The 72,089-nt window shown below is 35.3% G+C and overlaps 5 protein-coding genes across 6 annotated transcripts in view; 4 read left to right on the plus strand and 1 right to left on the minus strand.

The window, feature by feature from the left end:
- Window positions 1-5,504: 5,504 nt before the first annotated feature.
- LOC123908603 (O-fucosyltransferase 10) lies at window positions 5,505-12,862 on the plus strand. Its single transcript, XM_045959289.1, has 10 exons — window positions 5,505-6,253; window positions 6,588-6,672; window positions 6,999-7,066; window positions 7,172-7,260; window positions 7,713-7,910; window positions 8,067-8,271; window positions 8,393-8,560; window positions 8,879-9,046; window positions 10,016-10,206; window positions 11,969-12,862. Exons 1-10 carry the CDS (start codon window positions 5,885-5,887, stop codon window positions 12,177-12,179), a joined length of 1,752 nt encoding a protein of 583 aa, XP_045815245.1. The 5' UTR covers window positions 5,505-5,884; the 3' UTR covers window positions 12,180-12,862.
- Window positions 12,863-17,483: 4,621 nt separating this feature from the next.
- Window positions 17,484-25,413, plus strand: LOC123909619 (serine/threonine-protein kinase MPS1). The gene is given in 7 exon segments (XM_045960490.1): window positions 17,484-17,775; window positions 17,870-18,028; window positions 18,834-19,846; window positions 22,942-23,142; window positions 23,401-23,562; window positions 24,691-25,239; window positions 25,241-25,413. Coding segments are annotated over 7 exon segments (2,184 nt in total). The 5' UTR covers window positions 17,484-17,702; the 3' UTR covers window positions 25,268-25,413.
- A 4,354-nt stretch (window positions 25,414-29,767) lies between these two features.
- On the plus strand, window positions 29,768-39,602 carry LOC123907863 (oxysterol-binding protein-related protein 1C-like). 2 transcript variants are annotated; one of them, XM_045958282.1, is made up of 11 exons: window positions 29,768-30,454; window positions 30,825-31,181; window positions 32,255-32,354; window positions 32,522-32,964; window positions 33,079-33,234; window positions 33,836-34,003; window positions 34,095-34,235; window positions 34,376-34,606; window positions 34,839-34,952; window positions 36,094-36,259; window positions 37,015-39,602. In XM_045958282.1, exons 1-11 carry the CDS (start codon window positions 30,041-30,043, stop codon window positions 37,038-37,040), a joined length of 2,316 nt encoding a protein of 771 aa, XP_045814238.1. In that variant the 5' UTR covers window positions 29,768-30,040; the 3' UTR covers window positions 37,041-39,602. The 2 variants fall into 2 exon arrangements, with proteins under 2 accessions (XP_045814238.1, XP_045814239.1); XM_045958283.1 differs by having other exon boundaries at window positions 30,446-30,454; window positions 30,848-31,181; window positions 37,015-37,139.
- Window positions 37,592-38,065, plus strand: LOC123904488 (secreted RxLR effector protein 78-like). Its single transcript, XM_045954149.1, has one exon. The coding sequence runs from the start codon at window positions 37,592-37,594 to the stop codon at window positions 38,063-38,065; it is 474 nt and encodes a 157-aa protein (XP_045810105.1).
- A 30,417-nt stretch (window positions 39,603-70,019) lies between the features above and the next one.
- The window catches only part of LOC123904489, a 4,477-nt gene continuing 2,407 nt past the window's right edge, over window positions 70,020-72,089 (minus strand). The window contains exons 2-3 of the mRNA XM_045954150.1: window positions 70,604-72,089; window positions 70,020-70,034 (exon numbers count right to left, since the gene is read on the minus strand). The exon at window positions 70,604-72,089 is cut by the window's right edge and continues 1,319 nt beyond it. Coding sequence (XP_045810106.1) covers window positions 70,020-70,034; window positions 70,604-72,089 — 1,501 coding nt within the window. The remainder of the gene's footprint in view (window positions 70,035-70,603) is intronic.

Below are 72,089 nucleotides of genomic sequence, written 5' to 3' on the forward strand. Positions count from 1 at the left end.
TGCTATTATTCTACCCAAATAATTATAAATTGTATTTTGATAAATGGTGCAAAACTTTCTTTTTACAATAATTATGTGTATCATTAATTTATGGCAAAATAACTTGTTTGGTGGTCCAAGACAAGGCTTGTGTTGTGTTGTGTGTGTAGTGCACCACTCCATTCCACTAATCTTGTTGTGGAATTACAACATCAAAAACATGTCATTTTCGGATATATATCAACTTTACGCTCTTCTTTTTGCTTTCTATGCCGTTGGAGACAAGCATTTGAAGCATATATGATTGATTAATTAGTCATTATCATTAATCAATTAGCAATCACAAGTTTAATTCATATTTTCTGCTATGGTTCAATAAAATTAAAGACCAAATATATATTCTTTCTATATTGCATCTTAAAATGAAGATTAAGCATAAATTAATTTCGATTCTTTTATTCCTTACGTACTAGAACCATTTTAAGTGGTCCTGTTCTTTTGCAAGGAATGCTGCAATCTTATCCATCAATTTTTAATGCTTCGACTGCAAGGTTTATAATGAACAATATGAAACATAAATTATTTCTTTTCTACTGTATAATTTTCAAGTTATACACACCAAAAACAAAAAGCATTGAACAAAAAAAATGTACAAGAAAGGAGTTTCACTCTATCAACCAGATATATCACAGATGACGTTCCCCCCAACAAAGATTAAGTCGTTCCGGAAAATTCAGATTGACCAAATATCAACATGTCAAGTTAACAATCACCCAACCTCCCTCGGCAAAACAAACTCAACCCCTAACCACCTAAAAATAGAGTACCAGATCGACGAACCCAAGTCACACCATAGGAACATATGCACAGCTGACTCAACTATAGTTCCACATAAAAACACATAAAGTATTAAGAGGAATATCTCTAATAACATGACTTGAGAAGAGGTTTAGACGGGTCAGAATTCTATCTTGAATGAGTTGTCAAGAAAAGACAATCACGTTAATTAAAAGGTGCCAAAGACTTCCAAACTTTTGCCAATACATTCATTATTTTGAGATAGCCAACAGAAACTGAATGTTTGAGATGGCCAAAAAAACTATTGTTGGAAAACATTCATTATTTTGCTCCTACTTTTTACTGGTTTATTATTTTGCATGAGTTATTAATTTTTGGTGAAGAAAAAAATGACTCATTTATATAACTTATAAAACATTAAGAACTGTTAAATTGTTATAAAAAAATGAAATATAAATTTTTTTATAAGCCAATTGAGCTAGAAATATACTAACAAGACCTACTCATTGCACTTGGTGTGCTATGAATAGGAAAAAAATTACGATAGAATCCAAAAACAAATTAAATCTAAAAAAGACAATACAAAAAACGTGCAACCTTAGAATATCTCAATACCTAGGACCCAAATACTAATAGAGCCAACCCAAACCCAATGCCTCCACATTAATTCGGAAGGAAACGCTAGCCAACAAATCTCTACACTACTCCATTGAACGGTTTATTTTGGAGGGTAAAAATAAGAGATGAGATATGATAATTGTATTATATATATCATGTTTCAATTTAATATTTGACGAGGCAGCAAAATATGATGTTTCTATAGTTATAAGTTTTTTTTTTTTTTTCAAGTAGTTTAGTAGTTAGAAATTCTACCTTTAAGGCGAATAAGTGGGATGACTGGAGTTCGAATTTCGGTCCCTACATATATAATGCAATATTCTGCCAACTGAGCTAAAGCTTTAGCTCACGGGACGTTAAAAGTCTTATTCTAAAGTCTAAAAAAACATATAACAGTAGTGTAAATGAGATGGAAAAAATATAATTGTTGGAACAACAAGCAACTGATCATCAACATGGCCATGTGGAGTAACTTTGGAGCCTAGAATGAAATTTCTCATACAAAATTATTGTAAAATAAATTATTTATAATTATTTTAATTAATATTTTTAACTTTTGAATTGTAAAATTATTAATCGAAGTTTATAATAAATTTTTAACACAAATAAATAACTAAAAATAATTTTATTTATTTTTTTGTCAAATAACTAATAAACAGAATTTTCCGAGATATATTAAGTATTTCAATAATTTGTGCCCAATATAATAGTAGTAAAAAATTAATCATCGTGAAGTTGATGAAAATGGGGCCTGTTAGCTAGGCTATTGCCTTAATTGCCCTGTCCTACCCACAGGTCTCCCTTTTCATTAAATTAAATAAATTTAAATGAGGAGCATATAATTTTCTTTTGAAAAATACCATGTGGTTGATAAAATAAAAGTACACATATTTGTTTTATTTCAAATATTGGGTTCTTTTAACTTTTTATTTTTATTCCAAAATTTTGGTTCTTTTAACAAAACCAAAATATAATTAATGATGTTTTACCATTTGTACCCTTACAAAAACTAAATTATTTATTAAATAAAATTTTTTTCTTTCTTAATAAAGTAAGGGTAAAAATAACTTCATGTTCTGGACTGGGCCTAGAAGCCCAAGTACTAAGAAATCACGAGTAAAAGCTGTCGAGCAACGCCCAGTAAGAGGCTGCTCGGCAAACCAACGGTCAAGATACATATGCGTATCGTAACGGTTGTTCCCCCGGAATGATGAGCATTAACTGCTCATCAAGGCTTTTAAGCCGTTTTTCGGCAGCCACTTGATGGCCATTAATGTCATTAAGGGGTCTTGACTCAGCGCTGGGGGCTATATATATATATATATATATATAAGACTCTTGCCATTTCTCAAGGTATGTATCATTAGCACACGAAAACCTTCACTCGACTCTTACTTACTTGAGCGTCGGAGTGTCTGCAGGTACACAACCCCTCTCCGTTTCAACAGGGGTTTACACGAGCAAACGCCGCCGCGGTCGTCCTCTCTGATTAGGTAAGATCACTTAACTTATCAATATTTATTATTTCTTAATCTATGTGCAAAACTCTAAAAGTATTAAAAATTCATGAAGAAGGGAGTAACATTCTTTTCGATTTTTCTTAATTTACATTTTAGCAATTTTTTTCTTTCTTATTCTGCTTTTGGATTTGGTATTTATAAAAAATAATTACACCCTCTTTAATTTCAATTATTGTTTTTATGTAGAGGAAAGAAGCAACTGCGAAAAAAATAACTAAATTAAATACAAAGGAAGGTAGTCGTCACCAATGAATCAACCAATGAATTAGTAAGAAGGTAAGTTGAAAGAGTGGTTGGGCACGCCTCCAAGAGATCAAGTCTCCTTCATATCATGCTTCAGTTTAGCTAACAAGTTTGCACAACTATTACCTTCTCTCAAAGGATCGATGATAGAAAGTCAAGAGGCAAGGATAATCATTAACCTCTTGATTAGTTCAATATATAACATGTTCATAAATTAAGGTGAGTTGTAGGAACTCCTTCCTACATAAAATTCAAAGTCGGTTAACAATATGATTCACACTCAACATGCCAAAAACCGTTATTCCAAGCCATTTGGAGACCGTGCAATAGCACTTGCAACTCTGCATTTATATTTGTAATGATATCACAACTGTCTGAGAAACCCAATAACCAATTATCATTAGTGTCTCGGATTAAACCTCTGAAACAAAAGTGTCCCAGGTTACAGAGTGAGCTACCATCAATATTTAATTTAACGGCTGAACCTGTATGAGGTTTCCAAGCTATCATACGTGTCTCCTTGTGAGTGTTGGCCGAACCAAAACACTTAACATTTGCTTCATATGTTGTGAATTAATGAGATTCAAAACATTTACATTATATTTGTTTTGATAGATTTATGAGAGAGAAATAAAGATGAGAGAAATAACAAAATAAGGTATTTCTTTAGTTTGGATGAAGAGAGAAATAAGGAGAGAGGGAAATTTTTTTAGGTGGGTCTCTTGCCAAAATAAATCTCTCCTCAATAGGTGGGATCTGTGAGTTGAATGAGTGGAGAGATGCAGTTTCCCACGATGTTTTTCTCCTTATTTTTGTTGAGTTTTAATATTCAACTATATTTTTTATATTATTTTTAAATATGAATGATAAATTAGTCTTTTTCATTTTTATTAATTTCTCTCTATCCATATTTATATTCACCCTCTTCTATATTTCTATTCATCCAAACAATATAGAATTTTCACTCAACTTCTCTCTTATTTCTCTCTTCACTATTTCTCTCTTTCTTATTTCTTTGAACATCCAAACATAATGTTAGTCTGCCCACAAGTTGTAAAAAAAAAAACACTTTATTGTGAGCTCTTTAAATAAACTAAAATATATAAAAAGAAATATTGTTCATCCTTCACATAAGCAAAATGTTTAATCCACCCATAACAATTAGACATCAAGAAGTTGTGAGAAATATACACCAAGTTTAAATTCTTAAGAAGAAATTAGCTTCACATTCACATTCAAGAGTAAATAACAATAAGATGTCTACATTGTTTTTTCTTGAATAAAATCATAATGCACGTATCATAGACATGTGTTGGAGTAATTTAGTTTTGACAAAATAAATGAATTTTTTTTACCGGCAATAAAGATAAAGAATTGTTTTAGAAATTGATGCTCGACTATTTTCATTTATCGCATCATCCACCACGTTGTGGCAGGAAAAGAGTATAAATGCACCGTGAAATAATTTGCACATGAGTGTGTCCCGTGATTTCCGTAATTTTCTATCACTATAATATATTTTTTGTCGCAACAAAATAAAGAAAGAACAACAAAAAGAAAGAAAATACCAAATTAGATCTGTCTCGAGCACTTAAATAATTATCTTTTGATATATATGAGTATTTAAATAATTTACTAAACGGTTTTAGTATAAAAGAAGGAAAAAATTACTAAACGCAGTAAAAACATTACTAAACGACTTTATCTCATATCTTATATTTAAATTTGATAATTAAATAAAATATTGAATTCAAATAATTAATAAATTATTTTAAAATGAATTATTCGACTTTTAACAAATATTGAGCATATGAGCTCAAAAACATTTGTTAAGAAATCATATTAGTTTTTCAATTTTAACTAATACTTTAGTTTTCAAATTCTTAATTATTTTTTAAATATTTTAATTAATACTCCAAGAGTTCTAATTAACAAAATCCTTTAAATCTAGTCTTGAGAATGCAGTTTTCTCGAATCAAAGTATTTGTTTCTACAATTGCATAAAGAGAATATTTCGTTCCCACAAAAAAAAAGTTTAAATATCATTTCCGTCTTTGTATATTTGCGAATTTTTGATTTTAGTACCTGCATGTTTTTTTGTTGCATATACATCTCTAAATGTGCAAATACATCTCTAATTAGCTACCAATTAATTATAAACACAGTTATTTTTTAACGGGAAACACTAAAACCAACAAAATTTCCATGTTCAGAAATATATTTGCAAAAAAAAAAAAAAAAAAATACAGGACTAAAATCAAAAACTCACGAGGCAGTAAAATGATATTAAAACACAAAAAATAAAAATAAAAGACTCTTTAAATATTGGAAAACAACGGCAAAGGCAATTCTTTTTTGACAGAAAGAACAAGGAGGGCCATTTTCATCTTCAACTTTGGTCTTACTAACTTTCAATATATAATATATATGTTATCTGTAGATTTAATTTCTCCGACAATGGCCAGGGGGGAAACACACTGTACAAGCAATCGCAATTTACAATGACAGTGACTACCGTTAAATAATTTCCTTCCATTTCCCATCTGCCCTTCACATCTTCTACACCATCAAAGACATCTTTCCGCCGTACCAAACAGGACAAAAGAAAAATATCTTATTCAAAAACAAAACCCTCACTAACACATCATTTTCATTTAAACCAAATCACACTCTCTTTGAGTCTTTTTTACACTATATTCTTATTATACAAACAGATTCGCTTTGTAATGAAATCAAAAACACATAACGGAAACGGTTACGCTACCGAGAATGGCGGATGTGGTGGTGGAAGTAGTAGCTCACCAAGTCCACCGCGGTCTCCGCCTCGTCATTCCGCCGGAGTTTTGCATTTAAGGAAGAAATTACGGCGGACGAAGTCACTGTCGGCAGGTATTATTACACGGCGGAGTCTCCGATACTTTTTTCTTCTTCCGGTGGTTTACCTCTCTGGTCTTCTTATGTGTGTTGGACCGTTTCCTTTCACATTGTCTTCTCTCATCGGTTACGCTCCTCTTCCTGGTTCTCGTTATCGGAGTCATGAGGTTTTTCAGAAGCTTTGGAATGAAATCGATTCTGATAATTCCTCTTTCATTGAGGTGAGTGGAAGTGAAATTAAGCGTAATGTACAATAATCACGCGCGCATAGGAAAAAATTATGAAACAAACGTGAATTTGAAAGAGTTAATCGAAAAAGGAAAGTTAGGTATTGGATTATTATGGAGCTGATTTCGTGTTACAAATCTTGTTTGGTGAATAATTTTGCTTTTGTCTTTGGTGCTATTTAAAATTTTGTTGTTTTGTTGATATTAGTAGTATTAATTAGTATTAATTATTAATTAATTAATTAATTAATTATAGATGTATGATGAATAATGAAATCATTGTTGTTCATAAACAGAACTGATTTTTGTTTGTTTATTTATTTTGCAGTTGTCTTCTGTGTGGAAATACAAAAGGAAGTTAAGAGAGAAGAAGCCTTGTCCGAATTTGACATCTTTGCATCACGAACATTTTGGTATATAAACTATTTTCTCTTTTCTTTTGTTTCACAAATCTATCTGTTAAGGTCGCCATAATATTGATGCTGATGCAAAATTTGGCATAGTAATATTTTGGATTTTGTTTACTACATTAAGTTCATATACCAAAATATAGCTTGTGAATCATAAGCTCTTTTAAGATTATTTTCATAAGCTCCGTTGTAGAAACAGTTTATATAGACTTTTTTTGGAGAATTTTCCCCATTTCTACTTTGATCTTAACCTTATATGATAAGATGCTATTTTAGTTATTTATTATTTACCAAAATGCTCTCTAATATTAAATTTTCTCCAATCTAAGTGTCCCCTGGCCTGAATGGTTTTTTGATTGTCGAGGCCAATGGTGGTCTTAACCAACAACGCTCTGCGGTATGACGAAGTCTTTCATTTCCATTTATTTCGGCAGTTTTTTTTTTTAATTCTACAGATGAGTTATTTTTTCACTGTTGTGCTTTTTAAATTGTGGTTATGTAGATTTGCAATGCTGTTGCTGTTGCTGGACTCCTGAATGCAATATTAGTTATACCTCATTTTGAATTTCACAACGTGTGGAAAGATCCAAGGTGAACAATTTATCTATTTATTATCTTTGGCTTTGAACCCTTAAAGACAGGTCTTAATAATTGTGCTTGAGAAATTTTTTAACACAAACATTGCTAGTGATTTAGTTAAGTTTCGTTGTTTGGTTTGTTTGTGTCAAAACATTACCACATTTAATAACTCAGTAACATGTGGTTGGGGGAAAAGTAGTTTATTTGTTTCTTAATTTAGTAAGTGTGTGTTTGTTTTATATTCTTTTTAATGCAAATGAAATTGAAATACTATATGCTTTCTGATGCAATTGTTTATGAAGTGAAATTTTGTCTCCAAATAGCAGTAGCAAATACATTTTTTTTTTTTACAGTAAGAATTAAATATGCTGTATAGTGAACTGTAGTATGGGGCTTAGTATACTTTATGCCTGGTTTCATTTCCGCAATCACTATATATTTAATTTAATGTTATTTTTTTACAGTGAATTCGGGGATATATATGACGAAGATCATTTTATATCCACACTTGATGGTTATGTGAAGGTGGTTAAAGAACTTCCTGAGGCAATAATGGAGAGACATAATTACAATATGACTAATATAACAAACATCAGAGTTGAAGCTTGGGCTCCAGTCAGTTATTACCTGGGAGTTGTTAATCCTATCTTGCAAAAGGAAGGGTAGGTATTGGACCACTTTGTTCTCATTTCTTATTCTCTATATTGGTTTTGGGGTGAACATGTACTGTGAATCCATATTGGGCAGTCAACACAACTTGGTTTTCAGCAAAAAAATTGATGAAAGTAAGGAACTTTATTTTTGGCAAACTTATGCAGGGTTATTCGAATAGCTCCATTTGCTAATCGTTTGGCTATGAGTGTCCCTCCACATATACAATTTCTAAGGTGTCTTACTAATTATAAAGCATTGAGGTTTTCTTCTTCAATATCATCACTAGCTGAGAATCTGGTTTACCGGATGAGTGAGAAGAGCTTAAGGACAGATGGAAAATATATTGCTGTGCATCTTCGCTTTGAGGAGGTACAGATTTTCATTCTATCATATCAAGAACTAGGTTTAGCTATATGCATCTCCAGGTCTCAAAAATATACAGGATTGAGTCAGTATTATGCAATGACTGACTAAATATACTAACATGCAGGACATGGTAGCATTCTCCTGTTGTGTATATGATGGAGGAAAGGCGGAGAAGTTGGAAATGGATACAGCTCGTGAAAAGGGGTGGAAAGGAAAATTCAAAAGAAAAGGTCGTATCATTGTACCTGACATCTATCGAGTCACTGGAAAATGTCCACTAACCCCTCTAGAGGTATTTTGTTTGCTTGCTGGTGCTTCTCAGTTCTTCAATTCGTTTTTGTTTCTTAATTTAAAATCTTGCCAGTCTCATGTCCTTAAGTTATTGACTTATTGATGAGAGACTGCCATTCTTTTTCTTAAATACATATTCCTGATTCCAATTGATCACGGTCTCACTATTAGTGCACATTTTTAATTAATTTTTGTTGAAGAGCAGCATAATGGGATGAAAATGAAACTAATGTATGAAAGTTGAAAATTGTGAGAAAGCTGATATTACATTATGGAAGAGACTGATGTTTATTGCCTGTTGTTTTCCATAACTATGTAGGTTGGGATGATGCTACGTGGCATGGGATTCAGTAACAATACTTCAATATATTTAGCTTCTGGGAAAATATATCATGCTGAAAAATATTTGGCTCCTTTAATAAAAATGTTTCCCAATCTATATACTAAGGAATCTCTTGCAACACCAGATGAGCTTGCTCCTTTTATGGTAAATATCTTTACTGGATGGAATATAATATAGACTTATGATAGAGACTTGGGTATTATGGGGTGCCCAAGTCCCACATTTAGTAGTATGGGATGCTCGGTGGAGTATTTAAGTGGCTTGGTTCTTCCTCCTTAAAAGCTAGCTTTTAAGGGAAGGTTCTCTTAGTGCATGAACACTTACCAATTTCATGCCTCATTCTTTCAAATTGGTTGGCTACAAGGCTCTTCAGTTTCTTTTTTATGTTTGTTTATTTTTCTTAGCTTCGCAGCCAATACATGGAAGCATGTTAACTTATATTATTTAGAAGTTTCTTATCTGTAAATCCTCTGCAGCATCAATTTTTTTTCTTATTTGTAATATTTATAGATGTTTTTATTTCTTGTAGTGACTAAATGAAAATACTTAGGCCAGTCAAAACGGTAATTGGAACCGGATATATGGATGTATGATTTATATGACCTTGCTATGAGAAAATTTGATAGCTAATGAATTGGACTCAGTGGCACAGAGTTGTAACAGCCTTTCATTAAAACTATTAAATTTGGGTGTGAATTGGGCTTAGCAAGGTCAATCGGTACATTATTCTTTTTTGGATTTTATAGTTTATTATACACAACACAAAGATTGCATTACTGGACAGGAAACATGAATATTGTAGTATTTATAATAATCAAGGATGTAATTAGCTTTCAATTCTAAAATAAAAGGATGTATTTGGCTTTGATTTGTGGTTCTCTCTTCATCCCACATTCTCAATTTTTTTGTTTGGCTTGATGTTTAGTTGTAAGTACGTCTTTACTTCTCTTTTTGTGAGGTTAAATACAAAAAAATTGATGGGCAGGTTTAGTTATTCTTTCTTTAAGTGTGTGCCTTAATTATTTTATTTTTTTGAAGCAACCAAAAGTGTATGCCTTAATATTTTTTGGGATTTTCAAATATGCTCTTATGCTTAGTTTCATCCTTCTTTAGGGCTATTCCTCCCAATTAGCAGCCCTGGACTACACCGTATGCTTGTTTAGTGAAGTTTTTGTTACAACTCAAGGTGGTAACTTCCCTCATTTTCTAATGGGTCATAGAAGATTCCTCTATGGTGGGCATGCCAAGACCATTATTCCTGACAAACGCAAACTTGTTGTTCTTTTCGAGAACACAAGTATCAGGTACTATCTCTCTCTCTCTCTCTCTCTCTCTCTCTCTCTCTCTCTCTCCATTTATTACTCCACTAAAACAATTTGAAGGATTTTGGGGAATATTTGATTTTAATCCATATATCATTTTTGCTGTCTTGTTAGAAATATATTCTAAATTTAGTTAGATATATGTATCTAGGATTTATATTATAATTTCCAGTCTGTTCTATGAAATGAGTGTTAACTGATTGAACTTGAAGTTTCTCCTAGACATGAATAAGAGAACCTTTTTCTTTGAGAGAACCGAAATAAAATCAGAACAAAGTTGCCACTAAAAAAGGGGGCTATGAATAAGAGAACCTTAAGGTATGCACATGGTAAATTGAGAAACAGATAATAGTTGCTATTATATATCATCTTTTAACTAAAACAGGATACAGTATTTTTACGGTCCCGAATGTCGAACACACAAGATTGTTTACAGTTACTGGTTATACTCTTCATGGATTATCTCGTCAAATCAAAATTGTTTTGAGAAAGGTGTGATCAGTTAAGAATAGTAAAGGAGCAAAGATCGTGATCATGATTAATGATGTGGAATTCAAGAGGATAATAGCTAGGACTAGGCTTCACCTAATTGTAATCTCTTGACAATCCTACTTTTGGTAACTCTACTTTAATTGGCAGTATTGGTTAACTCACTCAAACAACGTTTAGAAATTAGACCACATAGCTTTGCCGACATATCCCCAGTTGGTTACCTATAGTTTTATAATTGATTGCGACATGGATTTTGCCAAACAATAACTAAAAATATTAAGCTCAACAAATAACACCAATTTAAATAACCAAGAGAACACAGACCATAAATTAGGCTTCAATCATGATTCATGAGTTAGAATTCATCATTGCCCTATCCAAAGGGCTTAACAATGCATAACAATATTATTTTAAACAAAAGCAATAATGTCAAGATCTTCAAAAATCATAATAAGTATAAAAGAAAGGGTTTAAGAATGTCCCCGTGAGCTTAGCTCAGTTGGTAGGGACATCGCATTATATATGCAAGAGTCTGGTTTGAACCCTGGACACTCCACTTATTCACCTTAAGGGTGGAATTCTAGCCACTAGGCTACTTTACGAAAAAAAGAAAGGGTTCAAGAACAGAGTCTATTTAAATCTGAGAAAATAATTCCCTTGCAATCACCTTGAAAAACTTATAAATCTATCAAGATAAAAACTTTATCAATTTAGTAAATAAATATTTTAATATTATATGATAATCTACAAATAGAAATATTGGCATAAGTGAGCCCATTCTTTATTTGTACGCCCATCAATTATACGAGTTTTATGCTTGGATATTATTACACTGTTTAATAACTATTACAAAATTTACTGTTGGATTAGTGATTATCGTTTTAATCATGTATGTAAATTTTTAAATAAATCTAAAATCATTTGTTATGTCAATGAGATACGTAAAGATTAACATCGTTTAATAAAAGTGCGTATGTCGGTAATCTTTATGTATCCTCTGCATCTTTCCTATCAGAACCGAACAGAATAAGCTGTCCTGATGTGTCCAAGTCCCAAATGCTACCACCGATTGTTTATTTATGTCTGTGAATTAAACTGCCAATGAGTTTGTTACTTGATTTGTTTTCCATCCTTGTCTGCATGCTATATTTAAGCATAGTTGTCATGTTGAGGGATTCAATATGGAACCTTAGGCTATGCAATTTTTGAAAAATACTAGATGACATGAAATATTTCTGCATTGATTTTTCAGTTGGAATACCCTCAAGGATCAGATGGATGACATGCTCAGTGAAAGTGACCGCAAAGGAATCATGGTCCCTAGAGTTAGAAAATTCAACCGAAAAACTTCTGTCTACACTTACCCTTTACCAGAATGTAGGTGCCTACAGCAGTCTCTTGAAAATAAAACAATTGACCACAGTGTAGACATTCCTGATTATTACAACAGAACAAAAGCTTAATATTATTCCAACATCTCTGCATCAGATTTATATTATTTTCAACTCCATGGCTTTGGTGTTTCAACTTCCAGTTTTTTGGATTTTTGAAGTTGTTTCCTCTTGTGAGTTCTGATAACACAAGTAGAGGTTTCAACTTTTGTGTGATAGATTGCTTCGACTGCTTGAAGGTTTTGTGTGCATATTACTTAATTCACTTAGCGGGACAGTTTTCTAGCCTCCAGTGTGAAGTTTGGAGTGGGAACACTACATCTACATAGTTTCCAGGAAAGGATATATCAGGAGCAGGACTTACAAAACACAGGAATATATTTTATTTTGCTTTCTGATCAATTTTTCAACTAGCATTACTCTTCTTGGATTCCGCTCTCCTATTGGTTGAAATTCAAATGGATTCCACTAAATCTTGTAGTCTCCCACATAAAAAACTAGTGAGACCCATATGAATTTCATTTAGTAAAATAGTGTATGTTGAAAAGTAGTGTGTTAAGTGTGCTGCTAGCACAATTCTTTACATTTTTTAGTCCTTGTGTAAAATTCCTTAGGCTAGACAAAAAAGACTAGTCTATGGAGTCAGCGAGTATTCTTTGTTTTTCCCAGTTTTGGATCAGTTGACTTAATGGCTTTGTTTTTGGTCTCTTCCAGTTTCCACTATTTCAAAAATGTAATATCATGTCTTCTTTATACTCTCTTCTTTTCTATCATTAGTACCTTCTGAACTCTTATCCTAGGAAAAAGATTATGAAATGGTCTTAAATGAGCCTGAATCCGTGAACAATTACAGAAGATCTTTACTAATGTTATGTAGTTTTATCAGAAACAAAACAAACGACTGTTATTTTAAAGTATTGGCGGAGTTTGGATTTAGGCAAAGAAAATGGACCCCCAACGTTAATAGAATTTTCTTTTTTGTCATTTTGGGTACAGATGGGACCTATAAATTAAGTAGAATCTGTGTGTGGCCAAGATTAAAGTTGGTGTTAGAATTAAAGAATGGTTGAGGGTACAATGGAGAGCAGTGGGATGATAAGAGTTGGTCGCCAAACAGATAGACATAATAATGTAAGGGGGATGCCTCATTCATGGTTCTATACATGTTGGATGTTGGATGCAGTACATATAGCTTGGTCAATGTTGACTTAGATCATCCATTGCCTGCAGATTTGAAACGTTATAGTACATGTAAGTTGGGGGATTTGGATCCTCTCCAATTATTCTCTCATCCAAATCCTAAATTGGGGTGTTGATGGTTAGGATGACTTTATAGTATATGTAAGTTGGGGGATTTGGATCCTCTTCAATTATTCTCTCATCCAAATCCTAAGTTGGGGTGTTGATGGTTAGGATGACAACAATTGTTAGAGTGGAGAAGTGTCACATTTGTGATTGATTAATGTTCGAAAATTGTTTTGAATTTTGAATTTTGAATGTGACAAATGTCATTACTACCCTTTTTTTTTGTTGAAAAAAACATTATTGAGCCAAATTAGCATCTAAAATAGATTGTTCAACAATTACATTGGGGATCTCTCCGATCCAAATATGATCCGCCTCCCTAGTGGCATATTGGGCCATCAAATGAGCTGCCCAATTACCCTTTCTAGTCACTTGCTTAACATTACGCTAGTGAAACAACTCTAGGTTTCTATGAACGACCTTAAGAATTACTACCCAATACGTTCACATTCTCTTGTGCATCCTCAACACACTGACAATGGTTTTGCGGTTTGTTTTAAACTCAAGTGTGCCAAGACCCATATTGTTGGTAAGTTGATCTACTAGGAGAAGCGTAGTGGCTTCTACCAGTTCGCCGCAGCTAACACTTGCCCTCAATCATTTCTGATCACCACTCCTAACCCTGAGATCCCATAACTAGTTATTGTTGCATCACAATTTGCTTTGAGTCAACCTTCACCTGGTCTCTTCTACTTCGACGTCTGATGATTATCTGGCTGGTTATTGTTGATTTTTCTTCGACTAGGAGGATCTTTGACATGGGTTACCTTGTACTTCAACGTCTATTGATTATCTGGCTGGTTATTGTTGATTTTGCTCCGACTAGGAGGATCTTTGACATGGGTTGCCGTGTACTTTCTAATACACTCTTCCGCTATGATAATGGCTTGAAAAAGTATGTCACGATCCTCAAACACTTTTTTATTTCTAGCACGCCACATGTTGTAGATCATAACTACTATACATACAACCCATAGTGTCTTCATCCGTGTTGCATGTTCATCATATATACCACCCAATCTTTGAAACTAGTGCTAGGATTACCATTGAAGTTGATGTTTAATTTCAATACAAATCAACACTGAATCGTCCACACTCCACATGCACTGTTTGAAACAATGATCAATTGTTTGTCTTTAAAGCTCATTATAGTATATTAAACAAACAAAAAAAGTTCATTATAGTATTAGTGAGATGCAATGAGAATCCCATAACTATTAAAGTATCCTGAGGAATTTCACCCATCCTATCGTAATTAGCCATGTCCAACTTTATACCAACAAAGCCCATTTTACCTTTCTTAGTGTTACTGAGAGCACAAAAAGGTTTAAAAGCCAGTCAGTGATAATAAGCTTACCAGGGGTAAAGACACTATGATAAGGACAAACAATAGAGTGTGGAGGTGAAATTTAATCCTGTGTGTTCAAATCTCTTGTGCCTAAATTTTTGTGATCATTCAAGTATTTTCCCATAAATTAAAAAATTAAAAAATCAAATGATTAATTAATATTATATGAAGTGATTAAATTATATAACTTATATTTTTTTCTCATTTGTGTGTGTCTTCAAGGTTGTACCCATCTAAGAGTTGTTCATTTTACAATATCAATAATATTAATGTTATTTTTCTAATTAATCTATATAAGAAAGTTAATTGTTTTGGATAAGTTTAAACTACTCTTGCTTAAGGTGCTGCCAAATGTCCCAAGTGAGGGTAATTGATGTCCAAAAATTTGATGATTGAACTAAAAGTACTCTCCATTTCAAATGGAACCAAGCCATATGAGCCATTTGGAGCATTTGTGAGTGGAAAAGTGTTTTATCAAACCAGATTTTACATTGTAATCAAACCACTGAGCCATTTATATCTTTTTCAGTTTGAATGAAACTAAGTCATCTAAACCACAAACACATGTGACATTTTTTTGCTACTCCCAATATCTCACCAAATTTTAAATTCAAAATTTTCCCCCTCATCACTTATTCAAAAGTCTATATACAACTGATATATAAATTTTAACTATCGTATATGGATTATGTAAAAAAAAAACCTATCGTATACGGGATAAATCATCACTGATCAAAAAAATTTCAAAATAATTATGACATGTGACACAAGTTATAACTAATAAAAATTTCAAAAAAACTATTTTATACGGGATAAGTTCTAACTTATATAAATTTCAAACAAACTATGATATATATACATGGGAGAAATTCTAATTGATAACAATTTTAAAATAATTATCAAATGTGAGAAAGTTCTAACCAATTACAATTTTTTTAAAAAAAAACTATCTTATACGGAATAAGTTCTAACTTATATAAATTTCAAATAACTATCATATACGAGACAATTTCTAACCGATAAAAATTTCGAAATAATTATCAAACGTGAGACAAGTTCTAAATTATAAAAATTTTAAAAAAAAAACTTTTATACAGGGTAAGTTCTAACTTATATAAATTTCAAATTAATTATCATATACGGGACGAATTCTAACTTATAAAGATTTCAAAATAATTATTATATGTGAGACAAATTCTAAATTATAAAAATTTCAAAAAACTTATTTTATACGGGATAAGTTCTAACTTATATAAATTCCAAAGTAACTATCTGTACAGGATAAATTCTAACTGATAAAAATTGAGAAATATTATATGCGGGATAAGTTTTAGCTTTGTTTTCCAATGTTCTTTTGGTTAATAAAAATGATGTAACTATTTAAAATCTTATGTCTTTTAGGTGCATGTTCAAAGTGAATCTTATGTCTTTTCACAATTTTACACCATATAACTATTTTTACGTTTAAAACTAATCAAAATTCATAATTAACACTTTGCAAAAAATATATTTGTCTCATATTTCCAACAAAATTCTAAATACTCATTAACTACATCTAAATTTTAAAAACATTTGCTTCCAATTTTAATTACCAAACTATAACGTAAAAAGCAATCGTCGTAACGTTACGTCTATTACTAGTTTTTATTATATTATTTACAATAGAGTTTATTATTCTTTTTTTCTTTTATGACACTATGATCGATATTCGATCCTCAACTCACTCACTTGTGTGTATGGAGAGTTTACGATAATTTTTTTTTTTGAAGAAGCTAAATTAGCTCTCCTAAAATCTTAAGAGGAGTACACTCTCAGGTCTCAAGTCAATACTACTAGACCAACCCAAATGGGTTTGTGTGGAGAGATAATTATATTTGAATGAAAGGTAAACGAACAACAAGTTGTGCTGCTACCCCTTTTTAAATGACAAAATCAATCCTCTAAAACAATGCATTTGGCGACCTAAGAAACACCACATTGTTATACATGATTCTTTAAACTCTTCAAAATATTTATAAAACCAATCCTCGTTTTTAATTTTTTTTTTATACTATATTTCTAATTTTATGACTAACACCTAAAATGTAGGTACACCGTTTAGAGACATTCTTGCATGATCTTATTCATTTGGTTACACAATAAATTATTTATCATTTAATTATATTAAAAATACATATTATTTAATTGCTAGTGACTAAATCTTTGAGAGTGACTAAAATCTACATGACCATACAAGAATATCTCCATCCTTCAAGTGACATGGAAGAGATATCTTAAAAACCAAAATTTTAATACACCGATTGGTAAAGAAGCAAACTCCCAACATAAGTATTTTTAAGAGACAATTTTATTATAAGTTCTAGTTTAACTGATAAAAAATGTTGAAATTGTTAGACCGAACGCTATGATCAATGTTCGACTCTGATCACTTGTATGTATAGAAAGTTTCCGATGATTTTGTCATTTTGTCTATGTAAAACACAATCATTTTATTGACAAAACCGATAACAAGCAATAATTATAATTATTCTGAATTTAATTATAAATAATTTTTATTTTTACTTTAAGCAATTTAATTATAAGTTTTTTTTTTACATTTAAATATAATTCAGTTAATAATTGCTTATCAAAAAAAAAATCAGTTAATAATTACTACTAAATATATTATTGCATAATTGAAAGTCCAAACCCCAAATTTTTATTTGTCGTTTAACCACTAAATTATTAACCAAAGTTTTGAATACGAGCCATTTTCAAGTTCAAAATGTTGTTTCTTACTCACACACACTCCCACTTCATTCATCACCACCGAAGCATAACAATAACAATCTAACACACTGAAAGTTGAACAATAAATAATGAAAATCTTCTCATCTTATGTTTTTGTTCTAACTGCTCAGTAAAATTCCCATTTTGGGGTCAGAAAATGTCCCAAATTTTCCATGGATGGGAACCCTAACTCTTACGAACTTCTCCGCCAAGTTCAAGCAGCTCTCAAACGCCGTCGAAATCCCGGTACGGTTACTCTTTTTCTCACTTTGCTAAACGCATTTCTCAATTTTTCTGAATTTCTATTTTCTGTTCATCTTTTTTCGGAATTCTTCACCAGGTGGTTCGTTGCAATCGAATATCATACGCCCAAAGCGTTCTGCTGTTGCTGAAGCAAAGGCCATGACCAAATCTGATGATTCTCAAACGAGTTTGGATCAATTAGGGAATCATTCTCTTTCGCTTCGAAAGGGTACTGAAGTTGTTGTTGCTGGAGAGGGTAATTTTGTCATTTTTTCATACATGCATTTCTATTTACTACTATTACCATTTAATTTGAATTGCATGTGTTGTGTTATATCTTGACATGTGAAAATCCAACTCTAATTTTTGAAACACTTAATGTTAAGAGTCTCCCATCGAATGTGAGATAAGCAGACACAATCTTCATCTTACAAGCCGGTTTTGTACGGTTTAGTTGAGTGCCCAAATCACAATTCTATGACTTACTTTGGACAAGTGTTTTCGTGCATGTTTGGATTGAGTTTGGTGAAATCACAAAGTAGTATTGTTATCTTGTTTGAGCTTCATAAGGTAGCTTTTGCCAAAATCGCAGTAGTGTACCATTATTTTTCCAAACTCACCACCAATCCTACATGCATTGTAATAAATGATTTAGCTTAAAACATGGATCGAGTGTAAAATTGAAATGTGGAACCAAACTAATTGGAATATAAAATGAGAATATTATAAAAACATGGTTTGAAGAATTTTTCTTAGCCTTCCAATACACTTTTTGAGTTCCCCGTATTAGGTGAATTTTGTATTTATGAAGAAAAATAAACCTCCCATTGAAGTTGGGGAACTATCCTTCTTTATTTTTCTCTTTCCTCCTTCCTTTTTCCAAAAGCTCTCCACTCTCCTTTTAATCTCCCACACTACGAAAATGTGTAATTTGGTTTTTAGACAATTTATTTATGCATTTGTGATGGACAAATTCCTGAAAATGATCTTGACATTGCGCAGATCGCAAAACAGTTATTATGCCCTACCATGTATTTCTGTTATTCTCTTTCAACATGCAGGGTTCAGTGATTTGGAGAGCATATCATCTCATATGGGTTCACTTGCATTGACAGAAATGGAGTGTTTGGCAAGCAGCCTACCTGAAGCATCAAATGGAATCAATCAAGACTTGAAGTACAAAACTATTAAGCAGGCAGAGTCTAAAAAAAACTTAATTTCTGAAGGAGGCAAAATTTCTATGGTGCCAAGGAGAACAGTAACTAATCAAGATCATTTGCATAAATTCAAAAACTTTTTAAGCCAACCAGCTACACAATCTTCGGTAGTTGGTCCTTCGTGTGCAACAACTACATCAGTTCATTCAAGTTCAGCTCCCATGCTGAATTCTTTAACTGGTTCTTCTTATCCCCATCCAAATAGTGCCTCAGATTTGGTTACAAAACGTTGTGGGAACCTTAATCCTCATCCAATAACTCACGGGGTTATTAAATCAGCAAATACTTCCATAAAAGAAACCACTGGAATATCAACTGATCAAGCAATGACTGCAGTCCAAGCTTGTAGTTCACTTACTGATGCTGAATTGACGTTTAAGGAGAGCAACCCATCTAAGGAGCAGCAAGGATGCACTTTAAAGGAAACTAGCATTTCGAATCATGCTTCCTATAATGATGATGTGTTAACTAAAGGAAAAGAGTCTGCAGTTGCTACCAACACACAACCCGAGGCTCCAACTGTATCTTCAGATGTGAAGTTGGAGTCTTCAAAGTTAGGTAAAGCAGATAAATTAGCTGCAAGTGGCAAAGGATCATCAGGAGCTCGGAAAAGGACCTATGACCCGGATTATTTTTTTAAAGTTAGTGGCAAACTATATCAAAGACTTGGAAGAATAGGTACTGGTGGAAGTAGTGAGGTACACAAAGTGATTTCATCAGACTGTACAATCTATGCGCTTAAAAAGATTAAGCTAAAGGGTCGTGATTATGCCACTGCATACGGATTTTGTCAAGAGATTGAGTATCTAAACAGGCTGAAAGGAAAAAGTAATATCATACAACTTATAGATTATGAGGTACTCCCTCCTGACTTCTTATTATCTGTTATGAATATTATAAATAGATATTGTTGCTTTACCCCCTCTTATTAATATCTTAGATATTGTTGCCTTACCCCCCTCTTATTAATATCTTAGATATTGTTGCTTTACCCCGTGTTATTAATATCTACTTGAAAAGAGAAAAGAAGGAATAAACTTATTATAATTTCAGTTCCATCTTGTACAAAGACATGCTACAATTTATAGACTCGGGTACATAATGTGTTTAATTGCGGTCCTAAAATGAATGAAAAAGAATATGTCCTACCAAATAAAAAAAAACCATTTGTCAAAATATTAGGAAGACATTTTATACAAAGAAAAGAAATAATGGAAGATCATCTTATAATACAGCACTCCCCCTCAAGAGTAAATAAGTATTTATCAATTGCAAGTTTCAGTTTTTAATATAATCTTACTCGGATAACGTTATTGTTGGAAGTTATTAAAGATTGGATTTGTCTTTTCCTGATATTAATCTTCCAATTGCTTTGAGGAAAAAAATTTCTGACCTCAATATCCCAATTGCTGATAGGAAACGTACTCGAACATGCACTAAACACCCCATGTTGTCATATGACAAGTTATCACACACTCACAAAGCATATGTGTCTAGGATTTCAAATTTGTTTGTGCCCAGAACTATTCAAGAAGCATTAGGTGATCCGAATTGGAAATTAGCAGTGAAAGAAGAGATGGATGCTCTGAGGAAAAATAATACTTGGAGCATCACTGATCTACCTCATGACAAAAGGGCAGTTGGATGTAAGTGGGTCTTTACAGTGAAATGCAAGGCTGATGGAAATGTGGAAAGATACAAAGCAAGGTTAGTAGCAAAAGGTTTTACACAAACTCATGGTATAGACTACCAAGAGATTTTTGCCCTGGTTGCTAAGATTAATTCCATCAGAATTCTTCTCTCTCTTGCAGTAAATTTCAACTGGACACTACATCAATTTGATGTTAAAAATGCCTTTTTGAATGGAGAATTACATGAAGAAGTATATATGAGTTTACCTCCAGGATTTGAAGAAAATCTTGGAAGAGACAAAGTTTGCAGATTGAAAAAAATCCTTATATGGATTAAAACAATCACCAAGGGCCTGGTTCGAAAGATTTGGAAATGTTGTTAAGAAACATGGTTTCACCCAAAGTCAAGCAGATCACACATTGTTCTTTAAACATTCACATGAAGGTAAGATTGCTATTTTAATAGTGTATGTTGACGACATTATCATGACAGGAGATGATGTTAACGAGATAAGTGATCTAAAGAGAAGACTTGAAGCAGAATTTGATATCAAGGACCTTGGAAAATTAAAGTATTTCCTCGGGATGGAGTTCGCAAGGTCTAAAGAGGGTATCTTTCTCAACCAGCACAAATATATACTTGATTTATTCACAGAAACAGGGATGACAGGGTGTAAGGCAGTAGACACACCAATGGATCCCAATGTAAAACTGAAGGCAGCATCTGAAGATGAAGTGGTAGATAGAGAACGCTACCAACGATTGGCCGGTAGACTAATTTATTTGTCTCATACAAGGCCTGATATAGCCTTTGCAGTAAGCGTGATAAGTCAGTTTATGCATGCACCAGGACCTACTCACTTTGAAGCTATTTTCAGAATATTGAGATATTTGAAAGGAACTCCAGGGAAGGGGTTGATGTTCAAAAACAGAGGGCATATACAAGTGGAAGCTTACACAGATGCTGATTGGGCAGGTAATATAAATGATAGGAGGTCTACTTCAGGGTATTGTACCTTTGTAGGTGGAAACTTAGTTACATGGAGAAGTAAAAAACAAAATGTTGTAGCTAGGAGCAGTGCAGAGGCTGAATTCCGCTCTGTGGCCCATGGATTTTGTGAAGTGTTATGGATTAAAAAGTTCATGGAGGAATTGAAGGTCTCTAGCCCAACACGAATTAAAGTTTACTGTGATAATAAAGCAGCTATTTCCATTGCCCATAATCCTGTCCTACACGACAGAACAAAACATGTTGAAGTGGACAAGCACTTCATTAAAGAAAAAATTGAGAGTGGTGAAATTTGTATGTCCTATGTACCTACCACAAGTCAAGTAACAGACGTTCTCACAAAGAGTCTTCCAAAGAGACAGTTTGATGATATGGTGAGCAAGCTTGCAATGAATGACATATTCATGCCAACTTGAGGGGGAGTGTTGGAAGTTATTAGAGATTAGTTCAGAATCAGCATATTCTGTTTTGTACAGCTTATAACACTGACTGTAAATAATAATTAGTTGTTTCCTTATTTAGAATTAGCATTTATAGGAAGAATAATTGCCATGATTCTCAGGCTAGATTAGTGCTTACTGGTCTGTCAATTGTATTCTATATATACCTTTCATGTATTATTCACTAAATTATCAAGGAAATACCGATTGTTTATTTCTTTAGTTATAATTTCTTCCTTGCAAGATGATATTGCCATAGTTTCTTTCCTCTATCTATATTTGCTTTCTTTGGCTCAACGCTCCTTCTGCATTAAAAAAAAAAACAGTAATTCTGTTAGGATCCCTTTTAAGCCACCCATTTTTCATGTGTACACTAAGAGGATTAGCACAGTAAGTATAAATAGGTGGGGTGGGGGTGTGGGTAGTCATTCACTCATTTTGTAAAATTGTGTAGAACTGTCTAACAGATGTGAAAGGGGTTTTTTCCCATGTCCGAATCTGCTAGTGTGTTTGCATACATACATTTCCGTCTAACAGTATTTATTTCTGCTTGAACCTTGTGCATTATAAAAAAGCATTACATCATTATTTATGAAATTATGTTTGTGCATTTTGTTCAGTTCCAGTGTAATAAGTTCTAATTCTTGGTGTGTGTTTACATAAACTTTTATGGGGGTTGAGGGTGTTATGTAACATGTTCATTTAGAAACAGGTGAGATGTATTATTATTTTTATCATCATGCATGTCATACTTACATATATTTTTGTAATGATTTTCTCAATTTTGTATTTGTTATGGATTTGATATAATTCTGTAAGGGTTATCTTATTTGTGTTCTAGTATAATTCATTTTATCCACTCTTGTAATTAGGTGACTGACAAGGCTTTGCTTGAAGGAGTCATGAGTGGCTCCTTCAACAATAAGGATGGTAGAGTCAAGGATGATGGATTTATATACATGGTACTTGAACATGGGGAAATTGACTTGGCTCATATGTTGTCTCAGAAGTGGAAGGAACTGGATGGGTGCAACCAAACCATAGATGAAAACTGGCTTCGGTTTTATTGGCAGGTTTCAAGTCTACAATTTAACCTTGAAGTTATATTAATAATTTTTCTGACCTTGATGTCTTATAATTACATTTTTCCTTGTCTGTTTAACTGTTGGACAATTTTCTGTTTGAGTTATCCAAAAGAATGTGAGCATCTTTGTCTTTCCAGTCCAACATATGCATGTGTTTTCTTTCTTTAATGGATAGAAGATAGATTAAAATAGTACTGCTACTCTCTGTAAGTAAATTAGCTGAGACTGTTTTGTTGATAACTACAGCAAATTCTTCAAGCTGTCAACACAATCCATGAAGAGCGTATTGTGCATTCTGACTTGAAGCCTGCAAATTTCCTCCTAGTCAAAGGTTCCCTAAAATTGATTGATTTTGGTATAGCCAAAGCAATAATGAGTGATACAACAAACATTCAGCGGGATTCACAGGTATTACTTATTTCCATGTCTTATCTTCTCTGTTTGTTCTATTGGTTATAATCCTATGTTTGAACTACATTTCATACTCTTGTCGTGGCATTTCACTAAATTTAACTATGAATAATCTTAACTATGAATAATCTGGAAAGTTGGTTAATGATACTGTGTACATTCCTATTACAGTGATACTATTAAGTAACACCAAAAACAAAAAGAACTATACTATTATTATTAAATGTTATTGATAGGTCTATTGCTATTAGTTAAGTGGTAGGTTAGTCGTCTATTTTGCTAGTTAGGAGATCAGTTATTTAATTAGGTTTGATTGGTTCGATGAAATGAATAAGGCATGTTTCCTATAAATAGGGAGAAGGGATTAGAGAGTGGGCATCTTGTTATTTGAGGGATTTAGGCCCTTTTGGCATTGGGAGGTGGGTAATCCTTTCAGACAGGGATTTTGATTTTAGGAAGGAGTCTGGTGAAACCTTGTTCTTAAGAATAGATACTCCAACAGTTTAGAGTAGAATCTAATACAAAGAGAAAATATAAGCAGACAGAATTTTAGTTTTAGAGAAAATATTATTTCTGCAAATGATGGATGTTTCCTTCATTGGACCACTTTTTCATGATATAAACATGAACGATACAACCGTTAGCACAGGGGAGAAAATTCTAGCAAACTAGAAACTGTCTGCTGAACGATAGAAACTGTCAGCTCAACGATGACAAAACAGAAAACTTTGTGCATATAACAAGACAAATGTGATTGAAAACTAAAATATCAAAATCGAGACTATGTAATAGCTTAATAACCTATTACAGTATTAATATAACACCTCGAAGAACTGCCATTATTCTGTAATCAAAGGAATTTTCCCCGTTCATTATAATGCCAATTGGTTCTATGGATCAATTATTTAATTCATACACTGTATTGAAGCTAAAAATATTTTAAAATCATCTGAACAGGTGAGGTGACTTTCATTTTCCTAAGCTTAAAATCGTTAGCAGATCAATTGCATCCTAAATTAGTTTGGTACTCTAAATTTATACTCTAAACTGCTATCAAGAAACCGTTAGCAGATCAATTTTCCCAAGTTATTAAATTTTCACTTAACTTTCTTTCAACTGCTGTAGGTTGGTACTCTAAATTATATGTCACCAGAGGCATTTATGTGCAATGAGAGTGATGCGAATGGGAACATCATAAAGTGTGGTCGGCCATCCGATATCTGGTCCTTAGGCTGCATCCTTTATCAAATGGTATATGGAAGAACACCTTTTTCAGATTACAAGACATTTTGGGCCAAAGTCAAGGTCATAACTGATCCAAATCATCAAATTACATATGAACCAGTTTCGAACCCATGGCTTGTCGATCTTATGAAGAAGTGTCTTGCATGGGATCGCAATGAAAGATGGAGAATTCCTCAGTTACTCCAACATCCTTTTCTTGCTCCTCCAGTTTCATGTCATCCTTCTTTGTCCCAAGACAATACCTTTAAATGGCTGCAACTTATTGCTGAAACCTGTACATGTGACCAAGAAGCATTGCAGCTTTGTTATCAGCTGCAACAGGTGCTTGGTGACCCCTTTAAGTTGATAATTCCTGACACAATGAATTCGCGAGACGGACAGCGTAAATTGCTGTCCCATATATCAGAACTCTGTGTTCACCTGCATGAAAAGATTAACAAATTCTGATAACAAATAAGTAGGAGATGAAGGAATGTAGTGGTTTTTTATTGGTGGTTATTCCAAATTCCTTTGATTTTTATCCAATCTGTTTTGGTCATGCCATCTCATGTCTATTCCTAGTTATGTAAAGGAATTAAATGCGTGCGGCGAATATATCATAATTGAAGATTTTGTATTTATCAATTTATAATCTTGTCAAAATACCAAAAAAGTTTTGAAGGTACATCATTTGTCGAGATCTTCTTTTTGCACCCTGTTATATATTTTCAGGCGCTCTGCTAAATTAACAAAATGCTCCTATCTGCTACTTAGGCAGCGAATAAAATTTATAGTTTTTTTTTTGTTGCATTTGATTGGTTGAAGCAAAGTAAGAGCTTCTACTTGTGGTTAATCAAAATTGGCCACCGTTCTTGACCATTGCCTGTTACCAAAGATCAATAATATTGACCTTCATCTAGGTTTGTACTTAAGTAACGAACTCCGGTGCATGCATATGCTACTTAAGTAGCGGACTAAACTAGTACAAGGTTATGTGGTCTAAAATGTATCAGAAGGTTTGTATGGACGAAAATGCACCAAAACCTATATAAATAGGGGTGTTTTGTTTCATTTCTCATTATTCACAACTCAGAAAATTGAAGATTTCTGCAATAAAAAAAACACTTACCTAGCTGCAGTCTACTACAACAACGAAAAATCGAATCTTTTCAGGATTCACGTTGATGTTACATTGGCTAATGCTAATCTGAAGCACCAACTGAGCCATCTCAACGATCGTCTCCACTGCGATGATGAGAGAAGGGTGATTGTTGTTGAGTATCGTCGTCTGCCAGTATACTCAGATGAAAGCGTCTTGTTCACCAATATGAAACTTCAAAAACGACTACGATATGAGAACCATGTTGTCTATTCTCTCTCAGTACAGTACAAAGGAATCAATCCTGATTCGTTTGAGGAGCTTTGATGAAATCGTGGCATGCATGGTTAACCTTTGTATTAAATTTATATTTTTAATTTATGATCTTCATCCCAATGTAATATGTTGTTGTTTTTATCGAATATTTTTTATCGTAATTTTTTACTACTTTTAAAATATGTTCAGATGTCGTCCGCTACTTAAGTAGTGGACCATTCAGTGATAGGAAACTAAATTGTTAACAGAAAAGGCAGATCAAAATTGAAAGAAAAAAATACTATTCTCATTACAACTGGAAGCAAAATTCCGTTAAAATAGATTTATTACAACGCAAAGCAAATTTATTTTATAAATTAGACAAAAAAATTATATCAACTTACGCACTATGTCATGATCAACTGTTTTGACTTCAAAATTAATATAATAATAGGGACCGTGAATGAAATCTTCCTCCGAGAAAAATTAGACATCACACATTAGACAGAAAAATCACATCGAAATTAATTAAATTAACAATAATGGAGACGTATCAAACCAGATTCTTCATCGTCCTCTACAGGTTTGCACTTAGAAGGCCCATGTTTTGTTTTTGATCCTTCCGGCAGCCACTTAGCTACTACCACATACCAGTTTAGCAGCATGGGACAGTCCCATTTGTGCATGGAAATTCCCCTTTTGAGTAGCATTTGTTTCAATTAGTCATATTGTTTCCAATGTAGACACAAAAACTCTCTCGTTGATTACCATATCTCTGTCAACTATGGTGACTAAAGACACACCAGTGGGAGTAATATGACTAACTAACGACGGACTATGAGGTTACACATGAAATGACAAAAACTAAACAAACAAAAAAATTAAAGAAGACATAAGAAAATGAACAAGAGAAGGTGAGTGAGTAAACTGAGACAGGAGTGAGGCAAATGAGTGAGGAAGTGAGACTTTTTATAAAAAGTTTGTTGTCTTTCCGTTTAGGGGTGGATTCAGACATAAAATACTGGTGTGGTTAAAATTAAAGAAATAATATTGTTTAATGCAATATATTTGTATTTATAATGAAAACTGTCTATTAAAAAAAAAATTGTCTACTATCCATTTCTTGAAAATAAGCTAAAATTACAGCATTGTTAATCATCTTGAATTTTTATTTTTATTTTTTGGGGTTAGTTTAGGGGAAAATGTAAATTTTTTGTTGAACTGTTTATGGTTTTTTTTTAATCCGGTCAAATATTAAGCAGCAACTACCCTATACAGTATACACACTCCCTTATGTAAGATTTCTCTTTTTCCTTCCGTCTTTGGTTCTGTTCCTCTTTCTTTTCTTTCGTTTGACCCCTTGTGATTTTGCTGAGATGCTCTGGGACTGGTGGAGACCGGCTTGGATGGAAGTTTTTTTGATTTTGGGATTTTTGGGCTTTTTATGTCTGTGCTTTTTTGTGTCAGACTTTTTTCGTAGAACTGTTTATACTTTATATATTGTCACATGTGAAATTTTGTCTGAGCTCTATAATTGTTTTGGCTCCACCTCTGTTGTTAATTGTTTTAAAAACATTTCTTTCTATAAAAGTTACAAGATGATCATTTAACCACTGACGCTCATTTTGTTACATAGTTGACTTTTCGCAAACTTCATATTTGCAAAAGCACGTTTCACACTTGCATTTGCTACCGGCAAGATTAAAGCCAAATTCAAAAGCTTATAAACCATAACAAATGTGTTGCACTTATTTGTTTCCACAAATTTCGTACAAAGATCTAAATGTCCTTTTAACTTTGTTAATTTTAGGTCACATCAAACATCTCTAACTTTGTAAATTCTATTTTTTAGTGTATATATTTATATGTATATAAAAAATGTCCTTATATATGTATCCCCCTTGTTCTCCTTGGCCAATGTCATGCCATAGCGGCACAAGTGACCAATTAAAAATGGCCACTTGGTAGGTCTTTGATTGGTACGGAAGACGTGACTACCGACTGATCTGCTACTTAAATTAGGGGACGTCAGTTTCATTATTTCTTAGAATTTCTCATTTTAAAAAAATATGCTACTTAAATAGTGAAAGAGTAAAATCAAAAACTAGCAAGACACTAGAATGTTGACCGTAAAGTCAAGACATCGTAACAGCAAAAAACACAATAGACAATTTGAAAATAAACTCCAGGAAGTAAATAACACATAATATTTCTCAATGCAGTTCGTTGCAACGTCACATACTTTGGAGCCATTCAAGTCAGGAAAGAAATCCACTATAATAGTATTAATTTGAAGTCTTGTGTAAAAAAATTCCGGTTTACCACCTTTCGCACCTAATCACCACTCGTAATATTTCTATTGTTGTTTTTTTATATTGAAAAATAATTTTCTAAAAAATAGAACTGAAGATTTTATTAGCTGAGTCGCCTACTAGGTCGCTCTCTTTAAAACGTTTCGCGGTACCGCTTAAATTGTGCAAAGCAGACAATCAAATCGCTCCATCCCCAGGATAAAACAACATGTTCAACACAGAACTAGTCAATTACTGCACTGTAATGTCGGAGAAGGAACACCTTCTTGAATGGTTCAACAAAACCACTCGAAAAAATTGATATAACAATATCAATTTTAATGATACAACAATGTCAGTTCACAAAACGAATGAAACACAAGGAATTGATCTTCGATGAAGAAAACAAGAGAATAAATATTGGACGAGTTTTTAAGTTGTGGAATTTTTTTGTTGCTAAGTTGTTTGTATTTTTTTCGTGAGTGTTTTTCAAATGAAGAAGAAGAAGTGCTTGATATATCCAAACCAAACAAAACGGAACAGACAAGCAGACCAAGGAATTAACTCATATGATAATTGTGCGGAACATCAATAACACTGCAGAGCACAAAAAATTGTCTAGTAACTCAATCTGTGTACACTGTTTTTGTCCGGTACTCTTTATTTTACAAATCGAAGCACAAATATTTGACACAAATCTTTTATATTTTCTGCACCAATCTTCAGAAAATATATTTTTACCAAATGTATTTTGGAAATACAACTCAAATATATGGCAGCATTAACCTGACAAAGGAAGCTTCTAGAAACACATGGCTCTTGGAGCACAAGTTACGAAAATAAATCTTCAATAAAATCTTCAGAGATATCACGCAAAAATACATCTCTCAAAGAATGCAAAATACGATACAACACCTAATATAAGATGTCGTCCTCACGTGTAAAGACATATGGTCCAATAAAAATTGATCTAAAAATTTAATTTGTAAAATAAAAGACTAAAATTTCATTTTTTTTTTTTTTTTTTTTATAAAAAATAGTGAGGCCAAACATATATTTACCCATTCATAAAAAGCACACCCATTTATTTATTTAATACTTTTAGGGTCTTGTTAACATGTGCATATATGGCACATGATAAGGTATCTTAATATAGAAATTTAACATTTAATAATACAAGAAATTTAATGCTTGAAAAGTTAAAATGCACAAATTTTAAGGTATAATTTCTATTTTACTACCTTAATATGTGCCATATATGCACATGTTAACATTCTCCATACTTTTATTAGTATTTTAATTAGTATTTAGTTGGTCAAATATTTTAGCACGTAACCGTTTTTGGTCCTTGACGCGAATTCACATTTTCTGTCTCGTGTCTTGACACTTCCATTCCATTCCATTCTTCTCATTTCAATCACCAATAAAATAAACCTCAGTTTCACCACCACCGTCATTCCCGGTTTCGCCACCACTCTCCACCTCCCCGTCGCCATCACAAAACCTACCATAACCGTAATTCGTTATCCACATTAAATATACGAATCATTTCTCCGCCTTCTCCGATCATCAATCTCCGGTCGAACACTCAACAAGCTCCGTTTCCATGCCTCCTCTTCCATCCTCCATCTCGGCGAGATCCGAATCATCTCCACGCCACATCGTCAATCACAGTATCTCCAACGGTGGCGATTGCAGCCGTAGAAGTCATCAGCAACAGCAATTAGTGGTTCCGACGGCGATTGACGTTAGGATCAACGACCTGGTTGGGAATGGAATATCAGGAATACTACAGAAATGGGTGAACTATGGTAGAGGTTGGAGGCATCGTTGGTTCGTGCTGCAAGATGGTGTTCTCTCTTATTACAAGATTCATGGACCTGATAAGATCGTAATCAATCCTGAAACCGAGAAGGGATTCAAGGTTATTGGTGATGAATCGATGCGTATAATCTCTCGCAACCGCAATTCTCACCACTCTCAACATCAGCGAAAGGCTTTCGGTGAAATCCACCTCAAGGTTCCTCCCTTAATCGATGTTGTTTTCATTTTCTCATGTTCGTATTTTTTTTTTTATGTTGAATTTCATAACTAGTAATTGCTGTTTTAATTGATTAATTAATCAAAAAAAAAATGTTATCATGTATTTGAATTTGAATATATGAGTTATCTTAATTCTTAAGTTGTTGATTTTTTCTTCGTCTGTGTTTTGATTTCAATGTGCAATTAGCTATTAATGAAACATATGTGAATGTGAGATATACTAATATATGGCAATGGCATGATAATTGATCAAGCTCTGAAATTAGGGTTTTGTAATTTTATTTTCATATGATAATCCATGTTTATTATGTGTGTTATTTTTTACTGGAAGAAAGGTTTGACTGTAGGTTTCAACTATTCGCGAGAGCAGATCCGATGATAAACGGTTTTCCATATTCACTGGGACAAAGACATTGCACTTGAAAGCAGAAACTCGTGAAGATCGAGTGGCATGGTTGGAGGCCTTGCATGCAGTCAAAGATATGTTTCCTCGGATGTCTATCAGTGAGCTGATGGCTCCGGTGGACAATTTGGCCTTTTCAACTGAAAAGCTAAGGCATCGGCTTATGCAAGAAGGTGTTAGTGAGGCAGCCATCCAGGATAGTGAGCAAATTATGAGAAGTGAGTATGCAGCTCTACAAAACCAGCTTTTGCTGCTTAAGCAAAAGCAGTTGGCACTAATTGACAATTTACGCCATTTGGAGGTACATTTAATGAAACGTAGAACACATCACGCCAATCAAACTGCCAAATTTTGTTAGATTTCTTCTCCGAGGATTCCCGTCTTTCTTAATATCATTTAAATTTATCAGTTAGAAGGGGAAGGATTGTGTCCTTTTTATTTTCGTTTAAAAGAAAGTAGAGAATCATGTATTAGCATGTACATGTGTCAATTGTATAGTTTTCCCCGGTTTTTAGCTGTACTTTTGTGTGTTCGCAATTAAAAGCCAAAATCTAATGGCCTTAATTAATAATATTCTGTATTCTTTGGTAAATTTTCCCCCTTTACTTTCCGATTGGTTTTAGCAAACAGTTAGATCCATATCCTTTTTAAAGAATCACTGTACTAATTAAATGCTTCAAATAGGGCTTTGGTGAAATAAATTTTAAATCAGAAAAAATGAAGCTCTAGTTATAGTGTGCTTCAAATAAGTCTAAATGATCTTTTTATTTTCGGTTAATCCTTATGATGATTTTTGAATTTAAAACTAGTAGTAGAATACTTTTTTGAACTTTTTCCTTCAACTTATTATTCACAAGTTCAATTGAATTCTCTTTTTATAAGTTTATATTTGTATAAGGTTGAAAAGAGACACTATTGAGATATATTTATGGGTGTTGTTTGTTTATCTTTCTGAAGAAGTCTTTCGCCAATTGAAGGTCATGCACAGGAGCAACAGATTGATTAAATAATACTATGCCTAAATTTGAATTATCTTATATTACTTTATCCAATAATTTCTCACGCTTTCATAAATATTTGGGTCGATATCTCATTATTCATTAGTATTTCGCAAATGAACTTTTCCCTACAGTGCTGACTGCATCAAATTGCTGTCTTGATATTTCTTTTTAAGCAAGAAATGGTGGTCCCTCTAATTAAAATTCTTGGATTGGTTTTTGTTTGATCTATTTTTTTATTGCTTCTTTCTTTATATTTATTGACTTATTGATTAAGATTTAAGGCTAATATTTTGTTTTCCTTGTTTTCAAAATAAAAAATATATTTTGTTTTTCTGATGTAGTAATAAAATTTATTTGTACTTAATCATTGTAGACAGAGAAGGTTGACCTGGAAAATACTGTTGTTGATGAGAGCCAAAGAAAATGGAATGATCAAGAGGCTTCTTCCACAATGAGGCAGGAAAAGTTTGGTGGTATGTTTTTGAATATTCAGCCATTCATAATTTTAAGAACTTTTAGTTGCTCGGTTTTGGTTTTGCATATGCATTTTCTTAAAAAACTTGAAATACTTTCATGCCAGCTATTATATTTGTTGCACTGATTTTCTATGTACTGTTTCCCTTTTCAATTTTTGATCCAGAAATTGGTGCAAGTGGGTCTGACGATGATAATGAGAGAAATGACGTAGCAGAGGAAGAAACAGATGATGATGATGATGATGCCGCCTTTTTTGACACACGTGATTTTATATCATCATCCAGTTCTATTAAAAGTAAGACTTCATCCTTTTCTTCAGATGATGAAGGAATCTCTGTAGTTGGATCCGAGGGGGATATAGATCCTTCTATTAGATCTGTCGGGACCAACTACCCTCACGTTAAGCGACGTAATAAATTGCCTGAACCTGTTGAAAAAGAGAAAGGTGTCAGTCTTTGGTCATTGATTAAGGATAATATTGGGAAGGATCTAACTAAAGTATGCCTCCCTGTTTATTTTAATGAACCTCTCTCCTCTCTTCAAAAATGCTGTGAAGAAATGGAGTACTCATATCTCCTTGACCGAGCTTATGAATGGGGAAGAAGAGTAAGTCTGGATTTGGTACCCAAGTTTCACAATGTTTATACTTGTTGTTAGCTCTTCAGTGTATTGCTGGGAACCATGATTCAACTCTTTAAAACCATTGATGATGTCATGCAGGGCAATACGCTTATGAGGATTCTCAATGTTGCTGCTTTTGCTGTATCTGCCTATGCTTCAACTGATGGGAGAATTTGCAAACCCTTTAATCCATTACTGGGGGAGACATATGAGGCTGACTTTCCAGATAAAGGCTTTCATTTCATCTCAGAGAAGGTCTAATCTTAGTCTACACAATGATATCATTAATACATGATTTTTCGTTATGAATAATTTGATTGTATATATGTTGACAATATACTATTCAACACCTTAGAACAATATATGTTAACAATCCATGAAAGTTTCACATTGTTCTTATGGGGAGTAGAGGTTGCCATGTTCTAAGGATAGGGAATGCCGTAAGCCTGGTTTAGCGTTATATTTATAGATGACCCGTAATTGATGGACCACCAGACAGAATTGAAAGGGTGTGAGAGCATATGTGACTGTTATTTGTGATTGTTATATGATATATGTAATGTATTCAAGTTTACTATTTGTTGAGATTCCCGTGTATAAGTAGTTATATATATTTGAGTTCCTTAGAACCTCTTGGTCCAGGATGAAAAGGGAACAGTTTTGAGGAAAACTCAAGTAGAAACCCAAATCTACCCAACTTAATTTGATGAATAGAAATTCATGTCGTTGCGTGCTTGAGATCTATAGAACCCTATCAAATACAATAGAATTTGATTTGTATCTAACAAGTGATATGATTGTTCCTACAACCACTATTTGCACTATGAATTAAAAATACTTATTTGTGCTTCCTCAGGTCAGTCACCACCCTATGATAGTTGCATGTCACTGTGAGGGTACAGGTTGGAAATTTTGGGCAGATAGCAACTTAAAGAGCAAATTTTGGGGGCGATCAATTCAACTCGATCCTGTTGGTATTTTGACATTAGAATTTGATGATGGTGAAGTATTTCAGTGGAGCAAGGTACATTTATGTCTTCCATTATTATGTGTTTTTAGGCCACAGAGAAAATTCTATACTAAGATTTGGTTCTAAACTGGAACTGTTCTTTCAGGTTACTACATCAATATACAATCTCATTTTGGGAAAGCTTTATTCTGATCATTATGGTACAATGCGCATTCAGGGAAACAGAGAATACTCATGTAAACTGAAATTCAAGGAACAATCTATAATTGATCGCAATCCTCACCAGGTGCTTTTATATGTTTTACAGATTCTGTCTTTTCAGAGGAATGTTTTTGCTACAATTTAACTTTTGTGTAATATAGTACTTGACATGGCATCCTTTATTGTATGCGATAGTTTCTTATTGCAGTTTGTCTGTCATTTCAGGTTCAAGGTATTGTTCATGACAGAAATGGGAAAACATTGGCTACCTTAATTGGAAAGTGGGATGACAGCATGTATTATGTTAATGGAGACTATGGTGGAAAGGGAAAAGGTTATGAATCGTTGTCAGAAGCCCATATACTATGGAAGCGGAGCAAGCCTCCCAAATTTCCTACTAGATATAACTTAACTCGTTTTGCTATCACATTAAATGAACTTACCCCAGGATTAAAGGTCTGTACTTTTTACTGATCCTTTACTTGTAGAGGTGTTTTTCATTGTCATTTTTTACCACATGAGAAAATTATTACTTCAGCACGGGAACCCATTGGCCATTTTTATAACATGACAGATCTATAAAGTATAAAATAATTTAAATTTAACAAGGACCAAGTAATGCTCTGTCGTCATATTGTTCATGTACCTGGAATTGGACATTGATTTTCAATTTTATTTGAGCATATAGGAAAAGCTGCCACCTACAGATTCTAGGTTAAGACCAGATCAGAGGTATTTGGAAAATGGGGAGTTTGAAAAGGCAAATTCAGAAAAACTACGGCTAGAGCAGCGACAACGGCAGGTAAATATTTAATTTTATGTTATGCATTTCATCTATTTGTGTTGTAAGTCAAAAAGCAAACGAAATAGGCGTGGGATTTAATAATTGGTACACTTCGATTCCATTCTACACGATTCTGTTTTGCTCACAGGCCAAACTCTGATCTGGTTACTCCCCTCTATATGTGAGAGAGGGGGAGTGACTAGGTTAATTAGAGATTCATATCATGTTAGAATTCCTCCGATCCTACTGGCATACAATGTCAATTACATTTAAAGACTAGAAACATATTAAGCACTGAGCCATTCCGGTAAGCAAGACCTGATTGTTTGACATTTTAATAGAAACATTTTTTATGAAGTGGTTCACAATGTGGTGTCATATCTACCCTCATTGGTTTGTATGAATTTTACATGCCATTCCAGGTAGACCAAGAAATGCTGGTCTTCATAGAAATAATGAAGTAGTAAATAGGAAATATGTAGTCCACTAAATAAGTTTATAGTCAGCTTTTGGTCTCTCTTTTTTGAGTGAGAAGGTTCCCTCTTTTTTAAGTGAGAAGGACCAATTGTCATCATTTTCACAAAGGAACCAAAGCTAACAAATTTTGTGTGGAGATGAAAACAATAATTACCCTATTCTGAATGACTAAAAACATCTCTAGGTCTTTGGTCAAAAAAACATCTCTAGGTCTTTTTCAATTTGCTGCGAAGTGCAAACACAGCAATTTTTTCTCTCAATTTAGTCATTAACATTGAGTACTCATGTGAAGAAAATATTAAGAGAAAAACTTCACAGAGGAACACTTTACCTTATCTTTGGATTGGATGCAGTCAGTAAGATAAGAGCCACCTGATCAAAATCGGTCCGTTCAAATTTTAAAGTCAGAATTTTTATACTTTACAAATTCAAAACTGCTTTAAAGTCGGAGCCATCTGATTTTGATCAAACGGCCCCGAACTACTGACTGCAGCTTGACTGCGCCTTACTCGACTGCACTGAATCCATTCCCGTAAGGTACCTTTGTGGGGGAGGAAATTGGAGTGATAAATATGCCAGTGGATTTCATATTATATTATGCATTGATACTGTAAATTTTAGACAAAGGTCCGATATATTATTTTGCTTGATTCAAAACTGTTTTTTTTTTTTTGGGATTCAGGCTAGGAAGATGCAAGAGAGCGGTTGGGAACCACGATGGTTTGCTAGGGATAAAACAAGCGGTACCTACCGCTACATAGGAGGATATTGGGAGGCCCGACAACAAAGAAGTTGGAACTCCTGTCCTGATATTTTTGGTCATATTCCGTCTGATCATCGTTTAGAAGGTTAAATTACATTATAGTAGTTTGGTTAAATTACATTATAGTAGTTTTTTTTTTAAAAGAAAATATTCCTCCAATTTTTATTTTTTAACTGATGGGTATATATATGACTGTGATCGCAGTTATGGTACCCCAATGAAATTCTTTTTTTTTTTTTTTTGATAAGCCCCCAATGAAATTCATGATAGTATATAAATTGAAAATATGAGCTGGTATATAATAATAATAATGTAATTCTTTTTCCATTCCATGTTTCATCGTATATCATTTTTTGTTATTTTTATTTTTTTGATGAAAAGAGGAAATCAATGTTTTTGTTATTAACAGCCAAAAAGAGTTTCTCCTTATGACAATAAAAACTAAGTATCTCGTAAAAAAAAACCTACGTTCAGCTTCAAATATTTGGATTTCTTATTTTCATTTCTACAATTAATCTCTAAACATAATGTCAAATCACACATACCATTGTTACCCAGAAAATCCAACTTACCATTAAATATTTAATTAACAAGCATTGACAATATAAAATAATTACTATACACATGAAACTAATCACTGGTATTAGGAAGTGATATTATGTAAAATCTAAGTAGTGAGATTTGATTGGATGTCTTTGTAAACAAAAGTTTACACTGTAAAACCATCACTAATTTAATTTATATGTAAAATTAAAAGGTTGCTTTTTTGTTTTGACTATACAAAAAAAAAAAGGAATATATTTTTAATTCTTTCATTTCATTTTTAAATGAAATGATCAGGTGAAAACAAACTGCGGAGGGTGTGATCTCTATTCGCTTCGCGGTTGTTTTGCATTTTGCGTCTCACTTTAAGAAAGTTCATGTGGATTGGCCTGCAGTGGATAATTTGATGTTCAGATAGTTGCAGTCGTCGGAGGTGGGTGACTTAATTAAACGTTCTCGTTGGCGGAGGTGAAGGCAGCCGTGTGGGACTGTGACAACTATAAGAGTCCGGGTCCTGATAGTATTAATTTTTGCTTCATCAAGGATTTTTGGGCTGAGGTGTGCAAGGTGATGTCATGCGCTTTATTTCGGAATTCCACCGTAATGGAAGATTGGCTAAGGGTATTAATGCCACTTTTATTGCGCTGATTCCCAAAGTTGACAACCCTCGACGGTTGAATGACTTTCGGTCTAGTTCGCTCGTGGGTAGCCTCTATAAGATTTTGGCTAAGGTTTTAGCGAATCAGCTGCGTCTTGTGATAGGTAGTGTGATCTCTGAATCTCATACTGCGTATGTAAAGGGTAGGCAGATCCTTGATGAAATCCTATCACGAATGAGGTGGTGGATGAGGCGCGTAAGTCTAAGAAGGAGTTGATGCTTTTTAAGGTTGATTTTGAAAAGGCCTATGACTCGGTGGATTGGGGTTATTTGGACGCTGTTATGGGGAAAATGGGTTTTCCAACCCTTTGGAGGAAATGGATTAAGGAATGCATTTGTACGGCTACAGCGTCTGTTCTGGTCAATGGGAGTCCAACTGATAAATTTCCCCTTGAGCGAGGTTTAAGACAAGGGGATCCATTATGCCTTTTTCTCTTTCTGTTGGCTGCAGAGGACTTACACGTGTTGATGGAGGCCATGGTGGATTATAACTTGTTCACGGGGTATAGCGTAGGTAACATAGCCCCAGTGTCTGTTTCGCATCTTCGGTTTGCCGATGATATGCTCTTAATGGGAACTAAAAGCTGGGTGAATGTTCGTGCTTTACGGGTTGTTCTTGTGCTGTTTGAGACTATGTCGGGTTTGAAGGTTAACTTACTACTTGGTTGGGCGAGGCGGCTTCAGCTTTGAGCTGTAGAGTGGGAAAGATTCATTTCCTTTATTTGGGTCTTCCTATTGGGGTGATTCGAGGCGTTTGAGTTTTTGGAAAACGGTTTTGGCTCGTTTAAAAAATTGTTTATCTGGATGGAAGAGTCGATTCCTTTCCTTTGGTGGTCGTCCGGTTCTTCTCAAGTCTGTGTTAACCTCTTTATCTGTCTATGCTATTTCCTTCTTCAAAGCTCCCCCAGGTACTATCTCTTCTATTGAATCTATTTTAATTAAATTTTTTGGGGGAAGGAGTGAGGACTTTAGAAAGATTTCTTGGATAAATTGGAAAACTATTTGCTTACGAAAGGAGTATGGGGGTTAGGCGGTTGAGGGAGTTTAACTTGGCTTTGTTAGGCAAGTGGTGTTGGAGGATGTTGGTGGATAGAGAGGGTATGTGGTTTCGAGTGTTGACAGCTAGATATGGGGTAGAGAGAGGTAGATTGTGAGAGGGTGGTTTGAGAGGGTCAGCGTGGTGGAGGGAGTTAGGGCGTATTCGGGACGGTGGCGGTGATGTAGGGGGAGGGTGGTTCAGGGAGCAGATTTCGAAAAGGGTGGAGGATGTGTCTGACACTTTCTTTTGGACTGATCCGTGTGTGGATAGGACCCCTTTGTGTGAGCGGTTTGGGAGGTTGTTTGACTTGGCAGGGAACAAATCGGCTTTAGTAGCTGAGATGTACTCTTTAGGGTGGGGTGCCGGTGGAGGGGCGTAGGTGTGGCGGCGTCAGTTGAGGGCATGGGAGGAGGAGATGTTGGGGGAGTGTCAGATTTTACTTTTTCATCTCTCCTTGCAGGATCATACTCCAAATATGTGGCAGTGGCAGCCGAATTTGGATGCAGGTTATACGGTCTGTGGTGCATATCAGTTATTGATGGCTCAGGACACGCGGTTACTTTGGATGCTGCGACAGACCTTATTTGGCACTCACAGGTTCCTTTGAAGGTTACCATTTTCGTGTGGCAACTCTTGCGGGATGTTACCTACCAAAGCAAACCTGGTATCTCAAGGCATTTTATCTCAGGAGGCTCATTACTGTGTTTCTGGATGTGGAGTAGTTGAGTCGACTCAACATGTGTTTCTAGTGTGCAGCACCTTTGGTTCTCTTTGGTCTCTTGTCGGCTCGTGGATTGGCTCCTCTTTGGTGATTGCTCAGACTATTCCGGATCATTTTGTTCAGTTTACTAGTTCAGCTGGGGGTTCTCATGCACGACGCTCTTTCATGCAGCTCATATGGCTGGCTTGCGTGTGGGTTGTGTGGACTGAACGAAACCATAGATTGTTTACAGGCTCGACAACTTCAGTACATCAGATGTTGGACAAGATCAAGTCTTTCTCTTATAGGTGGTTGAAAGCGACGAGTAGTACTTTAACTTTGAACTGCCATATGTGGTGGTCTAGTCCGTTGCTTTGTTTGGGCCTTGTATAGATTTCGTTTCTGATTTTGTTATTTGTATTCTGAACTCTCTTGTAACTTTATAGTCTATTTTGGCACGCCTTGTGTTGATGAGATCATTTTTTCTATATATGCATATCTCATTATGGCTTGTTCAAAAAAAAAACAAAGCTTCCCGCCTCTAATTGACATATACACAAAAGCTTTACAAAATCAAATGAGATTCTAAAATGTCATTAAAATAATATGATATTGATATAACAAAAAGCAATGAACCGGGGGAGAGAATCCTCTCTAGTGGACTTTTCTGTTCAGTCAAATTACAACCTCACCTCCTACATGGAGAGAATCCAGTCCCATGAACCGAGAGGGGAGGAGATTTTCTCCTGTTGAATTTGTCTCCTATAAAATTTCAATCCTCCATTTTTTTTTGGGGGAAGGGATTCTCTCCCTTATTGGAAAATATCCGGTGAGATCTCCAACTTTAATTGATTTTTTAATAATAAAAATTTTTTGGGTCAAAATGAATGAATGAGTGTGATTGCACAAGAAGATAATGTGACTGGAGACAACCTCCACCCTTTTTTTGGTAGTACTCTTTAATGATTAAAAATAATAAAATAAAAGGCAATCATCAACACTTTATTCTCTCCCATAAGATTGTCACCGGAGATAATTCATTTCCGAATGGGAAACCTGATATCTAACAAAGCATACATTGGTTGAATAACAAATATTGTGATTAAAAATTTTACCAGAACATTTGACCAATTTAAGTGGCACATTGTCAACTTTCAATTTAAAAACAATGGCTATTTGATAAAAATATTGATAAAGATAGGGGACTTATTTGATGGTAAGTTAAAATGGCAGTGACTATTTTAACAATATTAACAAGTGAAACAGATTTTCACGGAGAGATCAAATTGAGAAACTTTATATTGAGATTAAGTTGAGATATTAAAAGAGTTTGTGCCTATTTGAGAGCGAATTACAGACGTATGGACCACTTTGGTGGTTTATTCTTTTTTTGAAAGTGAATTTTCTGTAGTCAATAAAATCATGCATTTACACATTTGAGATATTGAAGAAAAACATATTATTACTTTTATTTTATAATTTAAAATGCCAAGATTAAATTTGAATCTTTCGAACGACTATCAATATTTTGAAAGCGTGAATTCATTATTCGTTGACCCAAACTAGGTCGTACTCGTACCTTTTCTTTTTCAGTTTTTTTGGGTAAGTCTTGAACGTAAGAATCACATCACATCAGGTTGCTGAAGAAGAGAAGATGATGTATCAGTATCTCCAAGTTCCAGACTTGATGTTTCAAATCGACATCTACTTTTTACCAAATCCAAAGCCCAAATCTGTCATATGGACAACTCCATACATAACTCACAGACCTAATCTCGAATCCCATCAAAGCACCAGCCATTATGGTTCCCAATTCTCCTTCTCATAGGGATGCATGCATGGATCACAAGGAACTTGAATTTTAGTACTACAAATTTGAAAAGGAATGAGATTCTTGTGTTTCTTTTTGTCCTATCAGAGTCTTGTCAATTCCATAATAGGAAGAATATGCAGGGTAGGTGGGATATACACAAGTAGCCCCAAATCTAGTTTCATCCAGTCCAGGCATGAGGCATCCACCATTAATTAAAAATAATGTTAAAGAAAAATAGTAGAAGACATTAAGGTGAAATAATTATGAGTCTTGCAAAGTTTGTAAATTTTGATTTGTGTATATAAAATAAAGAGAATTTAATTTTTGTATACCTATTGTTATAATTTATTTATTTTTAGGATTTTGCTTGTGCGGTGGCGGAACTATTTATGGGCTCGGGATGGCTACGATCCGCCACAAATTTTATATTTTTAAGATGTTCACATTTATTACATGTTGCCATGTAGCTTAGTGGAAGAGTTGAGCTATTATAGGGTTTGGGGTTCATCTCTTCCTTTTTGTACTTTAATTTTTATTTGCATTTTTTAAAAAAGAAAATGCCATAATAAAGTTGTTATAAGCATGACTCAAATATCGGAAACATAGTTGTGATTTGTGAACAGGAACAAAGTAGTCCCCAGAGGCGGAGCGCGAACCTGCGCATCAATGACCACTTGAAACAACCGCAAAAGAGGTTAATGGTGGTGGATATAGGAAAAATTACATCAAATATCTTTTATCTTATTTATTTGCGTGATTTTTTTAATTTTGAAAATTATTTTTCGATAGTTGTTAAAATTTATAATAATTTTAATCTGGTTTATGGTGGGCCACTTTTGATGACATTCCATGTAGTAATCACTTTGTATATTGTCATTTTCTTTATTCCACTGTCGCTATATCTGGTGCTGATCTTACATAATTTTTTCTTTCATCCTATGTGGAAGTTGACAAGTTACTTCGATTTATTTAAGAAAAATCTAGAAGTGGTGGTGTTCATGTTGTGATGAATTTTGAGCACAAGAAATAACCGAGGTTTTCTCAAGCAAAATCTGGGACCTTTGCTTGCTTCAATCTACACTTGAAAATTTTCAATGCAGTTCCATGAAATTTCACTCTCCTAAAACCTGTCTATTTGTTATCCTTCTTTCCTAAGGTATGATTCAAAGCAGAATCAGTCTATTATATTTCTGCCACATACATCCTGGACATGTCCTGATCATGCTTAGTTTTATTGGGGGACCACTTCTTTCTGTTCATTTTCATTCATGTATAATGAATGCTGCATATAGGTTTTAGTTGTTACATAATTTATATGATGATGATCAATTGATCATTTTTTGAAACATGATGTTTCTGGATATAAAACATTATGTCGAGCAATTTATCATAGTCTACTCTACTCGTCAGACAAGGACCTAGACCTGTTTCTTTCGTTTGTACTTGACAGGATTACACATTTTGAAGGCAATGTATGTATAGTGAGTTTGTAGAGCTAAGAAATCAAGTCATCTTAAGTGAGTTTGCATAAGATAAGGAATTATAAGATTTTGCTTGCTAAAAATAGTAGAGAACTAATGGTTTATAGTTAATGGTTGATAACCTATAACTTATAGCTGATAAACTAATATATGTTACATTTTTTATAAGATTAACGGTTCAACGACCGATAAATGTAAAATAATATTTTTTTTATGTAATAGAAAAAAAAAACAACTATAAATTAAGTCCGGGGGAAAATCCCAATTGAGTTTACTAGAGGGTAGGTAGAAAGAGGGGTTGGGCATTGTCTCCAAGAGATCACATCTTCCTCTAATCATGCTTCATTGCTCCATATGTTTAGCTAACGAGTCCGCACCACTATTATCTTCCTTCAAGGAATTAGATAACATAAAATATATATTAAATTTATATTTAAGATAATAATTTAAATTTATTACTTTTTTTGGTTACAATTTAAATTTATTACTGAAATATATCTTTTATATATAATTATATTATTATTATTATTATTAAATTTTTTATTATATGCTCAAATTTTATTTTAAAATTATATTTACTATTAATTTTTTCTTTACTTTTTTTTCGGTTTTCACCCTCTAGTTCCTAGGGGAAGGGGGTCCTAATAGTTCAGAGTTCGGGGCGAGTTCTGACATCAAGTGGTTCCAGTCCTCTCCCAAATGCAATTGTGGGGATCGAACTGTGGTCCTCCCTACCAAGTTCAGCGCCAATCACCAATAAACCAACTAATGGTTTCTTTACTTTTAATATAAGTATATCTTTCATTTCAAAGTATACATACACATTAACCAACTTATAATTCACTTGAAAAGAATAAAAGAAAGAAAGGAAATCGGTTCCCTCACTCCTTCCTCTCACTCATCATGAGCATCCTCTCTACAAAACTCAAACCCACTCTTCACTCAAGTCTCACTTTCACATAAACCTTAATCTTGTTTATTCTAAGACCTAATGGGATGCTAGAAACAAGGTAACTCATTGTAACTCCCTCTTCCCCACTCACAAGAATCCAATTTCATATATATTTTCATGGCTAATTTGTGCATTTGAATTTTCCTCACTTGTAAGTGTTGGGTATAGGGATTGAAGATTTGAAGTGATAAGTTGAATATTGGAGTCTTCGAGGAAATAGAAGAAATTGTAAAGGAGCTTCAAGAATCAAGACCATTACACCAATTCCTTGGTTATTCCAATAAAAATGTGAGTTCCTAAGGGTTATTAAGCAGGGTCATTTCCGACTATTTTGACGCTCTAGTCGAATATTAAAAATGATCCCTATTAAAAACATAAGATAAATAAATAAATAAATTATTTTCTATTTAAATTGTAAATAACATAAAAAAAACACATAAAAAGTAACTATCATCGTATATAAAATCAAAATGAGACATCATAATAATCGATGATTAAAATGGCTAGAAATAAAATCATGTCAAAAAAAAGACATTGTTGGAATTTGAATTAAGGAACGCGTTTCTTGACAGATAGTTTCTTACAAAATATTCCTCAGTAACGGATGATTTTTGCGAGGAATCCAATTTCCTCGGTAATATTCATAGGAAACAAACCAAAGTGTATTTCTATAAAAAAAAATAAAAAATAAATAGTAAAATTCCAATATGATGGATACAGATTAAATTTGGAATATTATTCAAAATGATAAGGAAAAATTAGTAAATTGGTAGTAATAAATTTCATTACATTAGAAGTAGAAGTGAATTTAGCACTTTTACATTTGATTGATCAATGGGAATTGCAAATAGTGCTCATGCTATAAACCCTAGCGGAACATTTTGAATCATTATCTCACTACTTATTCTCTATTGACCTCCCCTAAATTTTATTTAAATGTCAACAACACCCCCTCTAATTTCCTAAAACTACCGTTCCAATATAAAGAGATAGTGCCATGCAGTTGTACATTTTCTCATTCGCTTTGTGCAGTGCCATGCATGGTGCTGCAAATCACCAATCATGGATATTAATGCAAGAAATTTATTGTCTTTATGCAAAGTTTAATTCCTCTAATATTTGTACCTTTCGTTAGAAAATCAATTTTGAGTACTTTTTATTTTATTTTAATAGTACTACTGTCATAGGTCCCAAATTGACCTCAACTTAATTCATGGAATTGTCTAGATTAATTGATTAAAGTAAGAAAATTAGCGTCAAATATCTTAAGTGTGTTTAAATTGTTTCTTTTTGTTGTTTCTGGAGTAATAAGGGAGATTAGTGTTTATTAAAATTTAGAGGAGTGTTTGTGCTATTTAAGAAAAATTTAGGGGAGGTGATTAATGTAATTTCGTCTAAATATGATTTATTGTAATTTTTTTTTTTTTGAAAAGGCCAAAGGATTTTAGTAGTTAGACCTAACCCATCTCTATAAAAATGACTTGTATATATGGTGATGACTATTTCTATTTATAAACTCATATGCACATGTAATAATTTTTAACAATAAAAAAATTAGATTTCTTAAAAAATTAAGTCAATCTTATCATTCGCTAGCTTATGTTGATCAGTTTCAACGATTATTAAAATATATTCTAAGCAAGGGTTTCCTATTATCAAATGAATTTAGTCTTGACATATAGTAAGTATATAAAGTTTTACACTGAATCAATTTCCGTTGGCAAAAGCTATACACAATTAAATCACACAATGCATATATACTAAATATAAACAATAGTAAGTTCTTAGTTGAAAATGAGATTTCTAATTAGTGGTTAAGAATGGAGGAAAGCTACTCCTAGACATCATATAAAAAATATTATCATGTTCTTGCTTATGTTGATCAATGTTGAACAATCATTAAAAATCCAACTATATATAAGGGCGACCTATATATTAATGTTTATCGAATTAGTTTAATATCAATAAATTGTTAGTGTAAAAAGTTTACGCTGAATATGTCTCTGTAGGCAAAATTACAGGCCATTAAAACACAATACATATAAATATAAAAAAATTGTAATTGAAAATGAGATTTCTAAATAGTGGTTAAGAATGGAGGAAAGCTACCCTTAAACATCATATAAACAATATTATCATGTGCTTGCTTTAACAATGATTAAAATTCCCGTGAAAGGGCAACCTTTAGGCTCTGCTTGAATAGTTTAGAACGATCGGAGCGGAATAGAGTGAAATAAATTATTTATTTTATTGTTTAGATATTTTACGATGAAATCGAATAAAATTATTATTCTATTGTTTGGACATTAAATGATGGAACGAAACAACATTTCTTATTTTTTTTTACCCTTGTCAAACACCATTATAATACGAATATTTTTAAAAAATGAAACAAAAGAAATGTTAGCATTTTATCAATATTAATATAGAATATAGATCAATGCAAAATTGTAAGTTTTTTTTTATGGGAAATATAATATTATATAAACTAAAATAAGACAAGAAATAGTCCAGAGTACAAAAGATACCAGAAGTACACCAAACAGAAAACTAGTACCTAAAAATAAAAGTCAAAAGTACACCAGAAAGTCAGAACACCTCAACCACGAGAAAACTCGACTCTCCCTGAAGAAAAGAAAGAAACAACCACAAAAGCAAGACAGACCCAACAGTGCCTCAACCTCAACCAGGATCATTGGGGTTTTGCTTCACACCCTAACAAACTCTAACGGTTCTAGCACAAAATAGGGTGCATCCCACACTCATAGAGGGATTTTAACCCATAAACCATTTTCATTATAAAATTTTACCCTATCAACTAAATACTCGATAAAAAAAAGTTCTCTTCAAAAAAATTACATCATTTCGAGAGTTTCAAATAAACCCTAAAACACTAGACGACTCAAAAAAATAGAAAAAAAAAAACAGAAAAAATCAAGAAAAAAAGGTAAAATTCTTCGAGCTTCATTATCACCACTGCACATTTCAAAAATGATCTGAAGTTAAGGATTCTTCAAGGAGAAAAAAATGAACTAAAAAAATTCAAAGTGATCAGGGCGGCTTATTATCATTTGAATCAGACTTTTAAATACCGTTACGATTATAAGATTAAAGGTTAAATATGTTTTTGGTCCTTATAGTTTCACAAAATTTTCGTTTTAATTCCTGAAGTTTGTTTTCACACTTTTTAGTCCCGAATTTTCTTCACTCAAGATTTTTAATCTCTATTTTTCATTCAACTTGTGCATATCATTCGAAATTTTAAAAAAAAATTATGCGGTCATGTTTAGTACATTATATGAATCTCTGTTACAAAAATTTAATTTTTTTTAACAAAAGATAAATTAAATATGAATTTTTTAGTTTTTTGCACATAAAAATTCATAAATAATTCATCTTATGTTAAAAAAATCTAAATTTTTATCGGGGATGTTCTTATAATATTATAAACATGAATATAAAAGATCATTCAAAAATGTGAAAGTATACAATAGTTTGATTAAAAGTATGGACTAAAAATCTTGAGTGAAGAAACTTTAGGGACTAAAAAGTGTGAAAACAAATTCCAAGAACTAAAATAAAAATTCTATAAAATTATAGGAACCAAAAACATATTTAACCCAAGATTAATCTTTGAATTCCAACCATAACTTGTGGAAATATTTTAGTTCCATCCATGATAACTCGTGCAAAAAAATAAAATAGATATACAACCACTATATATTTTTTTATGAGATACGTTTAATTGGCTTTGAAAACAACCTTTATATATTGAAGTTGAAACAAACAAATAATGCTAACACAGTACCATATATAAAATTATGACTAATCATATCGTGTAAACATGTTACACGATAGAAACTTACATTTGCATATTATAATTAGTTATATTAGTTATTTAGTACCGTCCTTCTAAGTTGTCGTCACGATGAACGTTTCATTATATTGTTGATATGGAAAAATATTGTTTTGTTTATGAATAACAAATATAAAATTTTAGTTGATTAAAAAAATATATATATATAGAAAATTTTAGTCATTGGACACTTGGCAAATGTAGGTTTTATGTTATGTGTCTATGAAAAATCGTAGCCCATTGACTCACGTATCTCTCTACAATTAGCCACTTGTCCAGCCTCCTTTAGTTAATTAATTAAAAATCTAATATTCTTATGCTGCTAATCGTAACAGTATTCCTAATCAAATATTCTTTAGTTCATTCTTAATTATTTTAATAGTTTGATTTATTAATTTTAATTATACTTAGGTAGTTTATGATAAATAATTTAAATTAATGTGTTTATTATATACTTTATTGTTATGGTTATGTTATGTTTATGTGAAACAGATTTAGTCATTTTTAGAGGTGTGTTGGTGGGAAAGAAGAGTTGGAGTTTGCTGCATGACACGTCTATGTGTCGGGTTTGGAACATTATTTGTCCACAAGTTATAAAAAAATGCCAGGTCGCGTGGGGTCATTCATGCATATCAACCCTTTGTCTTTTGTTTCTTGCAAAAGTCACGCGGCTGCATATCTTTAGTTGGTTGAGTGATAATTATAATTAGATTTTGAAGAAAGAATTACGGTTTGATTCTCATAACTGTGATTGAAAGAATATTGGAATTATTGATATTAAAACTGACTTCCGAACCAGATTAATCTTATAGTGAAAGCCCAAAAAAGTCATGTTTGGCCTTTTTTTCCATTTAATGGAGATGTATTTTGAGATATTGGCAAAGTTAAAGACATTTTTTTTATAATTTTTTGGTTCCTAGGGAAAAGGGGTCCTAGTAGTCCAGAGTTCGGCCGCGAGATAAGTAAAGTCTGACCAAGAAATTGTTCCATCCAAGAATCGAATCAGGGTTCTCCCAAAATCCGTCTTTTTTGGTGAAGCTCATTAAGAGTTAATGACTTATTTAAGAGCGAGTTATAGATATATATATAGAGATTAATTTGGTTGTTTACTCGTTTTAGAAATTTGAAGTAATGTTGTTTATGATCTGTCTAATATGGATCCATCAAGCGGTAGACCTTCTAATTTTAGTAAATTTTAATAAAACATTTTATTTGTTATTTTTGAATATTATAAAATTTATTTTTTGTTAAAAATGGTAAATGTCCATGTTTAGACCATTTTTAAGAAGTTCAAACTAGATAAAAACTTTGTTGTTTATATTTTCTTCTGGACTAGATAGATATGTCAACTCCACAAAATGGACCGGATCATAGAGGTATAATAATATGGGAATTTTTTTAAGTAAATTAAGAGCATTATTAAGACATCAAAGTAACTAGTAGATATCAAAGGAGCATCTAATAACATTAATCTTATTTATCTTTGCTCATATATAATATATTAAAAACGGGGAAAACAATATAAAGTAAGAGGGTCAAACTATAAAAAAATAAAAAATAAAAAAAATTAGGCAGACTATGCCTCAAATAGTCCTCGGTGAAAGAATATTATAGTTTCCAGCGCTCTTGGCAAAACATTGTTGTTAATTCTTGGCCATTTTAGAAATATAAGGTGTAAAATAGCCTTTCGTATCATTACCTTCTAATGCATGCAGCACATACTTGTTTGATTTTCTCTATATCATCATAAACAGCTTGGTTCAGCAACAATAACATCGATGAAAATTGCAAGCCATGCCATCCACAAAGTGTTAATTGTGGATTATTAATTGTATTTAATTAATTGTTCATTCTTTATCTATGACTTAGTTTTGGATTATTAATTGTATTTAATTAATTTTAATAACACTATACTCTTTTCTTTTTTTCTCCTAGATTTCTTACGAGCTCCCGGTTTTTTTCCTCCCCCAGATTTCTAGTGCCCCCTAGTTTTTTTTCCTCCTCCAGATTTGTAGCGCATCCCCCAAATTTCTAACCCGCCCTCCATTTTCAATTAAATAATAATTTTTGTTCCTTTGAAGTACATATTATAAGAATCTATTTTCAATTAATTGTGTTGGATGATTATATAGTCATATTTTAATTTAAAATTACATACTAAAACATGTACTGTAATTATGGTTTAATTTATTACAATTAACATAAATCATTAGACGAAACCATTGGTTTTTTGTTTTATTACAAAACCATTAGACAATTATTTTGGTTTCACATAGAAAACTATCAAAACCATTAAACCATACTTATGGTTTAAGTAATAATCAGTATTTAAAATCATTAAACCATTTAGTTTAAAACCATTTTACAATACAAATGGTTTCAGTGTATAACTATCTGAAACCATTTAACCAGCATAATGGTTTCCAGGATTTTTAAAACCATAAAAACACAATATTGGTTTCAGTAAACACATAAAACTATTTTACAATACAAATGGTTTCACTGTTTAACACTCTGAAACCATTTAACCAGCATAATGGTTTCAAGAATAATATTGCATAAATAGTATTTATATATGTTCTGGTAAAAAACAAGGGGGGTTGTATTATTGATTAAATGGTGTGATTACACTTGGTTCAATCCCAACAACCCTGAGAGTTTTATAAGTCAGATTCGGATCCCTTTACAAATGAAAGTATGGAGCTATTTATAGAGCATCTAGTCTTCTTCTCCAAGCAAGGATTCCTAGAAATCCGGTCTACAGCGCCTTCTTTGGTGACACAGCGTGAAAGTAGGGATGAGAACCTTGGTCTCCAAGCTATGGCGGTTGATCAGTGCATTTTAATGCACATTCTTCTACTATTGTACTAGTGTATTCCTATGGTTTAATTTACTATTTTCACTATTTTAAGGTGTTTTTATATTTAAGTTTATTTCTAACTCTATTTTATTTTCGCACTTAATTTATGAATAAATAGCACTTTGACACCCTTCCGGTCCGCAGGTCATAACTGGAGTTACAAATATCAGATTGAGGCGCGGGAAGATGCGTTGGAAAGATGAGATCAAGAGCTACGACTTTCATGTTGAGGCCAAAACCCAGTTCGGAGCGCAAGTGTGTCAAATAATTGCGTTTATGTTCCAGACGAATTTAATTCAGCACAACTTTATATTTTTCGGCCCAATTGTTTTAAGGCCCGTTCCATGTATTATTTAAACCGAAAAAAAGGCAGCTAGGGTTATTCATTCACTGTTCACGAAATATTCAAACCCTAGAGCAGCCGTCATCTTCCATGGAGAGCTAAACTTCTATTGATCCATTGGTGTAAGGAACTTTGTTCTTGAATCTTGAGGTTCGGTTTTAATAGCAAATCGTTATGTTTATGCTTATCATATATCAATTTTCTTGTCTCTCTTTTGTGTATGAGTTGATGCAATTGATGCTTAATTATTTTGTTTCACGTTCATAACATTGAGACTATTCAAATTAATTCACGCTTGTTCAAATTAATCTGAATAGGAAATTGTTATATTATTTTCGCTTGCAAAATAGGGCTGCCGAATTATTGTTATGATTTTTAACTGTGTTGTTGGTGACGCTTGATCATCGCCATAGTTAGTCGAACACGCTGGTGCTTAATCAACGAATTCATTATAAAACTGATTTTCGCTTGTTAAATTAGTTCTATAATCAGCCGAAGCATAAACTGTATGAATATTCATATAAGAACCTATGATAGATGATAAACAAAGTTGCCTAAAACCAATGGATTGATTGCTTTTATATTAATTAAATTCGTAATCTCTGTTATTGCTTCCACAAACAAAAAAACCCCAAATTGCAACCTTTAAATTCATTCTAATATTGTTAAACCGATCGTGAGTCCTTGCGAAACGACCAAGGTCACTACCTTGTACTACTTATTTTAAAATTATTTTGATCACGAAACGACGGTGATCAAAATTGGCGCCGTTGCCGGGGACTCTCAATTGATTTTAGCTAATATTAGACTCAGTTTCTGTGTGGTTGCGTTCTAGCCTTTGCTTTCTCGTGTTTTCTGGATTTTACGTGCCCTAATAATCAGTTTTCGTAAAAAAACAGTTTTCTGGAAAATATTTTCTAAATCGAGTTTTTCCTGTACCTGTTCATCAGAAAAAAATCAGAGTTTAAAATCCCCTATTTTGAGACAAAATAGGTGACAGCAACCTAAAAAGTCCAAATTCCGTGTTTTACTATTTTATTTTAATTTATTTCTGTTTTTATAGTTTCAGAAAATTCCAAACTAATTTCCAAAATTCTTATTTTACTTAATTAGACTAAATTTCGTGTTTTTATATTTTTTTGAATCTATTTTAACCATATCTCTTCTTTCTATTTGTTTCATTAACGAGTCTGATTCTGATTCTTACATAGTTTCTCTTTGCATACTTTATTTGATTCTAAACTTGCTTTTGATAATGGCTGAACAAAGAACACTAAGGCAGCTTGCTGCTCCTGATGTCAATTACAATGGTCTATGCATTCAATATACTGACGTTGATATTCCTTTTGAATTGAAATCTGGTTTGATACATTTGTTGCCCAAGTTTCATGGTCTTGCAGGTGAGGATCCGCATAAGCATTTGAAGGAATTTCAGGTAGTTTGTTCTACACCATTGAGGCCTGAAGGTATCACGGAAGACCACATCAAGTTGAGAGCCTTTCCATTCTCGTTACAAGGTGCTGCTAAAGACTGGCTCTACTACCTTGAGCCAAATTCTGTTTCAACTTGGAATGATCTGAAGAAGGTCTTTCTAGAGAGATACTTTCCCGCTTCTAGAGCAGCATCAATCAGAAAAGAAATATGCGGCATTAGGCAAGGAAACGAATCATTGGCAGAGTACTGGGAAAGATTCAAACATCTAGTTTCCAGTTGTCCCCAACACCAGATCACCGAGCAATTACTCATCCAATATTTCTATGAAGGGTTGCTACCAATGGATCGAAACATTTTGGATGCTGCAAGTGGTGGAGCACTTGTTGATAAAACTCCAGCTGCTGCAAAGGCCTTGATCGAAAACATGTCACTCAACTCGCAACAGTTTACAACTAGAAATAATTCTGCAAGTGTGAATGAGATTCAGTCTTCCTCTTCCTCCATCAAGGCGTTCGAAACCAAGTTTGATGCTAGAATTGATGAACTTACTTCCTTGGTGAAAAAGTTGGCAGTTAGCAAAGCTCAACCAGCAAAAGTGTGTGGTATTTGTACTTCTTCTGAGCACCCGACTGATACATGCCCCATTCTACAAGATGAAACAATAACTGAGCTTCCTCAAGCATATGCAGCAGCAGCAACCCTTTACAATCAAAACAGGTACAACAATCCTGACCTCTCCACCAACAAATATCACCCTAGTTGGAGGAATCATCAAAACCTCCAATATGGGAATCAGTCACAAGTTGCAGCCCCTGCTGCCCCACCAGCCACTTCTTCACTGGAAGACCTTGTCAAGCAACTGGCACAACGAACAGATGCTAGCATTCAGAACCTGACAACGCAGATGGGACAAATGGCCAATGCAATAGGCCAACTACAAGCTCAAGGCTCGGGTAACCTTCCTGCACAAACAGTGCCGAATCCGAATGTGAATGTGAGTGCAATTACTTTGAGATCCGAAAGAGTGTCAGAACCAGCTCCAGAGAAAAAGAAGAAGAAAACCGTTGCATCATCATCTGCTCCTGAACCTCCTTCTGTTACAATTGAGACCGAACCCGAAAAAGAAAGAGTATATGTGCCACCAATTCCTTTTCCTCAAAGGGTGCAGAAAAATATCAAGAAGACAGTTGAGGAAGACAAGGAGATTTTAGATGTATTCAGAAAATGTGCGGTTAACATTCCTCTCCTTGATGCAATTAAACAGATTCCTAAATATGCAAAATTCCTGAAAGACTTGTGCACACACAAGAGGAAGTTGAAGGAAAATGAGAGAATCAGTTTGGGACGAAATGTTTCTGCTTTCATTCAGCCCAAAACTGGTTCCTCAGCTAATGTCTCAGTTATCAGTCAGACCATGCCAGAAAAGTGTGATGATCCAGGAGTTTTTGCTATTCCCTGTTCCATTGGGGATCGCAAGTTTGAAAATTGTATGCTTGATCTGGGAGCAGGTATTAATGTTATGCCTACTTCTATTTATAATAACCTTGATCTTGGTCCTTTGCAGCCTACAGGTTTAATCGTGCAATTAGCAAATAGGAGCAATGCCCGCCCTGCTGGGAAGGTAGAAGATGTCCTGGTGCAAGTTAATGACTTGATTCTTCCTGCAGATTTCTACATTCTAGACATGGAGGGCGAAACTAATTCCACCAGGGCACCCATCATTCTAGGCCGACCATTCATGAGAACGGCAAGAACAAAAGTTGATGTTTATGATGGAACCATGTCCATGGAGTTTGGCGACATTGTCGCTAAGTTTAACATTTTTGATGCCATGAAACATCCCGTGGAAGAACATTCTGTTTTTTATATGGATTTAGTTACTAACACTAACCTTTGCTCTGTTTGTGCTAAGATTGAATCTGATTTGCAGGATAATAACATTCATACAGGTGAAGTTGTTGTCAATGAGGCGGTCTGTACGGATAAAGTTCTTGACATTCCGGCTGCCCCAACCAAACACTCCCATGATAAAGAAAAGACTACGCACTTCCATGATAAGATGATTTCCAAAAAGAAATTTTTTGTTGGCCAAAAAGTCTTGCTGTTTAAGTCTCGCCTGAAAGATATGGTTGGTAAGTTTCGATCCAAGTGGATTGGCCCCTTTGTCGTGACTAATGTTTTTCCTTCTGGTGCTATAGAAATTAAAAGTACAGGTACTGGCAAGGTTTTCAAAGCAAAAGGACAGCGGTTGAAGCTGCTCCATAAAAGTGTGGAAGGGCTTCCACCAAAACCACCAGACATAGAAGCACCAGCACCAGCCGCTACACCTTAGCCCCTCGGGTGTGTTCCTTCCTTTACTCTCACTTTATGTTTAGATTACATTGCGGACACTGTCTGGTTTAAGTGTGGGGGAGGGACATTTTACATTTTTGTGTTTTAAAAAAAATAAAATAAAAAAAATAAAAAAAATAATAATAATAATAAAATAAATCATCATGAGTAGTCACATGTTCTAAGGCTAGGGCAGATAGCTGTAAGGTCAGTGAAATTTTTGGAGTTTTTTGTTTTGATACTTGACATGATAGTCTTTGCAACTTAATGCACAACTGCTTGAACACTGTCAAACTTAGTAATGTCTAGATAAATCTCTGAAATATTTATTCTTTAGACTAAGTTCTCTAATTTGAATATAATGGAGGTATGATTAGAACTAAGTGTGGGGGAAAGGCTAGAGTAACAGATAGACCGATCATTGCTATTAATTGAGAAAAAGGGAAACTGTTTAAGAGCTAAAACTAATGAATATAATAAGTTCCTGTGCCCGAAACTGGAGGAACAAGTTCCTGTGCCCGAAACTGGAGGAACAAGTGTTGTGTAGGATGCTCTACTCTGAGTAACAGGTTGGACTTATTACAAGTAAGATCCCGTCAGGTGAAAAGGTGGAGTAGTACCTAAAGCTTAAAAACAATAAATAATAATAAACTATAATAAAGCTTGAAGGTAGTTGCCCCTGAGTTGATGTTGAAAAGCTTTTGATCTCTTGAAAAGAAATTGCCCCCCCACCTAGTCTGAAATTCTGGTTAAATCCAAAATTATAGGAAAAGAATGACAACTTAGCATCTAGAATGGTAGTTTCAGAGAAGGATCTTGACATTACTTTGGTTGACAGTGGGAGACAGTACACACACACACGCAAGATTATTATTGAAAGTTGATAGATAAGAATTGTGCCAATCTTTGAATTTTGACCCAAGGTTTGAAGCTTGAAACCTGGAATATGTTGACTGCTTGTGATTTGTTTTTAAATTTTTCATTTGAGTTTTGCTCGGAGTGCAAAAGTTTAAGTGTGGGGGAATTTGATCAGTGCATTTTAATGCACATTCTTCTACTATTGTACTAGTGTATTCCTATGGTTTAATTTACTATTTTCACTATTTTAAGGTGTTTTTATATTTAAGTTTATTTCTAACTCTATTTTATTTTCGCACTTAATTTATGAATAAATAGCACTTTGACACCCTTCCGGTCCGCAGGTCATAACTGGAGTTACAAATATCAGATTGAGGCGCGGGAAGATGCGTTGGAAAGATGAGATCAAGAGCTACGACTTTCATGTTGAGGCCAAAACCCAGTTCGGAGCGCAAGTGTGTCAAATAATTGCGTTTATGTTCCAGACGAATTTAATTCAGCACAACTTTATATTTTTCGGCCCAATTGTTTTAAGGCCCGTTCCATGTATTATTTAAACCGAAAAAAAGGCAGCTAGGGTTATTCATTCACTGTTCACGAAATATTCAAACCCTAGAGCAGCCGTCATCTTCCATGGAGAACTAAACTTCTATTGATCCATTGGTGTAAGGAACTTTGTTCTTGAATCTTGAGGTTCGGTTTTAATAGCAAATCGTTATGTTTATGCTTATCATATATCAATTTTCTTGTCTCTCTTTTGTGTATGAGTTGATGCAATTGATGCTTAATTATTTTGTTTCACGTTCATAACATTGAGACTATTCAAATTAATTCACGCTTGTTCAAATTAATCTGAATAGGAAATTGTTATATTATTTTCGCTTGCAAAATAGGGCTGCCGAATTATTGTTATGATTTTTAACTGTGTTGTTGGTGACGCTTGATCATCGCCATAGTTAGTCGAACACGCTGGTGCTTAATCAACGAATTCATTATAAAACTGATTTTCGCTTGTTAAATTAGTTCTATAATCAGCCGAAGCATAAACTGTATGAATATTCATATAAGAACCTATGATAGATGATAAACAAAGTTGCCTAAAACCAATGGATTGATTGCTTTTATATTAATTAAATTCGTAATCTCTGTTATTGCTTCCACAAACAAAAAAACCCCAAATTGCAACCTTTAAATTCATTCTAATATTGTTAAACCGATCGTGAGTCCTTGCGAAACGACCAAGGTCACTACCTTGTACTACTTATTTTAAAATTATTTTGATCACGAAACGACGGTGATCAGCGGTTATGGGAAGTTGGTTTCTTCCTTCTCAGGTCGGCTGTTCACACAGGGAAGAAGGAGATATTTACAATAATACTAAATCTATTTTCTGGATATTGACACGTGATTATTGATCACGCCTTGGCCTCGTATCGCCTAATGGGGCGTTTTAGATCTTTCTGGATTTGGGCCTAATATTCTTTCTTATATTAATTGGGCTAGTTGGATTTGCCTCTAAGCCCATTGCCTAGTCCACAGCCCCCCAAGCATGAAATCCGTAGGAATGAAATGCTTGAATATGATTCAAACTTTCCCTCTAGAATTTTTTGGCGCGAGATAAATCTCGTCACGTCCTTACCCATTTTCTGATACACGTTCGTCTATTTACGCTCCATATCTAATAACCGTCTCTCCACTTCCTGCAGCCACGATGGGATTTTTCCTCTATAAATGAAGCATTCGATGAGAGGATCAAGCCATCACTTCTCATCTGCTTGCTTAAAAATCTTGTTTCCGCAGTATGTCTCCTAAAAATCCTCCCTTCGAATGTGGTCAATCTCCTGCTTCCCCCGTCATTAAGCGGCTCCGGCGTATGTTGACCCTAAGTACGAAGGACTTAATGGACGATTTTGGTGAGTTCTCAGAATTCGTCAAAGAGCTGAATGATTATTGCTGGAGGTTGACCAAGGAGGAGAAACGTTTCCTTGACAGTGTGCTGCGTCTGGAGAAGGAGTTGAAGGATAACACATCCTTTGTGATTGCTGTGGAAAACGTCAAGGAATGCCATACCGAAGTTACTGAAGCTGTTGATAGTCATATAGAGATCACGAAGGAAACCATGGGTGTGCAGGAGGAAATCTTAGGAATATGCTTTAATGAGGAGCGGAGAGTGGACGATCGTTTGGCGATGCTGAACAAGGAGATGAAGCCGCTTGTGAAGAGGAAGAGGGCTCTTCAAGGCGAGATTAGGGATGATGTTGCTAAGTTAATTTCCAGGCGCCATTCTTTGGTGGACCTTTTGGACAAACAGGGCGAGCTGAAAGAGGATTTGAAGCCTATTGAGGAGAACATGATGAAGGCGAAGAGGGTGAAACGTGCATTGGAGGAGATGCATCGTATCGCCATTGCTGATGCTGATGGATTAGGAAGTTCTACTATACCATGAAGTCTTTACTTGCTCACCTTTCCATTTATGTCTTGTTTCCGATGTTTGTAATTTGCTTGTGTACTTTGGGATTTTCGTTATTTTCTTTTCGTGCGTTTGTTTCCGTTGTATTTTCTTGATGAACTTTTGAATTCTAAGCAATTTCCTTTTCTTATGTGTTGTTCTTTTATTTCCTTTAGTATCGCCTTCCTTTGCTGTTTTCAATAGCTACGATGGGTCAAATTTTGACTCCTCGGAAACATAATGGTGGCTCTTTCTCAAGACAGTCAAAACATGGTGGTTACGACCGTCCAAGCATTAATTACCATCGTTAATAACGATGTTAAGGTTAAAATTTGACTATAAATATCACCTGTTAGCACTCGTCTTTTCACTAACTCCTTTTGAATCCTTACGATGGAAAACAACAACGCGAAAAAACCTGTTGCAGAGAGGGCTCAACCTCAGCGGAGGAAGAAAAGGGTTGAGGTCTCTACCTCCAATTCTACTCGCTCCCGAAGGTCCAAAGAGGTTAAAGAAGTGGAGGTTATCATACTTTCTTCGGATACCTCTGATTCTGATAGCACAGACAGGGATTATGCTTCGTTCTTGGAGACCTATATCCCTCCTGAGCTTCGTGCTTCTTCATCGAGTGAGGAAGAGGGATCCCGCACTACTGCAGAGTCCAAGATGACTTTTCCTGCGCCTGCGCAGAAGGATTCGGAGTCCGATTGATAGGATTTAGGATTAGTCCTTTCTTTGTAGCTTCGGTTTCCCATCGTTGTACTTTTATCTTCTGCCATTAATAAAGATTTCCTTTCCCGTTTTGAGTTGAATGTTTTATTTTTGCGTTTTGCTTTTTCCTTGTCTTTGACTTCTTCTCTTTGGGCGCTGTTCCGACTATTTTTGTTGCGCCCTAGAAGGCGAATCAAACTTTTATCCGGCGAGATAATTAGTCCTGGCGTGACCGTTTAATTAAAGGCGCCTCTCTACCCGCCTGTAGGCGTTATAGTTAATTATCTGACGATAAATCTTCTATAGTTTACTCTCGAGATACGCGCTTTGACACGTACGCGATCCGACGATGCATACGATACTACTCGTTCGAACCTTACAACTTCAAATTAACTGTTAGGACTAAAGTCTTATAAATAGGGGTTTTACTCTTTCTTTTTCCTTTACTTCTTCTGCAAAATCTTCTACTCCCGTCTCGATCCAGTTACGCTCTCTTCTTCATTCTTCTGATAAAGGTTCTCAACGGTCTCCGTTTTAAGACGACTTTATCTCCTTGCTTCGAGGTCTTCATCCGTTTCATAAGGTATTTCATTTCATACCTTTCTTCTTTTCGTTAATTAGGTCTGTTCTGAGTAGGAACCCTAATTTCTCTAATTAGGTTTAGAACAATGGTTATCTTGAGGGAGTTAGATGAGAATGAGGGGAGAGTTCCTATTTCTTCTCCTAGTTATCTCGAATGAGCGCAACAAGTTCGCGCCCACTATACTAGGGCTAACAGCGTTCTTAATAGCCGGGGGTTTTATTCGGAATTGTGGGGTTTTGATGTTGGGAGTAGTAGTAGTGATAGTGATAGCAGTAGTGATAGTGGTAATGACAGTGATTGCGTCATAATCTCCCCTTCCTCTTTCACAGGAAAGCGGAAGAACCCCTGCCGAGATCTGGTCGTTGCTGACTACACTCCAGTCACCATGGAAGTTCCTTCGAAGTATACTAGTGTGGAAATGGTGAGGAGCTTTAGGAAAGCCGTCAAACTTTCTGACCCCCAACATGAAGATTCTATTATTACCGAGCCTGTCAGAGAAGATGAGTTCGTGTTTTCCAAGAATGACACCCCGCCCGATTATTTTTACCTTTATACTGGCGTGATTCAACCTCTCAACATCTGGTTGCCTTTCACTTCCTTTGAGGCGGAAATGTTGAGGGTTCTCAACGTCGCCCCCACCCAACTCCATCCTAATAGTTGGGCCTTTGTAAAAGCCTTTGAGGTGATGTGCTTAGGTTTTGAACTGGCACCCTCAATTGGCGTCTTTTTCTCATTCTACCACATAAAAAACTTGAAACCTCAGACTTTGGTATCCCTTAGCAGTCAACCTAACTGTCGCCTTCTGAGTCTTTGAAATTCCGGCACGCAGTGGACACAATGCTACAGATGATGCTACAGCATGTGGTGTAGCATCACAAACGCTGAATAAAATAAAGTGATAAATAGCAGAATAATAAATAACACAGATCGTTTGTTAACCCAGTTCAGTGCAACGTCACCTACTCTGGGGGATACCAATCCAGGAATGAATCCACTATAATAGCTCTAGTTCAAAGCCCTCGACCAACACCCGGTACTTGACTTATCGCCTAGACACTACCCGTGCAATCCTATCTAAGAACCTCTTAGATAATGAGACCCCGTCCCAAATTCCCTCTAACAACACGTACCATGTTGCTGTCAATAATAATAATCAAGATGGAGACACTCTCCTAGAAACTAAACCACACTCTTGCTTAAAAGCTTATGAGTGAATCACACACACTAACTCCGTGCTTAAAAGCTTAGGAGCAGCTTACAATAAACAACACAAACTCAGTCCTAAACTTGCATCAAAACGATACAAGAAAGGCTCACAAAAGACACACACTCTAAACCTTAAAAACTCACACTTTGTAAAAAACACGGTTTAGAATACATGAGTTGTAAAGGCTTGAGGCTTCACATATTTATAGTCTTCAATTGTCTTGATGTCCAAGTTAGGTCTTCAGACATGTACAGCTGTAGGAATTGCGGCCCAACCCTAAATTAATTTCAAAAATATAATTTGTTTGTTTCATGTTGTACCAAACAAAAAAAAACGCCAAAAATATAATATAATTATATTTTTGTTTTAAATAACATTCCTTCAGCCGACTACAATAAAACTTGCTGAGCAAGGCTCGTTTTGCCCAGACGCACGTGCTTGAATATATAATTGAAGCAAATCTTGACTCAGATTTGAAATAAAAATTCTGCACGAAAACAGAGCTTCAGTATGCTGTACTATAATGCTACAGCATCTCAGTCCAGCATCTGGCTGGTTGGCTTTTGCAAAATGTAGCCAATCAAAACACCAACAATCTCCCCCTTTGGCAAATTTTGGCTAAAACAACCTTAGGCCAGTGTATAGAGAGATACAGTCTAAACTTTCCTTCGAGTCAACATAAGCACACAACTAGGAAAGAAAGTAGAACGATGCTAAGCTATTTGAACTTTCCTTCGAGTCAACATACGCACACAACTAGGAAAGAAAGTAAGGAAATTCATCAGATGAAGAGAAAGGAATTCATCAGATGAAAAGATAGCTAGCACGTAAGCATCAGAGGCATGCAACAGCGGAATATAACACATCTTAGCCTCAAAGTACAGATAGAGAGAAATAAACTCTCACATAGTGGATTCAAGATAAGAGAAATAAACTCCTTAAAATTTAAAGTACCACCACATAGAATAGGAAAAATAAATTCCTATATTGGCACTTCAGACATGCATAACATATGTAGTAGAAAAATAAATTCTACATACTCCCCCTCAACATATGCATAAACTTCACTCCCCCTCAAAACTTGCATAAACTTCACTCCCCCTCAAAACTTGCATATCACATAGAACAGACATGCTATACTATAGCATTATGCATCATATCATGCACAACAGATATTACTCCCCCTTTTTAGCCATAAATTATGACAAATAAAGTCAGTATCACATAGTAGGAGCAAAAAAAAACACACTTCCACAGAGTTATCAGAGCATATAGAATCACAGAGTGCAGAGAGAATCAGAGCATAGGAACTTATAAAGTGCATATTACAGACCATGAGGGCATAGAAAACCTGGAGTATTGGAGCCAAAAGATATGGATTGTGCATGTTACAATCTAGAGAGCATCAGGGCGTAGCCCACAAAATTAAAATCCGAAAGGATATGCAAATAAAGCATAAGCAGGGCACATAGAAGGACTTGCGTCAGAGTCCTCCTCCTCTACCTTAGTATCACCACCTGCATTATCATCAGGAACACCAGGATTGACATTGGAAAATACCTTGAGGTCAACAATCATTTGCTTCCTAGGCAAAACATCAGTTGACTGATTGACAGATGATGCAGCACAGTCTGCAGCATGTGTACCCTCAAACAGTCATGCAGAACAGTAATGTTGGTCTTCCTCAAACTCTGAATCACTAGAGGAAATAGTCTTCCTCCTCAAAAGCTTCTTCTTTGGCTCAGAGGGCCTAGTAATCTTACTCCAGTGTCTTTTAAGACCATAGATTTTCTTTTCCTTGGCAGTCTTGACAGGAACATTAGAAACAGCTATACCTTTACCAGCATTGCTCCTTAACCTCCTAGTACTAGAAGCAGGAGTCCTCTCAGTAAGGTTGAGATTGTCCACATAAATAACATTTGAATCTTTCTCAGCAGATTCATCAACATTCAAAGGAACAAACATAGTTTTACCACTATCATCAACATAAGGGATCACATAGATATCATGAACAAAAACATTATCAGTAGTAGTTGCTTCAGAACCCTTTTCTTTGTTAGAAACAATAACATTATCTGGAAACTCGAGCATAACAATGTTATCCAAATTTTCCCGTGCTGCAGATGTTGTAGCATCATGTGCAACATCTTTCTCAGGAACACTCTTCTTGACATGTTCCAACACAGAGTCAATATCATCACCAATAGTAACATCTTCTTCTTTTCCATCTCCTTCCTTAGAATTTGTTAAATACAGCAGGGGAGAACACCACATAACTTCTACTAACAAATACTTTCTCTCCACAAGAAACATCCTTATCATCAACAAACACACAATTCTTACCAAATCTTCAGATGTTTCAACATTACCCATAACAGCGTGCATTACTAAATAAATTGAAGAGAAAACTGCACGCCACACTTGCAATAATTGCTATAACTCTTCAGATAGGCAAACACCAAGTTTGCCTCGTAATTTTTCAAATTGAACTGCATATAGAGCCTTAGTAAAATTATCAGCAAATTTTTCTTTAGTAGCAATATTCTCAAGAGTCACAATGCCTTCTTCAACTATCTCAGGAGCATCATCATGTGGGAGAGATGTTGTAGCAGCATCTGCAGCATCTAGCACAATTCCTTCTAGTGTATCATTTATTACCACATTTATTGATTTCATCATAGATTTGGTTATCAAGCAGGTTGACACATTAGCTTCTTCTTGAGGAACCCACAAATAACAATTGTCCTTTGATCTAACACCTTTCATTAACAAGTCACCCTTGTCATTTGTAACTAAACATTCAGACTTAGTGAATTTTACCTTCATGCCTTGATCACATAATTGACTGATGCTGATCAGATTAGCAGTCAATCCTTTTACTAATAAAACATTATCAAGTTTAGGCAAGCTATTGTTGCTTAGCTTTCATATACCCACAATCTCTCCTTTTGCTCCATCACCAAAGGTTGCAAAGGTAGTCGGGTAGGATTTCAAGTCAACTAGAAATTTGCTAATGCCAGTCATATGTCTAGAACAACCACTATCAAAATACCAGTTTTCTCTTGATGATGCTCTAAATGATGTGTGAGCAATTAAGCTAGCTACCTTATTCTCGGGTAGAATTACATCACTAGTCTTCATATCCATACTTTTAGGTTTCCATTCTTTCCGAGTTGGAATAGTCATAGGAGGTGGTTTAGGTTGAGAGTTTATGTCAGGATACCCATATAGTTTGTAACAGAAAGGTCTTATGTGCCCTTTTCTTCCACAGTGATGACATATCCAAGAGCGTCGTTTACCCTTATACCTGGTTCCATGATGCTGCTTAGGATGCTGCAGCGTCTTTCTAAGCATCCTTGTACTTTGTGTTTCTTTTGGATGTGTATACATGAGATCGGGATTATAGCCTCTGTGCTTGTTGACATTTTCATAGCTAAGCCCAATATGTTTAGGCTTTCGAACATTTTTCTCTAAAATTTCTTCTAGTTGACCATCAGCTTTATGAAGTTTATCAAGGTGATCATCATCTTTATACAACATATCAGAGAATTTTCTTAAACGCCAAATGTCAGCATTTAATTTTTCTATGACTTCCTTAGCTTCATCAAGATCAGAGGTTAAATAATTTACCTTCTTCTGGAGCTCATCCATCTTTGACATATTTTCAATTTTCTCTGCCTTCATTTGATTGATGGTTACCTTTTGTTTCTCGATAACTCTGCATATTTCTTCACTCTTGAAATAGAGTTCTCTGTAGGAATCAGCAAGTTCTTCGTAGGTTACCTCTCCATCACAAGAATCATTATCACAGTCATACTTTCCTGTAAAGGCCATCACCCATTTTGCTGTATCGTCATCACATTCTCTTTTAGAATTTTTATCAGAATAAGTGGGTGACATTCCCTCTTTTTTAATTTTTAAAAACGTAGGACACTCATCTTTGACATGACCATAACCCTCACAATCATGACATTGAACTCCTTTGCCTTTGTTTGGTCTTGAATTTCTGTCCATCATTTTCAAGACTTTGTTGAATTCCCTACCAAGACGCACAATTGCATCTAAAATACTTTCATCAGTCTCCATGTCACTCTGCACTTCTTCATCATCAGCATTGGAGACAAAAGCAATGTTCTTGTTCTTCTTTTTAGTTCTTTCATTTGTAGCCACTTCGTATGTTTGCAATGATCCAACCAGCTCATCCAACTTCATCTCAGAGATATCTTTGGCTTCTTCTATTGCAGTAACTTTGATATCAAATTTCTTAGGAAGAGACCTAAGCATTTTTCTTACTAATTTCTCTTCAGATATCTTTTCTCCCAAGGCATCAAATTGATTATCATAGTCAAGTATAGTCATGTGAAACTCCTGAATGGTTTCATAATCCCTCATTCTAAGATTTTCAAACTGAGTAGTGAGAATTTGTAATCTAGACATTTTTACCTTAGAGGTACCTTCATGAACAGTTTCGAGAATCTTCCAAGCTTCTTTTGCAGAGACACATTTTTTTATGAGTCTAAAGATGTGTTTGTCCACCCCATTGTATAATGCATACAATGCTCTTGAGTTTGCTAGAGCAAGCGCATCTTCTTCTTTAGACCATTCCTCCACAGGTTTCAATTCAAGTGTTGACTTTCCTTCTTTGTCTACAATCACAGGGGGGTCCCATCCTTTCAGAACAGCTTTCCAAGTTTTGCTATCCATGGATTTCAAGAAAGCCATCATTCGTGATTTCCAATAATCATAATTGGAACCATCTAGAAGAGGTGGTCTGGTGACAAATCCTCCTTCCTTGTCCATATTGCCAGAAAGTATCTTCCCTGGAGCTCACCCAAAATAGAGCAGGGTGCCTGCTCTGATGCCAATTGAAATTCCGGCACGCAGTGGACACAATGCTACAGATGATGCTACAGCATGTGGTGTAGCATCACAAACGCTGAATAAAATAAAGTGATAAATAGCAGAATAATAAATAACACAGATCGTTTGTTAACCCAGTTCAGTGCAACGTCACCTACTCTGGGGGATACCAATCCAGGAATGAATCCACTATAATAGCTCTAGTTCAAAGCCCTCGACCAACACCCGGTACTTGACTTATCGCCTAGACACTACCCGTGCAATCCTATCTAAGAACCTCTTAGATAATGAGACCCCGTCCCAAATTCCCTCTAACAACACGTACCATGTTGCTGTCAATAATAATAATCAAGATGGAGACACTCTCCTAGAAACTAAACCACACTCTTGCTTAAAAGCTTATGAGTGAATCACACACACTAACTCCGTGCTTAAAAGCTTAGGAGCAGCTTACAATAAACAACACAAACTCAGTCCTAAACTTGCATCAAAACGATACAAGAAAGGCTCACAAAAGACACACACTCTAAACCTTAAAAACTCACACTTTGTAAAAAACACGGTTTAGAATACATGAGTTGTAAAGGCTTGAGGCTTCACATATTTATAGTCTTCAATTGTCTTGATGTCCAAGTTAGGTCTTCAGACATGTACAGCTGTAGGAATTGCGGCCCAACCCTAAATTAATTTCAAAAATATAATTTGTTTGTTTCATGTTGTACCAAACAAAAAAAAACGCCAAAAATATAATATAATTATATTTTTGTTTTAAATAACATTCCTTCAGCCGACTTCAATAAAACTTGCTGAGCAAGGCTCGTTTTGCCCAGACGCACGTGCTTGAATATATAATTGAAGCAAATCTTGACTCAGATTTGAAATAAAAATTCTGCACGAAAACAGAGCTTCAGTATGCTGTACTATAATGCTACAGCATCTCAGTCCAGCATCTGGCTGGTTGGCTTTTGCAAAATGTAGCCAATCAAAACACCAACAGTCTTTATGCCTCAAACTTCAAGAACTTTAAGAATTCTTTCTTTCGAGTTCGCGGTGGCGATCAGCTCCCGGATCTGATGTATGATGAAGTAGAAGATCCTCTATTTCCCTTCTACTGGACCGATAACCCTAGGCTTATCAAGGGAGCCGTCTTTGAGGCCTTGAGTGATTTTGAACAAGATACTGTCAACTTTCTTGATTCCTACGCTCTCCTGGATACCGCTGACATTCTTAGGTGTGAGGGTAATAATAAAGCCCTGACAGAGTATTTACGTAAGTAATGAATTTAGTATTTTTCTACTTTTGTTCAGTGTTGATCTCGCCTTATTGCTAACTTGTGTTGTTTTTTTTTTTTTTGTCTCTTTTATTTTTGCAGAGAGAATGAGGACTATCTCGAATGAGGAGAGACTGCCATTCTTGGCTAAGGCTCGCCAGCAAAAAGCCAATCCTGCTGTCGCCGTTAGAGCTGTCAAAACGGGCGGCCCGGCCAATTTCGGGCCGGCCCGGTCGGGCTTCGGGCTTCGTCGGGCCGGGCTAAAAAGCCCGGATAAAAAACGGGCTACCAAAATTAGTGCCCGAGCCCGGCCCGGTACGGGTAGTCGGGCTTTTCGGGCGGCCCGGTTTATCTCTTTTTTTTTTTCTTTTTTTTTACTTTTAGTGCTCAAACTCAACTATATAAATAGCATTAATAATTCTCGCGCGTCCTATTTTTTACTCATCCGCTATAAATATTATATAATTCACGCGCGCCGTATTTTTATTCATCCCCTATCTACGAGTTTCTCGCGCGCCCTATTTTTACTCATCAACTACCTACGAGTTTCTCGCGCCCTATTTTTACGCATCCGCTACTTACGAGTTTCTCGCGCGTCATATTTTTACTCTTCCGCTACCTAGAACTTTCTCGCGCGCCCTATTTTTACTCATTCGCTACTACGAGTTTCTCGCGCGCCCTATTTTTATTCATCCACTATGAGTTCCTCGCGCGCCCTATTTTTACTCATCCACTACCTACGAGTTTCTCGCGCCCTATTTTTACGCATCCGCTACTTACGAGTTTCTCGCGCGTCATATTTTTACTCATCCGCTACCTACGACTTAAGTAGCGGACGGTATTTTATAATTTATATTACAAACTAATTTCAAATCATCCGAAACAAATTATTTTTATTTATATTTTATTTTATTTTATTTTTAATTTTAATTTTTTCGGGCTTGCGGGCCGCCCGCAGCCCATTCGGGCTAGCCCATATTTTAATCGGGCTTTGTCGGGCCGGGCTAAAAAGCCCGGAAATAATCCGGGCTAGGATTTTCAAGGCCCGAGCCCGGGAAAAAATCGGGCTTGGTGGGCCGGCCCATTCGGGCTAGCCCATTTTGACAGCTCTAGTCGCCGTGACTGACCCACTGAAACAGCTGCAAGTGGAGGAGGCTGTTACTAAAGAGGGGCGGAGCAAAAAGAAGCATGATGGGCGGATCCGTATCGAGATCCCGGGGAAAGCAGATTCTGGAGCAGTGGGAACCGAGGGTGTTGAACCTCCTCCTAAAAAACAAAAGGTCGAGAGGGCTACTCAAAAGGCTGGGGGCGTTGATAAAGGTAAAGGCGCATCTTCCAGTTCTTCTCAGCCTTCTTCTCACAACGCTGAAGCCGCTGCCCCCCTTTCTTGGAGCTCTTTCGATCCTCTTGAGTTTATTGAGAGAGGAGTGACCATGGTGGGTGACATGACTCGCTTCACCAACACTTCGACCGAAGACCTGAGGAAGAGAGCCCTGGAGTATGAAGTCAAGGGTACCCTTCTTAACTATTTGTTGACGAACCGCCAGGAGCAAGAGGTTCTAGAGGCGAGGCGAAAGGTGAAGATGGTTGATGACAATCTCGCTGATATTGAGAAGAAGTACTCTGAAACTAAGGCAAAGCTGGAGGATGACATCAAAAAGCTGAAGGAAGAAAGGGAGGGCGAGGCAGAAAGACTAAAGAAAGAGTATGAGGAGAAGCTATCTAAAGTTAAAGAAAGCTATGCCGCTTCTGAGACCAAGCTCAAGGAGAATGCTGCTGCCCAGGATGAGAAACTTTCTAAGCTCTCCAAGGAGAAGGATGAGGCGGTACTGTCTGTTAGGACCTTGGCTGATGAGAAGGCTAGGTTGGAGAACGACATCAATGAGCTTCAACTCTGTGCAGCCAACCAATATGATGAAGGCTTCGCCTTTGCGATCGAGCAGGTTAAGTTGCTCTTTCCTGATTTGGATGATGAGCGCCTAGGCGAGGCCGATGCAATGAAGCAGATAGTTGATGGAAAGCTCGTCCCTTATGTTCCTCCTGAATGAACGCCTTCTTTCCTTTTATTGTAATGAACTTGTTCTTGCCCTTCTGTGGCTTCTTGTAACTACTTTGTATGCCCTTTCGTGGCTTTGAACAACTTGCCCTTTATTGGGTCTTTATTTAATGTCTTTATTTGCCTGATTTCTTTTTTTTTTTATATAATTTTGCGGATCATTTTGATAGTATGCTATTAGATGACGCCTTCTATCCTTCTTGCTTTGGAAACTTTTATCCTTACACCTGTGATGTCTTTGACATTTTAACATAATTATGAGTCGTTCGAGAATAAGTTTATACCTGTTGTCTTTTGGCGATTGTAGCTGGTATGGCAATATGTCGCCTTGTTTCGCTGCATGACGAGCGGTTTGGTTGTGTCCTTCTTGCCTTTAGAATCTTATGACTTGACGTTATGGTGAATCGTCCTTTTTTGACTTTGTGTGGTGCTAATAATCCTGCCTTCTACGCTGTATATTTTCTGTTTTTGACGCCCCCTACGGGTGATGCCAGGGCCTTTCAACCTTGTTTTATTTTCTGTTTTTGACGCCCCCTACGGGTGACGCCAGGGCCTTTCAACCTTGTTTTATTTTCTGTTTTTGACGCCCCCTACGGGTGACGCCAGGGCCTTTCAACCTTGTTTTATTTTCTGTTTTTGACGCCCCCTACGGGTGACACCAGGGCCTTTCAACCTTGTTTTATTTTCTGTTTTTGACGCCCCCTACGGGTGACGCCAGGGCCTTTCAACCTTGTTTTATTTTCTGTTTTTGACGCCCCCTACGGGGTGACGCCAGGGCCTTTCAACCTTGTTTTATTTTCTGTTTTTGACGCCCCCTACGGGTGACGCCAGGGCCTTTCAACCTTGTTTTATTTTCTGTTTTTGACGCCCCCTACGGGTGACGCCAGGGCCTTTCAACCTTGATTTAATTTCTTTTTTATTCAAAGTTCATAACTTAATCAGGTTGACCTTGATTGACGTAAATATTTTGACTGTGTAAGAAAACATGTGTAATAAAATAAAAACTACTAAGATTTTGAAATTCAATGAGCCTCGATAAAAACCCTAGTTTGCACAAGGGAAAAGAGTGTCTCACTGTTTTTTATTTATTAATGGAAAATGGTTCTTATACATCATTAAAAATAGTGCTGAAAAGGAATGAATTTACTTATTCTTCCACCAGTGGCGTGATGCTCCGTAACTAGCTGTAGTAGAACTTCAAGTTTGCTATGTTCCACGTCCTGGGGAGGGTTCTTCCTTCCATAGTCTCTAAACGATATGCTCCTCCTTCAAAGGCTTCTTGCACACGAAAGGGACCTTCCCAGTTTGCTGCGAACTTTCCTCCTTTATCCTTTCCCATGGGTCTTTTCAACACTAGATCGCCTTCTTGAAAACTTCTTTGTCTGACTCTCGTATTATAACGCCTAGCGGCCCTTTGCTTTATGGCGAATTCTCTGAAATGCGCTCTCTCCCTTCTTTCCTCGATCATGTCTAGGTTCTCTTCCAAAGCTCTATCGTTCTCTTCCTGCGTTATGGTTTCTCTGCGCCAACTGGGAGGATTTATTTCCACCGGGATCATTGCGTCTGAACCATAGACCATTGTAAATGGCGCTTCTCCCGTCGAGGATTGGGGGGTGGTGTGATACGACCAAAGAATGGGCGAGATGTGGGCTACCCAGGCCTCTCCTTTGCTATCTAGCCTCCTTTTTAATGCCCTTAGTATCACCTTATTCGCTGATTCTGCTTGTCCGTTAGCTTGTGGGTGCTCCACCGATATAAAGGTGTTTTTGATTCCCTTGCTTCGACAGAACTCCACGACTTTTTCGCTGGCGAACTGCGTGACGTTATCAGACACGATGTACTTAGGCAAGCCGAACCTGCAGATGATTTTTTTCCAATAAAAAATCTTGACCTGTTCCGCCGAGATACTAGATACTGGCTCTGCTTCAATCCATTTTGTAAAATAATCAACGGCGACGATGATCCATCGCGCTTGTTTGTAGCCAACTGGAAATGGACCAACAATATCCACCCCCCACATGAAAAAAGGACATGGGGATAATACTGATTTCAATGGCTCTCCCGGCATGTGATGTAAATTAGCGTGTCTTTGGCATTTATCACAGTTTCTCACATACATGGCGGTGTCATCGTGTATATCCGGCCAGTAAAAACCTGCCCTTAATATTTTTCCTGCTAAAGCCCTTGAACCGATATGGCTGCCACATGAACCCTCATGTACTTCAGACATAATGTGTTTTGCTTCTTCATTGCTGACGCATAGGAGGAGGGGGGATGCGAATCCCCTCTTGTATAGCCTGTTTCCCACCGTGGAATACCATGCCGCCATCTTTTTCAATTTGAAAGCCTTTTCCCTTTCTTTTGGGAGTTCATCCTTTTGGAGGTATCGGATAATGGGCGATCTCCAATCTTCCTCCTCTATCACCATCATCAAATCTTCTCCGCCAATGCTGGGAGTTTTGATGGTTTCTTGAATAACGGTCCTATGGCTTCCTGGTTTTTTCGTACTCGCCAGTTTTGATAGTAGATCTGCTCTCATGTTTTGTTCGCGAGGAACATAAACTAACTCGAAAAAGTCAAAGTGTTTAGCTAAATTTTGCACTCCCTCCACGTATTTGATTAACTGTGGCTCTTTCGTTTGAAATTTTCCTGACACTTGGTTGGTTACCAGTTGGGAATCACTCATGGCTTTCAACTCCTTCACTTCCATATCCTTTGCTAACTTCATTCCCGCTATCAGAGCTTCGTACTCGGCTTGGTTGTTGCTAGCTTTGAAGGCGAACCGTAATGATTGTTCTATCATAATGCCATCTGGACCCTCCAACACTACTCCGGCTCCACTTCCCCGTACGTTGGAGGCTCCGTCTACCGAGAGGGTCCAAGGTGAGGTTTTCTCAGTTGTTGGCGGGGTAGACATTTCTAAAACAAAATCCACTAGTCTTTGCGACTTGATGGCCCCTCTGGGTGAGAACGTGATATCAAACTCTGACAATTCAACGGACCATGCTACCATCCTTCCTGCTAAGTCTGGCTTTCTGAGGACGTTCTTGATAGGATAATCTGTTCTAACAACTACCTTGTGGCTTTGAAAGTACTGTCTTAATTTCCTAGCTGTGACAACCACCGCAAGAGATAACCTCTCTATCCTCTGATATCTTGTTTCCGCTCCTCTAAGGGTTCTACTTACGAAGTATATAGGCTTTTCTTCGCCCCCTACTTCCTGAACCAGAGCTGAACTTAGGGCTCTATCCGACACTGCAAGATAATGGTAAAGGGTATTGCCTGGTAACGGGCGCGTCAAGATGGGTGGAGATGCTAAGAATTCCTTCAATTGCCTGAAAGCCTCTTCACATTCAGGCGTCCAGGAGAACCTTTCGCTTTTCCTAAGAGATGCAAAGAAGTGAAAACCTTTTTCACCTGCGCATGATAGGAATCTGGACAACGCCGCTATTCTGCCTATCAGTGTTTGGACCTCTTTCACGGATGTAGGGCTTCTCATGTCTATGATGGCTTGACATTTTTCCGGATTGGCCTCTATTCCTCTGTTAGTGAGCATAAACCCTAGGAATTTTCCTGCTTGCACCCCGAAAGAACATTTTGCTGGGTTTAGCCTCATGTTGTACTTTCTTACTGATCCCAGAATGTCCAAAAGATCTTCGTCATGGCGATTTCCTTCGGGAGTTTTCACTACCATGTCGTCAATGTATACCTCTAGGTTCTTTCCTATTTGCTCGGAGAAAACCCTGTCCATCAACCTTTGGTATGTTGCTCCTGCGTTCTTCAACCCGAAAGGCATAACGTTGTAAAAATAATTGCAGGTATTCGACATAAAGGCTGTATGGCAGGCATCTGTGGGGTTCATCTTTATTTGATTATACCCTGAGTAGGCGTCCATGAAACTCAACATCTTG

Source organism: Trifolium pratense, linkage group LG2 (assembly GCF_020283565.1).
Source record: "Trifolium pratense cultivar HEN17-A07 linkage group LG2, ARS_RC_1.1, whole genome shotgun sequence".
In the NCBI taxonomy this organism is placed as follows: Eukaryota; Viridiplantae; Streptophyta; class Magnoliopsida; order Fabales; family Fabaceae; genus Trifolium; species Trifolium pratense.

What these genes read in the sequence shown, in the direction of transcription:
- LOC123908603 (XM_045959289.1), top strand. Translation starts at nt 5,885, where the DNA reads ATGAAATCAAAAACACATAACGGAAACGGTTACGCTACCGAGAATGGC. An exon ending in TTTGCATCACGAACATTTTG is followed by an intron (nt 6,673 to 6,998) that starts GTATATAAACTA and finishes CTCCAATCTAAG; the next exon opens with TGTCCCCTGGCCTGAATGGT. An exon ending in GTCCACTAACCCCTCTAGAG is followed by an intron (nt 8,561 to 8,878) that starts GTATTTTGTTTG and finishes ATAACTATGTAG; the next exon opens with GTTGGGATGATGCTACGTGG.
- LOC123904488 (XM_045954149.1), top strand. Translation starts at nt 37,592, where the DNA reads ATGCTTTTTAAGGTTGATTTTGAAAAGGCCTATGACTCGGTGGATTGG.
- LOC123907863 (XM_045958282.1), top strand. Translation starts at nt 30,041, where the DNA reads ATGCCTCCTCTTCCATCCTCCATCTCGGCGAGATCCGAATCATCTCCA. An exon ending in GAGGCAGGAAAAGTTTGGTG is followed by an intron (nt 32,355 to 32,521) that starts GTATGTTTTTGA and finishes TTTTTGATCCAG; the next exon opens with AAATTGGTGCAAGTGGGTCT. An exon ending in AAGTATTTCAGTGGAGCAAG is followed by an intron (nt 34,004 to 34,094) that starts GTACATTTATGT and finishes CTGTTCTTTCAG; the next exon opens with GTTACTACATCAATATACAA.